Source organism: Kogia breviceps, chromosome 3 (assembly GCF_026419965.1).
Source record: "Kogia breviceps isolate mKogBre1 chromosome 3, mKogBre1 haplotype 1, whole genome shotgun sequence".
NCBI classification, from domain to species: domain Eukaryota; kingdom Metazoa; phylum Chordata; class Mammalia; order Artiodactyla; family Physeteridae; genus Kogia; species Kogia breviceps.
In genome coordinates, this window is record NC_081312.1 from 141,731,434 (window position 1) to 141,803,522 (window position 72,089).

A 72,089-nucleotide genomic window follows, 5' to 3' on the forward strand; every position below is an offset into this window, starting at 1 on the left:
AATGAACATCATCATCATCATCATCAATCAAACTCTGCTTTTTGTAATTGGAGGCTATTACTTATTTGTATGTTTCTCATTATAGATGGTCATACTGCTATTAACATTTCATATCTTAAAGGAGAGAAGGAAGAGTAAAATCAACTTCCCTCTTCAAAATTAATGTTTATTTTAGTAATAAACCAAGCATGGTAATATTGTGTCTCATACTTTTGCAAGAGTATTAATTAATAAGTGGAGTGATTTTTTGGTAACGACCCCTACTCAGGGTAGATGGATCTCTGTCCATCATCTTCTTTCCAAATGTGAATCACGATCTCCAATCTATTTGTTGCCATGATTTTGCCAAATTTTGTGCTTTTATATTATAAAATGTATACTGTCAGATAGTTTTTAACTCATATTTGCCATTTCTTTTATGACACTGCATTAACATCTTCACAAAGGACTTGAATATGGACTTGAAGCTTTGTTCACACTATTAGTTTTCATCAGTAATCTGAGGTAGTACTAGTCTTTCCTAACTTCTGCTGGATGAAATACACATCTCCTATCATCCCCAACATACATGACCATGTCTAGATCTGAACTCTTATTCTCACATGACTTTAACCCATAACCTAGCTATTTCCCTGTATGAGTTGAATCCTTAAAATCCTGTGGACTGAAATTGTACAGTAAATAAGCCTAGTTTTCCTCTAAAATGGCCATAACCTAACTCTGCATGTGAAAATATTTCGTAGGAATCTGTGCTGCTGCGTCCCCGTACCTATCCTGTGGGATATGGAAGCATCACTCAAGAGTGAGGTGTAATATATGTATGCAATCCAGTTTGAATTTTCTGAAATAGGGAAGCAGAAATTCTCTCTGGAACAATTTCTTTTACTGGTTCACTGTAGAAAAGAAACTTGTCACCATGCCAAAGACAAAACTGCTGCTGGGTTTAGTTTTGAATCTTATAAAGTGAATAAGTGAAAAATATATACACATTCATTTCAGACTCAAGTTATGAATAATTAACTGAATATATAATTGTATCCGGTTTTACCCTCAAGCTCAACCAGCAAAGACATCTTCAGCCCATGTAAAAAGGATACTTCATTTTTTTTTTCAAAATTATGGGTGAGCTGCCAAACATCATTGAATTTATATGCTCATAAGCAAGAATAACAATCTGTCTATAAAATTATACAGTGGAGAGTGCAGCAGGCTTCAAGAATTTTGTTCAATGTACATTATGTCTTCTGAAATTTGAATTTACACAAGCATTTTCTTAGCATGGTCTCAAATGTCATCTTCTACATCACCCCTCATCTGATCTCTGGTTCAAGGTTGGGGTGTGGGTGGAACAGGGACAGCACCTCTTAAGTCCATCTTGACTGAGCGCTTTTGTTTTGCAGTATGACAAAGTAACATGAAGTATGTATGAAGTATGACAAAGTAACATACATACTAAAGTATATATTCCAATGAGTGTTATCCCTCTCAGAGTTGTTCTCTTAGGACTTATCCTAACGAGGCTGCCATCGTGTAGGACATGTTTCAATTTCTTCTTTTGGAGGGTAATTATAAAGTGACAATTGATTGCTTTTCTATGTCGTTCATTATATTGGCTTGAATAAATCCTTAGTATTAAAAAAATCCCTTTTACTTAAAAAATTTTTTATTCAAATATAGTTGATTCACAATGTTTTGTTAGTTTCAGGTGTGCAGCAAAGTGATTCCGTTTTTTATACATATATATCTTTTTTTACATTATAGGTTATTACAAGATGTTGAGTATAATTTCCTGTGCTATACAGTAGGTCCTTGTTGGTTATCTATTTTACATATAGTAGTGTGTATATTTTAATCCCCAACTCCTAATTTATCCTTCCCCCCCTCCCCTTTGGTAACCATAAGTTCATTTTCTATGTCTGTGAGTTTGTTTCTGTTTTATAAATAAGTTCATTTGCATCAGTTTTTTAGATTCCACATACAAGTGATATCATATGATATTTGTCTTTCTCTGTCTGACTTACTTCACTTAGTATGATAATCCATGTTGCTGCAAATGGCACTATTTCATTCTTTTTAATGGCTGGGTAATATTCCATTGTATATATGTACCACATCCTCTTTATCCATTCCTCTGTCGATGGACATTTCGGCTGCTTCCACATCTTGGCTATTGTAAATAGCGCTGCTGTGAACATGGGGGTGCATGTATCTTTTCGAATTATGTTCTTCTTCAGATATACACCCAGACATAGAATTGCAGGATCATATGGTATTCCTATTTTTAGGAAAAAATCCCTTTTAAAAAAATTTACTTATTTATTTATGGCCACACCCTGTGGCATGCAGAACTTCCCTGACCAGGGATCAAACCCATTCTCCCTGCATTGGAAGGGTGGAGTCTTAACTACTGGACCACCAGGGAAGTCCAAAAAGTCCCTTTTTAATCTGGCCTTTAACTACTTATTATTGTTACTAGCCATTCATACCTGCTCATCTCAATGCTTGTGCTCCAGTCATGATGAACAGTGGGTACTTCCTAGAAGACTCCATGCATTTGCATATGCCATTCCTTCTGCTTGGAAGATCCTCCTTTTATTCTTAAGCTCGATATCATTTCTTTCAGAAAGTCTTCCTTTCCTGACCCTACCTTCCACTTCCCCCCCCCCCAATCTGTTTAGCTCCCTTCTATTTAGCTGCACCTTGGAAGTACCAACATCACCTCAATCCACCAAATTCTTTACCGTCTTCATTTGCCCCTCTCCCTGACTAGTCTATGAGTTTCTTGAAGACAAGCATTGTGTCTTTTTCATCTGTACCCTCAGGGCCCAACCCTCAGGACTCACAATATTGTCCAATAAATGTTTGTCCAATGATGGTTTGTGAATGGATACAAAGGTTTGTCAAAATGTTTGTGAATGATACTTGAACGAAGTGGGTAACCTTAGTTCAGGGGTCCCCAGCCCCTGAGCTGCAGACCGGTACCTGTCCACGGCCTGTTAGGAACTGGGCCTCACGGCAGGAGGTGAATGGCAGACAAGCGAGCGAAGCTTCATCTGCGGCTCCCCATCGCTCGCATTCCCTCCTGAACTATCCCCACCCCACCCCGGTCTGTGGAAGAACTGTCTTTGATTAAATCAGTCCCTGGTGCCAAAAAGGTTGGGGACCATTGCCTTATATGATAACTTTGAAGGTAAACATTCACTTGATTGAGTCCTAGTCAAGTTTAAAAAATTACTGGATTATTTAATAAATGATGTTAGGTGGAATATTTTGTCAGTAAAGTAAAAACCAGATTCCCTACCTCATATCATAGGCATATGTACAAAATTCCAATTGGATTTAATGTTTGTATTTTCTAAAAGGGTGAACTCTAAACAACTATGTCTACTTGTATAATTTTAGGGTGAGGAGGGCCTATTTAAACATAGCACCAAAACCAGAAACCACAAAGGAAAAGATTGATTGTGGCTCTGAGCTAATGTATCACTTTCCAAATGTATCACTTTCTGCTTAGGGTCTGGAAGACACACTTTTTTTCCTTTGTGGACTTAAAAAAACTCACAATGTAAAAGTTGCTAGTAGAGTTTATTCAGTGTCTTCCGGAAGACTATAGCCCGGGAGACAGCCTTTCAGATAGCTCTGAGAAACTGCTCCAGAGAGGTAAAGGGGGATGTCAGTATACAGGTGAGTTTGGCAAGCAGGGTATGTGCAACCAAGCACAGATCTTGGGAGAAGATTGCTAATCACGAGGAACACACATCTTAAAGGTTTTAGTGCTTTTCTAAGTATAGGCAGATGCAACAATCCTGGTTCATAAAAAATTTCTCCTGAAAATATCTAATTATCTAAAGGCCTGTTCTGCTAGTGTTTTAGCACAGAGTGCCTCATTCCTGATCTCTGCCCTGAACTCCTTTCAGAGTCTGTTAAAAGTCAGCAACTGCAATGGTTAATGACTCAATCCTTGTAGGACCACATGGCTAGCAACATTCTTTAGTTGGCACCTCTGAATTATTTTCCAGTTTTTAAGAGTCTAAATATCTGCCTATTCAAGGAGCCACATAGGAAAAACAAGTGATTGTAACAATACACTAAAGGTTGTCCAAAATTTTGGAAACACAGGGAAAATAGTGTCTATTATTCTTTTTTCAGATGAATAATTGGACCCATTCCTTCAAGGTATTTCACCTAAAAGTTGAAGGAAAACATATTGAGTTTATTACTTGAACATATAACTAGTATATTGTTTGAAAATAAGTTTGTCCTATGTTTCTGACCTTTTGGATACTCCATGCAGTGTTGTCTTTAACAGTGCATAGAGTATCCAAAACTGAGCAACCTAAATGTTCAATAAGGAATTGTTAGTACATAAATTATCCATAATAAAAATTATGGTGTTGAAATATACGTATTGACGTGAAAAGGAATTCAGGACATTTAAAAACATATTTATTTGTTTATTTATTTTTTGGCTGCATTGGGTCTTTGTTGCGGCATGCAGGGTCTTTTGTTGCGGTGCAGGGCTTCTCTCTAGTTGTGGGGCACAGGCTCAGTAGTTGCAGCACGCGGGATCAGTTGCCCCGTGGCATGTGGGATCTTAGTTCCCTGACCAGGGATCATACTGGTGTCCCCTGCATTGCAAGCCAGACTCTTTTTCTTTCTTTCTTTCTTTCCTTCCTTCCTTCCTTCCTTTCTCTTTCTTTCTTTTCTTCCTTCCTTTCCTTTCCTTTCTTTCCTTCCCTCTCTCTCCCTCTCTCTCTCCCTTCCTCCTTTCCTCCCTTCCTCTCCTTCCTCTCCTTCCTCTCTTTCTTGCCGTGTCGGGTCTTCATTGCTGCATGCAGGCTTTCTCTAGTTGTGGCGAGCGGGGGCTACTCTTTGTTGCGGCTCACGGGCTTCTCATTGCGGTGGCTTCTCTTTGTTGTGGAGTACGGGCTCTAGGCACGCGAGTTTCAGTAGTTGTGTCACACGGGCTCAGTAGCTGTGGCTCGCAGGCTCTAGAGCACAGGCTCAGTAGTTGTAGCACACGGGTTTAGTTGTTCCGTGGCATGTGGGATCTTCCCAGACCAGGGCTTGAACCTGTGTCCCCTGCATTGACAGGCAGATTCTTAACCACTGGACCACCAGGAAAGTCCCCAGGATATATTTTTAAATGAAAAGAAAATATGAGATTATAAACTGTTAGGTAAATTATTTTATTTTTATAAAATATATGCTATTTTTATAGTTATATGTATACAAAAGTCTGAAAGGATATACATAAATGTGATAATAGTGACTACCCTTCTTGCCTTATCTGAGTTTCTAATGTTTCAGCAATAAGAATAGATAATTCATGAGATGGGGATAAAAAGTCAAATAGTAGAATGGCTTACTCAAAACCAAAGCAAATACTGACCAAACTTATTTAAACACTAAAGTTAGTGAAATGAAAAAGAAACTAAAGATTGCAAAACCACATAACTATATATGATTTCAAATGATTTTCTGCCACCCTGTGGAGAATACTACTCATTGCAGGACATGGAACTATGAAAAATCTAACTGAAGATGAAATTGTTGTCTAGGGGCATGGCCCAAGAAGTTGTTTAAAGCTCTGTTTATTAGGGCCTCCCTGGTGGCGCAGTGGTTAAGAATCCACTTTGCAGTGCAGGGGACATGGGTTCAAGCCCTGGTCCAGGAAGATCCTACGTGCCACGGAGCACCTAAGCCCGTGCGCCAGAACCACTGAGCCTGCAAGCCACAACTACTAAGCCCGCGTATTACAACTACTGAATCCCGCACGCCTAGAGCCATGCTCCGAAACAAGAGAAGCCACCGCAATGAGGAGCCCGTGCACCTCAGCGAAGAGCAGCCCCTGCTCACCGCAACTAGAGAAAGCCCACGTGCAGCAACGAAGACCCGAAGCAGACAATAATTAATTAATTAAATTTATTTTAAAAACCCTCTGTTTATTGGTCAGTTTTGTTTGTTCATTCTGCCAGCTACTTAACAAAATTGATAGGAGGAAAATAATAATACCTAACACATAATTAGTTCCAATATGCCATGCACAGTTCTAATATACATAGGACTTTATCTCACAAAGATCCTATGAAGTAGGTATTACTTTTTCCCCATTTTATAGATGTGACACAGAGAGTTTAACCCCCTGCCAGCAGTAAATGTTGCCAAAGCAATGTAAACCCGGGAGCTGCATTTTGAGTCAATAACTTAAAATTTTGAGCTTTTCAGTTCCCTCAAACCCCACCATCCCATAATGCCTTACCCAAAGAGTTGACTGCTGGGCCTTTGCAGGGATTTAGTGTTTGGGATTTAAGAGGGATCATTACATTCTCCAAACTAATCTTAGTTCCTTGAAGCTGTAGAGCAGTGTTGCTACTCAAAATATGGCCCGTCGACCTGAGCCCTTCAGAGAACTGTTACTGGTCCGCGGAGAGACAGGTAGTACAGAAATTGAGAATAAGTGTTTAGGAAACTTTAAGGCGATTTTGCAGGTAATTTTATGGCTGTTGACTCTAATGATGAAATATTTTTAATATTTTTATCTTACCAAAGCATGGTCCACAACTAATTGGAAATTTTTAAAAATAATAAGTTGATCGTTCTCTACATATACTTTTGTACGCAGATAGGGTAGTGGGTCCCTGGAGAAAAAGAACTAGATACAGCTCTTTTGACATAAGAGAAGCCATTTTAGGCCTAAGCCATTTTGGGATCCAAGCCTGGCCACAATGCTTGCCATTGAACAGGTGTCAGCAATAAGGATCTTAAAGGAACAAAAGAACAAATGACTGTTATCCGGCAAGAGAAGAAACAATAGCAAAGATAATAAATCAGTTGTGAAGACTCCCAGATCTGTTTCAATGGTGAAGATTAGCCTGAAGCACTCAACCACCAGATCAACTGGAACCTAAGAGATGATGATGTTGACCTTTTCTCAGCCTCAAGTGACTTCAACTAAAGCTTGGACTCCTTCAACCTTTACCCCAATTCTATGCCGCAGTCTCCTCTGCTCAAGCCCCTTCATGAATGTGCATGAACCCTTAGCTTAAAACTTCCCCAAGTTCCCTGCTTGGCAGATACTGCTTTGGGAGAGATTCCCCAGCTTCCTCCTTACTTAGTGCCAGTAATAAATCCTTCCTTCTCCTGATCTTTACCTTGGTTGTCTTTTGGCTCAACTCCCTCTAAGAGGTGAACCCAATTTTCTGGTAACAATTTGAGAAGCGCTGTTATAAAGCTGTTCGCCCGGGACAATTTTACCAAACTCTAAGGATTCTTCTGAGGTTAACTTCCCCAGTGAGACATCAGATATTTTTCCTCCTCTGTTTGCATCCATTGTATTATATAGCGCTATCATAATGCTCAGTAAAGCGAACATAAAGAATATAAAAATGTCTCCTTGAGACTCGAGGGCGGCGGTCCTGCGCCGGGCGAGGAAGCGCCTGTAGCCTCTCAAGGGCCGCAGAGGTGTGTAACAGGTCGCCGGCCGGACCGAAACGCTTGACAGCCCCGCGGGCCAAGTCGCGGGCGCCTGCGCAGGCATTAGCTCCTCCCTCCCTCCCTCCCACCCAAGGTTGAGGGTGCGGTCGGGAGGAGGTACCCTGGGGCTTCCCGAAGACGACACGGCTCCGCCTCGGCTTCCGCCAGCTGCGGCGTCTGGAGAAGGTCGGGATGTTGTCATTTCCGCCGGAGCCGCTCTCTGCATCCGGGTCGGCTGCTGCCGCTGTGGCTGAGGGACTGGGCCCGGGTCTCGCCGTCGGAGGGGAGCGGGCTCCGCTCGGCGCTACCTACTACGACCTGGCCGTCAGCCCTGCGTCGCCGGCCTGGAGGGGCAAAGAAGACGAGGAGGCCAAGGGTTCCTCCAGGGTCAGTGCGACTCGGGAAGGCTGGGCACGGCGGGTCTGAGCTGGGAACAGTCCTGGGGTGGACGGGGGAGACGTCCGAGGGCCGCGTATCCGGACCGCCCGACAGAGGAAACCCAGAGCGGTATCCGCTGTAGGAGGCGCCGCGGAAACTGCCCGGCGGCGCTTCCTGGATCCCCGCCTCGCTTAGGCCCCCGCCCTTGGCCAGGCAGGCTTCTGTTTGCTTTTTGCCACCCTTGCGTCCCCGCTTCTCCCACCTCTTTTCCGTTTGTAGGGGTGATGCTCTCTTCTCTGCCCCCCTGCACATTCCCCGCTCTGGGGGCAGTGACTGGGCCACGTTGGTCCCTTATTTGTCACCAGCGTTGGTCCTGGTGCAGAACAAAGAAACTTGGACATCTAATGTGCTCCACACCCTCGGGGAATAGACACGGAAGCGGCATTTGTAATCAGGGCTTTAATGGACCTTGGTATGTGAAAAGCCCAGATCCTGCGTGCATTCAGACACTGCCTTTTACTTCTGTACCTGGCAAAAGTGGTTTGAGTTTCTTGATGCCACTGGAGATCTACTAGAGCAACTCCTGTTAAATCAGAAATGTATCTGGGTCTGTTAACGTTGCTTTGAAACTTCCCCTTGGTGTTCCCTGTTTTGCGCAGCTCTTTGAGAGCACGGCTTTTGTCATCCAGGTAGTCGAAGCACCTTCCACATAGTTTAATGAAGTGTGATTGTGTTTTAGTGGTTTGTGTTTTTTTTTTTCCCGCACTTAAAAAAAAAATCAGGCTATTTCTCCTAATGCTTCATTACTTAATTTTTAAAATTAAACGTATTCTTTCTCTAAAATTATATAAGAATTTTTGCAATTTGTAAATGGGTGTTGTTTCCTCAAAATTATAACTGAAGTTACCATGTCTAATTACCCTACAGACTGTTTTCTTATGATATTGTATATCTTATCATTAGTTCTTATCATTTTACATTTTCTCCACACTCTTTGATTTTCATGATCTCCTCTATTGCAGCCTAATATTGTTGGGTTTAAACAGGAAGTGTGACAGGTCCACTTCTGCAAACATGGGGCTTGAACTAGATCATCGTAAGTCCGTGCTATTGTAGTCTTTAGGCATCAGGACCTTTGAAGCTAAGTGTAGCCAAATCTGGCGTTGCAGGCTTATTCTGTAGAAAGTTGCCAGTGAATTGGAGACAGTGTGCTGTATTAGAAACAGTCTAGGTCTAATCTGGAAACCAGAATGTAGTGTTATTTGCCTCATATATAAGATAAAATGGGGATAATAACATCAGTGTTTTATACGACACAAAGTTTTTGGGTGGGACGCGTGAGACGATGGATGTACAAGTGGTTAGTAAAGGGGAAAAGCACTCTTTGGGAAAGTAGTTCTCTTCCTTCTTCCGGTGTAATGCTCGTAGAAGGAGCAGTGGTGGAGAAAGGCACCTAAGAAAGGAAGTATATGTATAGCCAGATCCGATAATTTCACCTTGGCTGATAGTGGATCAAAAGATGCCATGTGAAGTTTGCATCCTATAAAACAGAGTGCTAGTATAATGTGATGATAATAATATTCCAAAGTTATAATTTTATGTTACATCCTGTATTTGTAACTCCACAGCAAAGTGTTACAGACCAGTTATTAGACTTTAATCTTCTTAAAGGTCTCAGAGCATTTCCAGTACGTTCTGCGTACTGATGATATAATGTACCTTGTATAGTTGGCATAATTATCCTGTGCTTTATCTTCACAATTTTGAGAAACAGCACTATTGTAATTTCTCTTGAATTTCGTGTTAACATTTCTGATAGGGTGTCATATTTAATTGAGATATATAATTGACATGACTTTTTTTAGTTTTAGGTGTACAACATCATGATTCAATATTTGAATATATTGCAAAATGATCACCACGATAAGTCTACTTAACATCCACACTTAGTTACAAAATTTCTTTTTCTTTTGATGAGGACTTTTAATATTTATTCTCTTAGCAACTTGCATATATCTAATGCCGTTTTATTAACTATAGTCACGATGCTGTACATTACATTTCCAGGACTGACTTATTTTATAGCTGGAAGTTTGTACCTTTTGACCCCCTTCATCCATTTCACCCACCTCCCACCCCACGACCTCTGGCAACCACCAGTATGTTCTCTGTATCTGTGAGCTTGGTTTCGGGGGTTTTGATTTTTCTGTTTTCTTGTTGTTGTTGTTTTTTAAAGATTCTACACATAAATGAGATCATATGGTGTTCGTCTTTCTCTGTCTGACTTATGTTACTTAGCATAAGGCCCTCAGGGTCCATACGTGTTGTTGCAAATGGCAAAGTTTTTTTTAAATAGCTGAATAATATTCCTCTGTGTGTGTGTGTGTGTGTTTATTCATCGATGGACAGACACTTCGGTTGCTTGCATATCTTGGTTATTGTAAATAATGCTGCTGTGAATGTGAGGGTACAGATATCTTTTCCAGTTACTGTTTTCGTTTTCTTCCGATAAATACCCAAAAGTGGAATTGCTGGATCATATGGGAGTTCTGTTTTTAATTTTTTGAGGAACCTCCTTGCTGTTTTCCATAGTGGCTGCACCAGTTTACATTCCCATCAAGGACTCCCTTTTCTCCACATCCTCGCTAACGTTTGTTATTTCTGGTCTTTTTGATAATAGCCGTTCTAAGGTGTGAGACAATATGATATCTTTGTGTCATTTCATTCTTAAAAACCTGCATGACTCTGCTCTCAAGGAAACAATGACAAGCATATAGGATTTTTAGGTGTTTTGGTGACCTTCCTAAACACATAGGCTGGCCTGAAGTATTTTCTTGTAGTGCTACCAGTATTGCCAGCTGCACAGGAAAAAGTGAACATAAATATTTAGAATGAAGCCCTTTCCTTTAAATGGGGATGTGAAAGCCTTGCCTAAGCATTTCCTTTTGCCAGATTGATTTCAGCATACATGTAGGTTATTAGCACCTATTCCAGCATCTAGGTTAAACTACATGATAGTAAAGTTGTCATGTAAAATTGTAAGTTATAATTCAGGCAGTTCTAAATATGTTCTCAATATTTAATTTTTGCTTATACTGTTAGGCTGCATGGGGAAATCTCCGTTTTCATCTTGGTTGAATTTACCACCACACCTCACTGAGGTCAGCTGCTGTTTTTGAATTTGTCTCTGTGACCTCCACTGCTAACTGGCATAAGTAACGATGTACCACCACTACCACACATTTGTTGAGAAATCAGGGTATTCCTGTTGTATTTGGTTATTTTAACAGTTGGCATCTTAAAGTATTACTTCCCCATTCTGATTTACCAAATCTATGAACAAAAAACGGGGAACAGCCGCGATTAACTTGTGAATCAGCAATACCCTGATTTCCTTCAGAGTAGTTGTGCTTATGTTGCTCCTTTCTTGTTTCCTGTTCTCACAGCTACCGATAATGTGCTTCTAAGAACAGTCCTCTCTCTGTCGTTTAAACTTTACCTAGTGTACTTCTCCCCTAAAATTTGTGATGAAATGGTTAAGAGTGAATCTGTATTTCTCCTCCTGTGTTTCGTTTAACTAGCTTAATTAATTATCCCCAAACTAAATATCCATGTCCATATGCTGGGGTGTATTAACAGCACATGACTCAATGATATTAAAGTAAAAGTTGAATGAAACAGCTAAATGAGCTGACCGACTGTGGCTGTGTCTAGAGAAGTATTTTCACGTGGTTGACTTGTTCAAGTGGTAAAGCAGCTAAAAGACATGGTTTATCTTTTAGAATTTCACAGGGTATGTATTTTCTCTTACAAACAAGGAATAATTTTACAAACAGAAATAGACACTGCTTGTATGTAGGTTGCCCCAAATATTTCACTACTCTTTTTGAGGGGTAAAACTTAACAGGAAGACTATTTATGTAGTTTAATTAGAAAAAAAAAAAAAAAAGCTTAAGAGGTTGAGCAAAACAAATGCTTACTATTCAGTGTTAGACCTTACAATTAAATGTTTATTTTTAAATTTAACTAATGTTTAAAGACCCATTATATGCCATACACTGTGCTAGATGTTGGGAGTATCGTGGTAGCAACTTCCAGTCACCTCTTATTTTATATATATATATATATATATATATATATATATATATATTTTTTTTTTTTTTTTTTTTTTTTTTTTTTTTTTTTTTTGCGGTACCTGGGCCTTTTACTGTTGTGGCCTTTCCCGTTGCGGAGCACAGGCTCCAGACACACAGGCTCAGTGGCCATGGCTCACGGGCCCAGCCGCTCCGTGGCATGTGGGATCCTCCCGGACCGGGGCACAAACCCGTGTCCCCTGCATCGGCAGGCGGACTCTCAACCACTGCGCCACCAGGGAAGCCTACCGCTTATACTTTTGAAATATTAAATGTTTTTCTGAGTATGTGGGTTATTTGAAAAAAATACTGAGAACATCCAAATATTTTTCTAACACCCGGTAAAAATGTGAAACTAAATAATGAAAGCTCTGATTATTAAATCTAGGAAAAAACATTAATGCACTTCATAGTATCAAAGATTTGAAAAAACACTGAGAACGGTAATGAATTTAAAAGTTGAGGGACTTCCCTGGTGGCACAGTGGTTAAGAATCCACCTGCCAGTGCAGGGGACATGGGTTCCATCCCTGGTCTGGGAAGATCCCACATGCTGTGGAGTAACCAAGCCTGTGCGCCGCAAGTACTGAGCCTGTGCTCTAGAGCCTGTGAGCCACAACTCCTGAAGCCCGTGCTCCGCAACAAGAAAAGGCACTGCATTGAGAGGCCCGCGCACCTCAACAAAGAGTAGCCCCCACTCGTCGCAACTGGAGAAAGCCCGTGTGCAGGAATGAAGACCCAATGCAGCCAAAAAGAAAAAAAGTTATAAAAGTTGGAATAGACTGTCAGTTTTCAACCTTTAGTAATAGAATGCTGCAGTCTCACTTGAACATGAATTCTAGAGTAATAAGTATTAAGTTTTGGGGTTTTATTGGTCATAATTTGGGGATCTTTTCTAATCTGTGTTCTAAATAGAAAATTATTTGTTAAAGTAGGTATCCCTTTTTTGTTTGTTTTCCTCTCTACAGAGAGTGAGAGTTGCTGTCAGAGAACAGTCTATGAAGTGGTCCTGTAAGGTGTGTCAGATTACTTTATAGGTTATGTTTCAGAAACAGAGAAACTGCTAAATAAGTCAAGATTATTATATTTTAAGTGTGTTTTCCATACATTTCTCAGAATTGCCTGGCTCAGTTTTTCCCAGAGAATTAAAAATGCCTTACTCCTATGTATAAATTAACTGACTTTTCCCAGCAAACATATTGGTGAAGAAAAGACAGCATTTGCTTTTTTCTATTTGCAAGTCGTTCCTCAAAAATTTAGACCTTTTGAGAATGTTTGAAATGTCTTAAGCATAAGTAAGAATTCAAACTGGGAAAAGAGCCTCCCAGTCTTGGCAGAGATATGAATTTAGTTCATGTGAAATCTAACACTTCAGAAAATTTCCAATGTAATTTTGTTGTTGTTGTTGTTGTTGTTCTGGAACATAATCGTTTTTTGGTACAACTTTGTGTATCTTTTGAATGTTGTAATGGCAGCAGATAAGGCAACCATAAAATATGACCACAAGTTATACATACATGGTTTTAAAAGTTAAATAATTTAGAAGGATTTGCCATGACTAGCATCTTCTCCCCCTCCCACCTTCTTTCTTCTTCCACTGGTGTCAGCCACTTTTAACTTTGTTTTAAAACTGCTAGTGATAACTAGTAATACTTTCTATCTCTTAAGACATCTATGTTTTACTTCTTTAAAAGATAATTTTAGACATCTATTAACTTACTCTAATGTAAGTGAACTAAATATTCCATTTATACCTCTTGCCCCCTAAAGTTGTCACGATTTTTGTTGCACTGTTAACCAGTTGATCTTAATGACTTCTTAAATAATATACTTAAACCTGTATTTCTTATTCCATCAACCATACCAAACTCTAGATCCTTCATTTTGTAAACTGAGGATAGTGACACCCACATCCTTCCTTGGAAAAACTGAAACTAAATTAAAACATGGAGTTGCGTGAATAGAAATATTCACTAAATTCAGTGTCTGAAAACTCATGCTAAACTACATGAGAAAAGCTTGTTATAGATAGGAAGCAAATCAGAATGTAGCATAATTCATTTACTGGACAGGTACTGAATAGCCTTCTTTAAGTGGCTCAGGAATTATGTCATTGGAACTATAGAGAAGCAATGTAAGAGACAGCACACCACTTGGACTCTGCTGAATCAAGCGAGTGTAAATGCTATTTACCTAGTGTTCAATTTCCAGAATTAACCTCTCTCCAAAGGACAGAAAATTTAATTATGGGTCTAGAATAGAGCATATATTTATTTACTTTTATTATTTGTGCCCCCCATCCTGCAAATTGCTTTTACGTAATTCACAGTACCTAATAAATTTTAAATTGTGTCCTGGGGCACACATTGCATATATGCAAATGGAAGCAAGTACTTCACTGCACAATACCCTTATTACAAACAGTAATTACTAGAATATATACACTCTGTTTTCTGTTCTAATTCTTGGGGGAAAAAAGTTGTAGTTACAACCAACTAAATTTATTTCACGATCAGGGTGGAAGTATGAACTAAGGTATAAGATTATTGCATCTTTTCAGCAGATAAAGTGAAAAATAAGCCTATAAATTTTTTTTTCTTTTTTTACAGGACCTTGGCTCTCTGGATTATCAGGAGCTTGTAGTTGACATTGAGTCCAGGCTGAGGATGGAAGGTGTTGAACTTAAGGAAGAATGGCAAGATGAAGATTTTCCAATGTGAGCAATGCTTTTAAATGAAAACAAATAAACAAAACTTCACAGTTTCTTTATTGAGATGTCACTTACTACAGGGGTCCCCAGCCCCCAGACCACAGACCACTACCGGTCTGTGGCCTGTTAGGAACCCAGAGGTGAGCGGAGGGCGAGTGAGTGAAGCTTCATCTGGCGCTTCATTGCCGCTCCATCGCTCGCATTCCCTCCTGAACCATCCCCCCACTGCCCCTCTGTCTGTGGAAGAATTGTCTTCCACGAAACCGGTCCCTGGTGCTGAAAAGGTTGGGGACTGCTGACTTACTAAATGAATATTGGGCTTCTTAAAGAAACCTAGTGTTGCAAAGTATTCATTTAATACTAGTAATAGAGTCTGAGGGGTTTCTAGGGGAAGATGGTCTTTAGAAGTCTATAGGAATTGTTAAGTTTTATGCTTTTATTTTAAGAAAAAAATCTTGTTAAGTAAACAAGGAAGAGCTTTCTAGATTATCTGGAGAGCTACCTTGACACATTTGATTTGTGTTTACAATTGTATTGGCACCAGTTGGGTTAAGAGAAAAAGAACAAAGGCAGACTTTATATTTAAGTGATGCTTCCATGCCATCTTGGTCAGAAGACTATCCCAGTGCATAAGAAGGTTCCTTAGCAGTTGGAATATGGACAGCTGGTGAGAATACTGAGTCATTGCATAGCATAGCATGATAATAGTAATAAAGAAATGCAGAGCTCAAAATATGTAATCATCATTGCCATATTCCCATTGTGAGTGACAGTTCAGCTTCATTATACATTGTATCATGCATCACATTAAATTCATGCATTTGAAATATATGTTTTGTAGATTAATGATTTTTAAATTTGTTTTGTAGTTGTATTTAAGAGCAGTTACATAAGGAATATATATCTACTTTTACTTGTTGCTTATGTAAACATGTAAGTCAATTCAGACAGTCTGAAAATTTTCTTTAACAGTGGTTTGTAAATTACTAAACCTTAAGAAACATTGGTTTATTCAGTTTTCCACATAATTGTTTCTATAAGCTATTTTAATAAATCTTTGAACTTCAAAAAAAAATTTTTTTAATTTCTGGGTTAAAAATTGTGTCTGTGTGTTCTAGACCTTTACCGGAAGATGATAGTATTGAAGCAGATATTTTAGCTGTAACTGGACCAGAGAGTCAGCCTGGTAAGAACTTGACACTTAGTGATAGACTTTAACTGTGCTATTTTTTGAACACATTTCTTTGTCAAGATAAAAAATATACTCAGTTTTTGTTCCATCATAGGGTGCCAAAGGGTAATTTGAATGTTTAGGAAAGCATTTTTGGATTGCTTTGGAATACTTTTCAGAAACATACCTTTGGGTTTTAGAAATTTCAACCATAAAGGGGTGAGAGGAGATCGTTTTTAATAGTAAAAGGTGACTATAAGGTCTGCTTCTGTTATTTAAAAAGGCATATCCTTACTGGGATGTGTGGTCTTGCTGTGATACAGAAGCAATCGTGATCAAAATCCAAAGTATGTAGATAAGTGCTTTGGAATTGTGTTTAATTAATGTTATTTTCTCAAGAATAAAGTGCTTAAAGTTTTTCTCTTATTCAGTTTATACATCTAAGCATTTTTTCTAAATATATCTTTCACTTTTTTTTTTTTTTTAACCCATTCCAGGCTCCCTAGAAGTTAATGGCAATAAAGTGAGAAAGAAACTAATGGCTCCTGACATTAGCCTAACCCTGGATCCTAGTGATGGCTCTGTGTTGTCAGATGATTTGGATGAAAGTGGGGAGATTGACTTAGATGACTTAGATACACCGTCAGAGGACAGTAATGAATTTGAGTGGGAAGGTAAGTGTTTCATTATTTTTACCTGAACTTTATTAATGAATGTTCGTGTTTATATACATACATAGTGGCATTTTCATATTAGGATAATTGGAAAAACTTAAAACTTGATCATGAAACCAGCTAAGGGATTTTGTTGAAAAAAATCAATGGCTAAGGCATTTTGTTGAAATGTTATACTTTCTAAAGTTCATATATTTGTTGCAAAGATATGAAATTCGGCTAAACACCGAATATGATGGCTTTCAAAACTGTTTATAGTAGATTACACATGTGGCTCTATTTTTTTCTTAATTGCCCAATGCTGTAAACTTAGTTTTTTCCATGTTGCTGCCAATATTGCTTGATAATTATGGCATGTTCTTTTATTCAGTAGATAACTAAGAAGAAAAGCTTTGAAGAAATATATGCTTTGCACAGGGAGATCACCTCTGTGCTTTGTGACCGCCTGGGGGGGTGGGATAGGGAGGGTGGGAGAGAGGGTGATGCAAGAGGGAGGAGATGTGGGAGCATGTGTGTATGTATAACTGATTTAGTTTGTTGTAGAGGGAAAACTAACACACTATTGTAAAACAATTATACTCCAATAAAGATGTTAAAAAAAAAAAAAAAAAAAAGAAATATATGCTTTAGGGAATGTGCTAAAAGCAGTTAAGAATTTGCAGAGAGGGAGTTCTGAAAGGAGTCGGGTTTTTTTGAGGGTGATTTTTTTCTTTTTAAATAGGTTTGCCTGATAGTGCTGCACTTTGTAAACAACTACCTTGAATTAATGTATTCTCCTTGCCTCCACCCTTACGTTCTTTATCATTAGTTATTTGGAATTGAAAGGAATTGGCATGTGTTTTGCTTTGCATGCTTTCTTTAATTAGATAATTGCTGTCTACAGTATCTTTATAGTTAGTAATTTATATATGTTTAGTTCATCTTCAAAGTGATTTTTATTTCAAAGCAGTGTTTATCACTAGGTATGTTATCTGCAGTAAAGAGTAAGATCCTTAATGTGCTGTTATCTTTTGTTCCTTTTTTCTTCCCTGTTTCACTGGTTCAATATGCAATCCGGCAATAAACAATATTTTATAAAGATACTGAAATAGTTTTCTGCCTATGTGTTTTGTCTTTTCTTTCTTTAATGCTGCTGTAGTCATTTCCTGGAAGGATATTTTCCGTTAACAGCTTTGTCTTGGAAACAAACAACTAACATACAGTAGGTTTCCCCTTCCCCCATCTTTTGGTAAGGACTGTGATACCAAAATTTCGAAAATCATTGCTTCATTAAAAATCAGCTAAAGTGCAATCTTAAAATGTAAATTATACCTAATCATTGGTGCTTGTGCTTTGACTAATGTCAATTTAAAATAGACTTTTGCATGTACACTTCAGAATATTATCAATAATTTTCTGCTTTATAAGACTGATCAAATGAGAAATAATCATTGACTCGTTAACCACTTTCTATCTGATATTATAATGTTTGGGGAATAATTTATGTGCTCAACAACAAAAAACATTGGCTCCCAGAGAGTTGCTTTAAGTAACGCATAGTGGTAACTGTCTGTCAAGGACAGTGTTGTAAATAGAATCTGGAAAGGCATTGTAGGGCCAGTGTACTAAGATTTTGATGGCTGTATGAATTATCGTTTCTGAATTTGTGGATGTACATTGTACTGCAATTAGGTCCTTTCTGAATTAAGCAATTCAAAAAAATGTAAAGAACCGTGATTTCCAAAAACAAAATGGCCTTATATAAAGAATAAGCCTTTTCCTCTATTACGGAAGAAATATTTAAAATTCCACACACAGGGAACTCTGCTCAGTATTATGTAACAACCTAAATGGGAAAAGAATTTGAAAAAGAATAGATACATGTATATGTATAACTGAATCACTTTGCTGTACACCTGAAACTATCACATTGTTAATCAACTATACTCCAATATAAAATAAAAAGTTAAAAAGTAAATAAATAAAATGCCACAGAAGGTATAATAAAAAAATTCTCTGAACAATCTAATTAGATAGTAAAGTGGTTAACATGTAATTTGATTTTTATTTTATAAATAACAATCTGTGATTCAAAAACCTTTTATTTTGACAGATGATCTTCCGAAACCCAAGACTACTGAAGTTATTAGGAAAGGCTCAATTACTGAATATACAGCAGCAGAGGAAAAAGAAGATGGACGCCGTTGGCGTATGTTCAGAATTGGAGAACAGGACCACAGGGTTGATATGAAAGCAATTGAACCCTATAAAAAAGTTATCAGCCACGGAGGTAACGGTTACCAAAGATTTTTTAGATTTTTTTAATACAATATCAGAAATCTGAATGCTTAAGAGAATCTCCTTTGAGGTATTACATAATTTTGAAAGCATAATAAACATCATGTCCTTTTAGAAATGTAACAGGTTTGTTGTTAACGTGCATACAGTAAGTTCAAAAGGTGTAAGAGTATATGGTGAAAACTGTCTCCCTCCACCCTTATCCCTAGACACCCCTAAACTGGGACTTTCTCCCTTTTTTTTTTTTTTTTTTTTCTTTCTCCCTTTTTTATCCATTTATAATTTATATACAGTGAACTACTCTAATACTTTTTTTTGTAGCATTTGCATATTCCTTTTTTCTCCCACCTTCATTGAGATAAAACTGACATAGTGTATAAGTTTAAGATGTAAAATATGTTGATTTGTTACATTATATATATATATATTTTAAATTTTAACATTTATTTATTTCGCTGCCTCGGGTCTTACTTGCGGCACGTGGGATCTTTTGTTGTAGCACGTGGGCTCTTTCGTTGCAATGCGGGCTTCTCTTTAGTTGTGGCCCTCGGGCTCAGTAGTTGTGGCATGTGGGCTTTAGAGCGCGCAGGCTTAGTTGCCCCACGGCATGTGGGATCTTAATTCCCCAACCAGGGATCGAAAATGCGTCCCCTGCATTGGAAGATGGATTCTTTTTTTTTTTCTTTTTCTTTCTTTATTTCTTTTTTTTTTTTTTTTAAGTTTTATTTGTTATTTATTTTATTTATTTTTGGCTGCATTGGGTCTTAGTTGTGGCACGCGGGATCATTCGTTGCAGTGCGTGGGCTTCTCTCTAGCAGTGGCGAGCAGGTTTTCTCTTCTCTCATTGTGGTACACAGGCTCCAGGGCGCCTGGGCTCTGTAGTTGTGGCGCACAGGTTCCAGATCACGTGGGCTCTGTAGTTTGCGGCACGCAGACTCTCTAGTTGAGGCACATGGGTTGCCCCGCAGCATGTGGGATCCTAGTTCACTGACCAGGGATCAAACCCAAGTCCCCTGAGTTGTAAGACGGATTCTTTACCACTGGACCACCAGGGAAGTCCCTGGAAGGCAGATTCTTAACCAGTGGACCATCAGGAAAGTCCCTGATACATTATATGCTGCGAGTGATTGCTACCATACCATTTGCTAACACCTGTATCACGTCACATAATTACCATTTCTTTTTTGTGGTGGGAACATTTAAGGTCTAGTCTACTCTTTTAGCAACTTTCAAGTACATAATACAGTATTGTTAACTATAGTCACTATGTGGTACATTAGTCCCCAGAAATTATTAATCTTCTAACTCAAAGTTTATACTTTGACCAACATCTCCCCTTTACCCCCAGCCCCTGGTAACCACCATTTTAGTCTCAGTTTCTGTGAGTTCAGCTATTTTAGATTTCAGCTACAAGTGACATACAATATTTGTCATTCTTCTGTCTGACTTATTTCATGAGAAATGCTCTAATCTTAAGTGTACAGTTCACTGAATTTTGATGAATGCCCATATAACCATATATACTTATAATCTACACCCCCAGACAGACAGAACATTTTCATTGCCCCAGAAAATTCTCTGGTTCTCCCTCTCAATGAATACCCTCTCTCCAATAACCACTATTCTAATGCCTACCCCATGATTAGTTTTGCTTGTTAAAGAATTTCATGTAACTGGAATCATAGTTTACACTCTTGTCTACTTTCACTCAGCATAATCATTTTAACATTTATCCATGTTGTTGCATGTATCCATAGTGCATTCCTTGTTACTGCTGGTTTGCTTATCCATCACTATTTTGATGGCCTTGTGAGTTTTTTTCCAGTTTGAGCTATTATGATAAAAACTGCTGTGAACACTTTTTTTTTTCTTTGCCGTTCATTTGTTTTTGGTGGGGGGGTTAGCTGTGTTGGGCTGCACGCGGGTTTCTTTCGTTGCTGCGCACACAGGCTTTCTCTAGTTGCAGCGAGTGGGGGCTACTCTTCGTTACAGTGCACAGGCTTTTCTCTGTGGTGGCTTCTCTTGTTGTGGAGCACGGGCTCTAGGCACGGGGGCTTCTGTAGTTGCGGCTTGCGGGCTGTAGAGCGCAGGCTCAGTAGTTGTGGCGCACAGGCTTAGTTGCTCCGCGGCATGTGGGATCTTCCAGGACCAGGGATCAAACCCGTGTCCCCTGCATTGGCAGACGGGTTCTTAACCACTGTGCCACCAGGGAAGTCCCCTGTGAACGTTCTTATACTCTTTTGTGCTTATAAATACAACCTGGCCCTTTAAAATATGAATCTTAATTTGCCTTAAAACCCTGAACAAATCATTTAGCTTTATCACAATGTAGAGAATTAGTTCATTCCACATTTTTTTGGAACATCCACTTTGCATATTTATGGAATATATAAAAATAAGTCTTTGTTCCTTAAGAAATTTACAAGTCATATAAGAAAAGCTATGAAGTGCAGTTATAACATCTATCAGTCTGACTGTCTTGTATGTAGAAGTTTACATAGTCACTGTGTAAATAGCACCAGAATGTTAGTGGTAGTCAAAATACAACTCTATAGAGCATGTCATACTACCTGAAATCCTCCTAATTCGGGACAGGGAGCCACATAGGTCAAGCAGATTGGTTTTTTTCATACAGTCATTTCTGCTTAATTTACTCTCTGCCAAATGCATTCTGCTTATTTCTGTAGTCTTCATTCATCTGAAAGCAAATCTGTTGAATATTTGCAGTTACATTATTCTCCTTAATTTAGTCTTACTCAGTGAAGAAAACAGGGTATGGATCACGGAGTCCACAGGCATGTATTAATTCATCTAGTTCATTGGAAGCAAGTTGTGAGACCTGCCTCATTGTTTAAACCTAATATTTTTGAGAAATAGCACTTAATTTTTTAGGAGAAAATAATTAGGGCCATTTTATCCTATTGAGCTACCACAAGGTGTTTTGTGATTAAGGGATTAAGGTAGTAAATATTCTAATGTACCTGAAATGTTCCTTTTTAGTGCATGTTTGTAAACAATAGGAATGAAAGTTAAAGCAGAAGTATTTGTTGCTGGTTACAGCTTAATATCTGTATGAGAATTAAAACATTTATATTTTAGAGATTTTAATTAAAACGTATATTTTAGTGCTGTTTTTCTTCACTTAGACTTCTATCAGACATAATCTTTTCTTTTTAATAACTTAAAAGCTACAAAATGCTAGACATCATTGAATGTAAAACTTTTTTAAAGAGAACTACTTTAAGCAGAAGTTGCATGAGAATGTTTTATTGTAGATGTTGTATTGTATCTGGTTGGATTATTATCTATCTACTTGCTAAAATAAGGCAGCTTTCTGAGTATGCTAATTTAAGTGGGTTTCTGGTTTTTATGCCCACTCTTTCCTCTTTAAATTTTATTGTTCTCTTTTTGAGAAGAAAGGATTTAAAGATCTCTGTAAGACTATACAGGGTCAGAACAAAAAAAAACCATACTTTTTTTTTTTTTTTTTTTTTTTTTTTTTTTTTTTTTTGCGGTACGCGGGCCTCTCACTGTTGTGGCCTTTCCCGTTGCGGGGCACAGGCTCCGGACGCGCAGGCTCAGCGGCCATGGCCCACGGGCCCAGCCGCTCCGCGGCATGTGGGATCCTCCCGGACCGGGGCACGAACCCGTGTCCCCTGCATCGGCAGGCGGACTCTCAACCACTGCGCCACCAGGGAAGCCCAAAAAACCATACTTTTTGATTCAGAAATGTGTGGAACATACACCACTATAATTTATCAACCATAAATTATATCCCCTGAAAAATCTTCAGAGTATAATCATGCTGGTTTCTTTTTCAGGATATTATGGGGATGGATTAAATGCCATTGTTGTGTTTGCTGTCTGTTTTATGCCTGAAAGTGGTCAACCTAACTATAGATACCTGATGGACAATCTCTTTAAGTAAGTAGATCATCACAAAAATGTTTGGACAGAATTGAGTACATTAGATCTCCAGTTTAAGGAAGGGAACTTTATGTAGCTGGGTAGAAATTATTGGGATGGCCAAAAAGTTCATTCGGGTTTTTCCATACGATCTTAAAGAAAAACCTGAGGGAACTTTTTGACCAACCCTATATAAATAATCCTAGTTCTGATTCCTTAAGTCTATCCCTTGGCATTATAAAAACTATCCATTTTCCAACTCAACAGAAGAATTGTCATTTTAAAACTGGAAGAGAGGGCTTCCCTGGTGGCGCGGTGGTTGAGAGTCCGCCTGCCGATGCAGGGGACACGGGTTTGTGCCCCGGTCTGGGCACATGCCGGAGCGGCTAAGCCCGTGAGCCATGGCCGCTGAGCCTACGTGTCCGGAGCCTGTGCTCCACAACGGGAGAGGCCACAACAGTGAGAGGCCTGCATACCGCCAAAAAAAAAAAAAAAACTGGAAGAGATATTACAGATTATGTGTTCCAACTTCATTTTACACTTGAGGACACATTAAGTGCTTTATTGGGGAAAATTTCAAACATATACAAAGGCAGAGAGAAGTATATTAAATCTTTGTGTAACAATCACCCAGTTCCACAATTATCAGTTTATACTTTATTCCCACAAATACTTCTCCATGGCATAATTTTGAAGCAAATCCCAGACATCATATCATTTATAAGCATTTCAAGATGTATTTCTAAAAGAAAAGAATTTTTTTTCTTTAAATAACCATAATACCAACTAATGCTGTTTTAAATTTTTTCTCACTGAAGGGGAGAGAAGGGAATTGTGTTATTTGGATAACCTGGTTTGGTTCTGCATAGCAATGTTTCTAAGACTTTATTTTTACAGGTATGTTATTGGCACTTTGGAGCTGTTAGTAGCAGAAAACTACATGATCGTTTATTTAAATGGTGCAACAACTCGAAGAAAAATGCCCAGTCTGGGATGGCTCAGGAAATGCTATCAACAAATTGATAGAAGGTATTGTAAATGCAAGTGGAAAGCTAGTCTGAATACTGTTTATTATGTCCTTATTAGATTAAATTTTATTTTCTTTTGCCACTTAAAGTCACCATGTATTTCTTCAGAAATTACATTTATTAATTTCATAACAAGTTTCTATTTTCAAACTTATAAAATAGCTCTTTATTTCTCCTTTGTACCACATCAAACATTTTCCTATAATTTACATTTTGGGAAAGGATGGAGAATTTAGTACATTTCCTATTTTATTACATTCTGGATTTTGCCTCATTTATAGTGCTTAGTATATTTTGTTACTTAAGATGCTTATTTAGCTGTAATCTTTCTTTGGAATGAGTTCTAGAAATGTATTCTCCTGGGAGTTAGTCATCCATGCTAATGGAAGGAATTTTGATCCTCTATTTGCTTTGATTTGACCACAGCTAATTCAAACTAGGTTAATCAACTCAGATCCAGTAACAGGTTTCTCTTCATACCTGAACATGACATTGGCTGGTTCTTGTGATTTTTTTTTTTTTAAATACTTAGTCATCACTGTAACTGTGAAATACGATGATAAAAACAGCAGTTTTTATTTCATCATTTAAAGTAGTCTAGGATAATGCTTTTAACTTTTAATCAAAGTTTTAGACTCCATAAGAATAGATTAGATCTAATTCATTTTGCCTGTTCCTGTGGTGATCTCTCTTCTCACCTTTCTGCCTGCCCAGTGCTTTTCATGGTGTTGAAGAAATTAATAACAGTTTCCCCTCCAACCTGAAAAAAGAAAAGAGCTTACTTTTATATTCAGTATTGGCTTCTACCCCTGGTTCACAGTCTTGAAGACAAGTGAATGTATACTAGGAGACATTTAATAACAGGCTACACTGTGGACATAAATTTAGGTAAATGAAGTAGAGTTCATTTCGTGGCAGTGGGAAGGACCATTGGAATTTGAGAGTGCATTTTCTTTTGTTTGTTATCTTTTGTTGTCTTTAGGAATATCATATCCAAATGACAACTCTTGAATGAGGATTTTTTCAGTTTTTTGTATGGACTTGCACATACTTACTGATGTCTTAGCTTTTCTTCTAGCATTAGAATTTGTAGAACTTTTAAATTTATCTTTTTTTTTAAACTCCAGGTTACGGAAAAACCTAAAGTCTCTAATCATTGTACATCCCTCTTGGTTTATCAGAACACTTCTGGCTGTTACAAGACCATTTATTAGGTAATTTTCTAAGAACCATTGACTCTTAAAAAAAACCCCACAGACTCCTTGTATGAATTTCTTGTCAGTTCTGTTGGTCAGAAATATTAAGGTAATTATCTTTATTTCCTTCCATAGCTCAAAATTCAGCCAAAAAATTAGATACGTCTTTAATTTGGCAGAACTAGCGGAACTTGTCCCCATGGAATATGTTGGAATACCAGAATGCATAAAACAGTATGTTTTGTTTCATTTCTTTAATTGTATTGGATCTTTATATTTTGATGTGCAAGAGGTAAATATTTCAGTACTCATTCTTTCTCCCTTCATATATTATAATTATTTTTATAACTGCTCTTGTTTTTATAACAAAGAAAAGGGGGAAGAAGACACTTTCCAACATTTTCCCCATAAGTCACCATTTTCTTCAGGCTATCAGTTGAGGAGGAGGAATTGTTTCTGGTTTGGTTTATTTATATTTTTAAAGATAGTTACAGTCTTAAGAGATGGTTTCTTGATTGGTTACTACTAAAGAACATTCTCCAGACTTGAACATGCTGGTCTCCAAATTTGAGTAAGCTTGTCATGGCATCAAATAATATTATTATGGAAGTAAAATATTTATATCAGTCTAACCTTAATACTTTCCAGTGTCTGGAGTTTGTTCTGTTTACCAAATTCACTTATCTAACTTCTGAAAGGAATTGGTAGAAGACTGTTAACATAAATACTTGAGTATCACAGTGCTATAATATAGAAAAATGTTTCTTTGTTCTATTAATGTGAGGTTTTAGTCTGTTGAATGTGTCAAAACCACATTTCTTAAGTTAGTTCTGACTTCCTGTATAGTAGTATGTTAAATAGTTTTGGGTTTGCCTGCAAACTTACGAGTTTATTTTTAGTGCCTTTTTTTGAGTTTTTGTTCATCTTCATAACATGTATGTTTACTAAAATAACTCTTCCCTACCAAGGTATGAAGAAGAAAAGTTAAAAAAGAAACAGAAAAGGTATATGCACACCTTGACTGGGTTGCATCTAGACTAGTCCATTTGCATTGCACAGACTAACTCTCCCTTATTGGTTGGTTAGCTTGTAGACAAAGATAATAGCATTTGTAAATATAAATATACCCCAGGATTCAAATATAGAGTGAATCCAAAGTTCTTGATGCTGAGTATGGCTTGGATTCACTCTGTTTTAGCACCATAATAATGTCAGTTACAAAATAAAGACCACACCTCCTCCTCCCTGCTTTTGGTATAAATACTGACAGTAAACTCCTAAGAATACTATTTGGAAAACCAATTATTTATAATACCTTACCAGTTTCACCATACTTTAAATCTCTAACCTTGTGCTTTTGAAATATTTATGCACTTTTAAAATGTATCAGTTTCCCCCCCCCTGGGGTTGTTGATTATATTTGCAATGCACATATTCTTTGGCTAACCAACATTGATTTTCTTGTATGCTTAAATGGCCTGCTAACTAGTCAAATTCTACATAAAAAAATTCTACCTAAAAGTTCAATGTACCATTTAATAGTTAAACACTCTGCTTTCCATCTTTAATTTAATTTTGAATACCTCTGCTTTGAGCATAACAAACTGTCATCTGTCAATATCTTGGCATAGAAGATGAAAGGCAAGTGTATAAAATAGTTACCATTTTATATAGTAATTTAGAAAATTATAGGATTTAGATCTAACTTGTTAATGGATTTTTAAAATATTAACAATTAAATTAGCAAAACAGATTGATACACTCTCATAAGAGTTAAGGTGAGAGATTTGTATGTAGTTATCATTTGGACCATTGTAAGGAACTGGAGCTGGAATATTCTTAACTTTGAACACATTTTGTCTCTGTTGATGAGCAAGAATTCAGTTGACCATGTGATAGAGTCATAGCTTTACATTTCTATGTGACACTTTACAGCTAAACATTTTAAGATAGAGATAAGGACAGTGATTTTAAATCTTGCTAATTTCTCGTTCCTCTCAAGACATTGGTGTGAATTTGCCAGACAAGTGGCTGAAGTTTAAAATGTAGTCTATAATTGTAGAATATTTTGAAGCCAGCTGCTTCTTGGATTTCAAAATGAATTGCCTTTGTTGATGAAATCTGCTATGTTGTGCCTTTTTACAAAATTCTTAGTTAAGTAACTTAGGCATCAGAAGAAAAGTAGAATTGTACTTTTTATTTAAATGTATTGTTTGAAACCTACCAATATTATTTTATCTTGATTTTTTTTTTACTTTTGTTTCATTTAATTTTAAATAGAATCATTACATATATCCTTTAGGCACTTCTAAGGTTTTTTACAAAGTTTCTTTAGCCTTGAAAAATAATAAATCCTTGTCAGCTTGAAAAGGGTAACACTCAAGTTTTAAAAATAGAAGAGCATGTTTTTAAAACCAAGTTAACAGAAACTGCATGGAGGAGCTTATTACCCAAGGTGAAATTTCTGAGTATTGGTGATAAGGATTCAAAACTGAGTGTGCTGAAATATAGCAGTTTTAAATGTTTTAGATGTTTGTTTCAAGTAACTCAGTGAAAGTGTAGCCAGGTAGATGTTGATTGTTAAAATATTTGAACAGAGGTTAAAAATAAAGTGATTGTGAAATTAGTTCATACTGATATTTCAGATGTTGAAAAGATTGATGTGTTTTGCATGCCTTATCAAGAATATGTACCTTTCAGATTTTTGTTACCAATATAAAAAATATTTTCAAATGTTGTTAATCTGGCTTTACCACAGGCCAAGGCTTTTAGGTCTGACTCACTAATGTTCAGGCGATTGTAGTAATGGGAACAAGTGTGAAAAGTATCTTCGTATATCATACCAAGTTGTCTTAAACTCTCCTCCATCAGTGATTCAAACTACTACAAATATAAGTATACAAATATAATAGTAAGAGATTGTTGTACATTATCTGTGAAGGGTTGTCTATAATTTTTGTGTGGTTAATTACATAATTCTTCTAATCCCCGCTTGCCTAAATTTTGATATGATCTCTATGCATCCCACTCCTGATCCAGTCATATTTTTAATCTACATCTAGATACTTCTGATTATTAAATTCTGTGGTTTCTTACTATCAAGATAAATAAAAAGTATTCACATTCTAAGTGTACCAATAAATTTTGGAGAATAATTATGGCATCCATAAATACGTACTTTTACCACTGAACTTAAAAGTTGATCAGTTGATGGCATTAGTGGCATTTAAATATTTCAGTTAACAACATCATTTTTGAGGGAATTATTTTTCCTGCCACTCATATCACTTAGCTCCCTGCCTCAGCCATGCTACAGTTCAACATTTTAATATGCCTGTTGTAATTTGAACTTCTAATAAAGTTTATGTGCATTTGTATATAAAGTATCTTACAATCTTTTTAAAAAAAACAATAGTCACATTCTTGCCAGTGTCCTCTTGCTTTTAAAAATTATCTTTCCTGGTTGGGAAAATGTTTGGTAACCTTTTTACTATGTCTGCTTCTTTGCAAAGCTTTGTTTTTAACAGAATAATAATCTATGGTAAAATTAGTCATTTTTTTTAGAAAGAGAATTGTTCATTTGCTGATATCTTACTATCTATATTGTTTTTCATTAAACAGAGTTGATCAAGAGCTTAATGGAAAACAAGATGAACCGAAAAGTGAACAGTAAGTTTGGCACCTAGTCCAAACACGACTGAAGAATGTGCTGATGAAGCATTGCTTTTTTGCATTTATAATGCATTTATTGGTCCTGATTTTTATGTAACCTGTTACAAAACTGACTTGACTTCTTCTTAATGGACTTTTGTATAAGGGACTGTTCACTGCTGTACTGGTTTGCAGATCTCTTGAATTTAGCTCTTTACTAGCTAATTATATTGTAATCATTTTATATTTTATATTGCTAAATAGCAGAGAACCACACTTTATATAAAGCAGTTTTTGCATTTGTTTATTAAGTGATGCATTTTCTTCAGCAAAATATTTATATGCCTAAATGGAAAAGGAAAGAGATAATATATATTTTTATGTTTTTGAGCAATATTTTTTAATGTATACCTTTCTTATGGAAGAATATGCAGGTAAATAAGACCATGATTTTGTAAAATGCATGTTCAAATTTTTGTTTTTGTAAATGGTTAAATACACTTCCTGGGTCACTTAGAAAATATGCTCATAAGGTGAGGGACAGTTAAACTGGTTCTCATGAATACCCAAAGGTCATATACATAATTAAGTAGATTAGTACCATTCTGAGTTTTTTTCTCACTTAACATTTATTTCTTAATTCAGACACAAATACAGGTGTATTGCACACTTTTTTTTTTAAACATAAAGACAAGTCAAAAAGCCATTTTTAGAATTAGAGAATTTAAGAGGTTAAGAATTGGGGTTTGTATATATGTATATATCAGACATTTTATCTTCTGGCCAAAAGTCAGAAGTTCATAAAAATTTTAGGTTTGTTCACTAATGTGAAATAAGCTGTGTGTCCAGGGTATCACTCTCCTGAATTTGTGTGAGTGCAGTGTAATATTCAGAAAATGTGATGAGTTATTCACTGTCACTACTTTTCTTTAGAAAATAGGGGCTGCTTTTTAAACTACTTTCAGTGTGGGCACTTTACCAAAATACTTTCATATCAGGTGTTTGACCCAGTCAGATAAGGTGTGTTTTCCCATTTTCTGTTGAATTATGTTGACAGTACTGTAAATTATTTTGTAAGTCTTAGAGCATCATCATATTATGGTGTTTTGCATTTGGTATAAGCATATAAACTCCTTGTTTAATTTGGTAAGTACCTTGACTCTACATTGAAATTGTATTTATGCCCCAGATAGAACTTAATTACCCACAGAATCATGCAAAAACAACAGGTTGGTCTAATAACTGTGTCATATACTTGTGTGACTTATACATTTGGTAAACTTAGTACCTGCCTGAATTAAGGGTCACACCACACTCCAGCCCTTCTTATAAGGTAATTTACAAAAGAGTAGTAAAATTGAGGTGCAGGAGCCAAACCTCTAGGATTTATTCTCTCCTAGACTGGCTTTTATCATTGCTGTTTTTAGTGTAAAGTTTTCTATTACAAAAGAGAATTTCCTTTACTTTTTGTCCTCCTCAGTCATAAAGTTGACACAGTAACCCAAGTCCAATTATGGCAGATGCTGGAGGATTCCCAGGATGAGAATTTCCTCAGCAGCCTCCTGACTTCACTTGGATCCAGCTGCTGTAGGCAGATCCTGAACTAATGTCATTATAGTCAATAAAGCTAAACCCATTATTGCTTGCTCAGATCTTAGAAATACTTTGTGTTCAAAAAGCAAACTAACAGTAACAGTTTAGGCATTCCTTCTGAACTTATGAATAAAATATCATATTGAATTTAATTGTGATTAGAGTCTATATTTGTAGAGTGCTTTAAGTGACCTTTCATCAGTAAAAGTAGTCTTTCATCTATAAATTTGTGTCTCAGTCAAACCTGGCTGAGCTTTTTAAATAGGTGGCCTTCCTCCACATTAAGTACCCAGTTCTTCAGTTTCAGCACGTTACTGTTTATTGACTTTTGCATTTGCAAGCATTGTCCCTGATTATAGATACAACTCGTTGCAAAAGTGGCACATTTTCCTACATATTTTTCTAAAGTAGAGGTAGCCTATATTCTATCAGAACATTAAAATTTAGAGGGAACAGTGGTAACATTTGGGATATAACCAAAGGGATGTGCTGTGAATCACTAGATTTAAAAGGATACCTGTTCTAACCTATACCTTGATGAAATCTGGTATAGGGACATGCCCCGTAATGTTTCATAGCTATGAGACTTAAGATCATAACAAGTAGGTCAGAGGAAAAGCATTTATTAAACTGGTTATTTGTAATTACTAGCTATGTGACATTTTTTCCATATCATTCAGTTTTAATTTTCCATTACTGATTGAGGTGAAAGTACATATAACTTATTTTATCTTTCTGCTGGGATCATGGTTCTAACTTGTTTAATTTGATGCTTATGCCACTATTTTTTGTTGTGTTTGGGTTCTGAGTACCTCTTTTTAGTCAAAAGTTTCTCTTATAAAGTAATCTGATTGTGTTCTGCTTGGTCATATTCCTTATTAGCACCAAGGGAAGACACTATATTGATCCCACAGTTTAAGCTTATTAATAGTCTTTAACTGGGGGTTGGGGGGAGTATAAAGAAATATGATTCCAAGTAGGGCCTAGCAGGACCTGGAAAGGAAGATAACAAAACAAGGAAGTAAGAGAAAGAAAACTATAAAGGGATAATGAGTTAGCTAAGATTCCACTGAATGTGTCCTTGTTACGGGAAGTGCTGTATATGGCAGCAATTGGTACCATTTCTTGTGTCAATCAGGAAAACCTGCAGGCTGCATACAGAATATGTGAATAAGGAGACTGTGGAGTGAAGGGGGCAAAGGCTGGTAATACTTAAAATGAAAATTCATATTTTCCTCTGCTTTGTCTCTTCATACAAAAGCAAGTTTAAACAGGGAGAGTCAGCAATTACAATGCTCGGATTAAAGTGTAGGGTTACATTACTTTTGACATTCATAGCTGGTAAACATTTAATGTATTGTTCCAAAATGGACATCACTCTTTAGTAACTATACTGAATACTGAAATTTGCTGATTGACAGGTATATATAGGTTGCTAGACTTTCTTTAGCTGCAATTCCAGAATTTAAACAGGTAAGGGATCTGCTTTTTTGATAGACTCTTCTTTTAAATGACTCTGTTACTCTGGCTGTTTTTTTGTGATTGCTCAGGGAATTTGAAAGTGTTTGAATTAAAGGAGAAGGGGCTTTTTAGATTTCTTCAATTGATAGTTAAAAATTAGCATTAGGATATATCCAGTTTCCTAATATGATTGGTAAAGTATATAAGGTGACAGTAGCTTCATCCTTTTCCCCATGTTATATGTGGAAAATTGCTAATTGCTCCTGCAGGAGGAGAAGGAGATAGACTGAAAATAGGTAGATATGGCTGCCACATTCTGTTTTGTTTTCATGCCTATTTTTTCTCATCCTGTATAGCTATTTGAGAAGTGGATCACAAATGTCAAAAGGGTGGGATAGCTAGAGGAATTAATGTACTTCAAAGTTAGACCAACTATTCTGTTAGAGTTTATCTTGTAGGAACAGGGATTGTGTAATTTGAGTTGCTGGGAGAAAGAGTTAAGGACTTAGACTTGCATGAGAAGGTCAGCTGGTAAGAGAAGTGGGAGATTGTTGATGTTCTAATAGTAAGGAAGAATTATCTGGAGAGCCTTTCATCCCCCTCTTTCTATCCCAAGATTCTGAATGAATTAGAATCATATCAGTGGTGAACCCCAGTAATGTAATCCTTTAAAATTCTCAATGGTAATTGAAAATAATGTGTTGACCAGCAAGGAGTGACACTAAAATTTGAACAGAACTGTTACTTTGTTGCAGCTGTATATGATAGATCTACTTAATTTCTTATGTTTTAAGAACTACTTTTATGAAAAGTTTACATGAAGCACTTAATATAACACATCAAACACCAGAAGAAAATCAAAGTTTAATGCTTTCATGTTACTAAAGAATTATAATATCTGTCTAATTCTATTTTATAAGACATTCTACAAGAGGTTAAAACATTTGCATTTTGAAATTTTTATGCGTTTTCACATTCACTGTAGCTAAGGAGGAACTTGGAAAATAATGTTAATTAGCTACTCTACTGCACTTTTTGTATTTGAATTTTCTGAAGTTATGCCCCTTAAACAGTTTATTTACATAAACTAGCTAGTAAATATTTGTGGTGTTCAGGGCACTGACTTGCACAGCCCTTGGGGCACATGGAGCACAATTCAGAGTTCGTTAGACACTAATGCACTTTGATATATATTTCAAAGATTAATACATTTTTCTTACCATAAATTCACATGCTGTCATTTAGACACAGTTAATGTACTGTGATCATTTTACCACTGTTCAGATAACTTTGCATAGTCTAGTGCTCTCATTTTACAGTGAGAGAAATTCAGTTCTGAAGACTGTGTGTGCAAGATGTTGATGTGGTCCCTGTAAGAAATACTAGGGTTGGTCTTGATTTCCTAAGAAGATGTAATATTTTCTTTTTCTCTGACTTGTTAGGAATACAATAACTTGTGTCCTGATTTGTTGCACATCGTATTTTTGCAACGTTAATGAATTTAAATAAATTAATTGGAAAGTTTTGTTTTTGATTCATTTGTCACATATTTCTGTCTCCCATTTCACTACTGAGTTTTTACAAAGTTTATCTTGTAAGCTTTTCAAATAGTTTTAGACCTTTTGTTTCTGTAGTTTGGGTGCTGCTTCCTATTCAAGGGGGTGAAGAGTTCATCCTGCTTCAGTTTTAAACATTATCTTAACTATAAGCACACTTTGTATTTCATAGTTCAGAATTATTTTAGTTATGGGGAATCCACCAATGAAATCAGTTCAATAAGTGGCTGAAAACATGGCATAAAAAAAACCTGTTTACTCTATGGGCCAGCGCAGAGGTTCAAGTTGGTTGCAGTTGTTTTGCATTTACTCCTTAGTCACTATTCAACTGCTTAACCGCAAACAGCTGTGCACATTACTGCTGCCTTTAATCCACAGGTAGGATACCGTTGGGATTACGTAAACGCAAATACAAACTGAAGTATTTGTCTTGCATTAAGTATAAATTTTAAATACAGGTTCTCCCGAATTGAAATTCTGTGATTCACAAGCTAAACGCTTGCAGGGTTAAATGAATTGCCGCCCTGTTTCTTTTAAGAAATACTTGGCTATAAACTTTTCAGAATTTGTCTTCAATTTAGTATTACTGGGTCTTCAACAGTATTACGCTGAACACACTTGAGGCATAAAATGTGACTGCCTTACATTTTCTAATTGTGCGTCTAACTGGAGAAGAGTCTGTAAAATTTTAATTCTCTTATTAACGATTTAGTGAACCTGGTGAATTACTTGGGAGTTAAACCTGTTTAGCGGCCTGAGGCTTGAAAACTGCGGCCCTACGCTCCTCCTCTCTCCACATCCCTCCCCTCTCACAAGACTTGAGTGGCTGGCGGGAGCAGGAATGGGCGGGGCTCCTGGGTCTGCGTCATTTCCAGCTTCTGCGAGTGCATCCGGGTCGTCGAGCCAGCGCCGCTTTCTCTGCGGTGGCCGGAGAGGTGCTCCGGGGAAGTAGGCACCTCCTGCTGGGTTCCTGGCCTACCCACTTCTGTCGGCTCCGAGGCGAGAAGAGCCTTTTCCACAGGTACTTGGTGAGCCGGCCCGCGCTCCCTGGCACCATTCAGAGCAGGCATTGCGTCCGTTGGGTCTTCTGCGAGGGCCTTTTCGGCCTGGGTTCGGCCCGTTACCGACTTCGCTGCCGGGGTGGCCCCGCGGCGTTTCCCGGGGTGGGAAAGGAAGGAAAGGGAGGCGGCTGGGAGGCTTGTAGTCGGAGCCCATGTGAACAGTCCGGAGGGTGGGGGGTTGGGGGGCAGGGGTCCTCAGCCCAGCACAGTTATTTTTAGCCAGATGGAAGTCTTAAACGCTTACATGGTGATTTTTCCCCACAGTATCGGGACGGGCTTGGGGGTGGGGGGCGTTTCTTAAGTGTCTCATTCTTGTGTGTCTTTGGTGCTTGAAGTCTGCTTTCCAACCTCATGTGAACCCGTACCGGAATGAATTTAAACTGGAGGGTTTGCTCAAGAAAGACTAGGACTATCAGGTTACTTCCGAATGTGGAGCCTTCTACTTTAATTTTCTAAACTGCAAAATGGAGTAGTACTAAATTTACGTGGGTCATACCACGTATGGTATGGAAGAATTAAACATTTCACAAGGAATTTTTAGAAATCTCAGGTTGTTAAAGCAAGTAATTTTAACAAACATTTAAATAACATAGCTATTTCTAAAATTATTTTTTATTGAGGTATAATTGACATATAACTTAACTACATTACTTTCAGGTGTACAGTATAATGATTCAATATTTGTGCACACTGTGAAAAGATCACCACAATAAGTCTAGTTAACATCCATCACCAAACATAGTTGCAGAAAAATTTTTTTTCATATGATGAGGACTTTTAAGATCTCTCTTAGCAACTTGCAAATATGCAATGCAATATTAGTAAGTCTGGTCACCATCCTGTGCATTATATCCCCATGACTTACTTATTTTATAATTGCAAGTTTGTAGTTTAACCCATCCTTTTCCCCAACCCCCAATCTTCTATCTATGAGCTTAATTTTCTTTTGTTTTTTAGTTTCCAGATGTAAGTGAGATCATGTGGTGTTTTTTTCTCTGACTTATTTCACTTGGTGTAATGATCTCAAAGCCCATTCACGTTGTCCCAAATGGCAGGATTTCATTTTTCTAAATGTATGAATAATAGTCCATTCTATATACCGCATCGTTTTTATCCATTCATCCAGGGATGGACACTTTGATTGTTTCTGTATCTTGGCTATTGTAAATAATGCTGCAGTGAAAGAAAAGTGCATGTATCTTGTGGGTTTTTTTGGGGGGGGGATATAGTTGATTTACAATGTTTTGTTAGTTTTAGGCGTACAGCAAAGTGAATCAGTTATACATATATCCACTTTTTTTTTTTTTTTTTTTGGTGATACGTGGGCCTCTCACTGCTGTGGCCTCTCCCGTTGCGGAGCACAGGCTCCGGATGCGCAGGCCCAGCGGCCATGGCTCACGGGCCCAGCCGCGGACGTGGGATCCTCCCGGACCGGGGCACGAACCCGCGTCCCCTGCATCGGCAGGAGGACTCTCAACCACTGCGCCACCAGGGAAGCCCAACGCTTTTTTTTTTTTTTTTTTAAGATTCTTTTCCCATATAGGTCATTACAGAGTATTGAGTAGAGTTCCCTGTACTTTACAGTAGGTTATTAGTTATCTGTTTTATATATAGTGGTATGTATATGTCAATCCCAATCTCCCAATTTATCCCCTTGCTTTTCCCCCTGGTAACCATAAATTTGTTTTCTACATCTGTGACTCTGTTTCTGTTTTGTAAATAAGTTCATTTGTACCATTTTTGTAGATTCCACATATAAGCGATATCATATGACATTTGTCTTTGTCTGACTTACTTCACTCAGTATGACAATCTCTAGGTCCATCCATGTTGCTGCAAATGGCATTATTTCATTCTATTTTTACAGCTGAGTAATATTCCATTGTATATATGCCACATCTTTTTTATCCGCTCCTCTGTCAATGGACATTTAGGTTGCTTCTGTATCTTGGCTATTGTAAATAATGTGTAATGAACACTGGGGTGTATGTATCTTTTCGAATTACAGTTTTCTCCAATTATATGCCCAGGAATGGGATTGCTGGATCATGTGGTAGCTCTATATTCAGTTTTTTAAGGAACCTCCACTCTGTTCTCCATAATGGGTGCACTAGTTTACATTCCCGCCATCAGTGTAGGAGGGTTCCCTTTTCTGCACACCCTCTCCATCATTTATTGTTTGTAGAATTTTTTGATGATGCCATTCTGACTTGTGTGAGGTGATACCTCATTGCAGCTTTGATCTACATTTCTCCAATAACCAGTGATCTTGAGCATCTTTCATGTGTTTCTTGGCAATCTGTATGTCCTCTTTGGAGAAACGTCCGTTTTGATCTTCTGCCCATTGTTTGATTATTTTCTTTGTTTTGTATATTGAGCTGCATGAGCTGTTTGTATATTTTGGAGATTAATCTTTTGTAGGTCGCCTCGTTTGCAAATATTTTCTCCCATTCTCTGGGTTATTTTCGTTTTGTTTATGGTTTCCTTTGCTGTGCAAAAGCTTTTAAGTTTAATTAGGTCCCACCTGTTCATTTTTGTCTTTATTTTCATTACTCTAAAAGGTGGGTCAAAAAAGATATTGCTGTGATTTATGTCAGAGTGTTCTGCCTATGTTTTCCTCTAAGAGTTTTATAATATCCGGTCTTACATTTAGTTCTGTAATCCATGTCAAGTTTATTTTTGTGTATGGTGTTAGAGAATGTTCTAATTTCATTCTTTTACATGTAGCTGTCCAGTTTTCCCAGCACCACTTACTGAAGAGACAGTCTTTTCTCCATTGTCTATTCTTGCCTCCTTTGTCATAGACTAGTTGACCATAGGTGCATGGGTTTAATCTCTGGACTGTCTATCCTGTTCCATTGATGTATATTTCTGGTTTTGTGCTAGTACTATACTGTTTTGATTACTGCAGGTTTGCAGCACACTTTGAAGTCAGGGAGCCTAATTCCCACAGCACCATTTTTCTTTCTCAAGATTGCTTTGGCTATTCGGGATCTTTTGTATTTCCATACAAATTGTGAAATTTTTTGTTCTAATTCTATGAAAAATGCCATTGATAATTTGATAGGGATTGCATTGAATCTGTAGATTGCCCTAGTTAGTATAGTCATTTTGACAGTGTTGATTCTTCCAATCCAAGAACATGTTATATCTCTTCATATGTTTGTGTCATCTTCAAGTTCTTTCATCAGCGTTTTATAGTTTTCAGAGTACAGGTCTTTTGCCTCCTTAGGTGGATTTATTCCTAGATATTTTATTCTTTTTGATGCGATGGTAAATGGGATTGTTTCTTTAATTTCTCCTTCTGATCTTTCATTTTAGTGTATAGAAATGCATCAGATTTCTGTGTATTAATTTTGTGTGCTACAACTTTACCAGATTCATTGATGAGCTCTAGCAGTTTTCTGGTAGCATCTTTAGGATTTTCTGTGTATAGTATCATGTCATCTGCAAACAGTGACAATTTTATTTTTTTTCTTTTCCAATTTGGATTCCTTTTATTTCTTTTTCTTCTCTAATTGCCATGGGTAGGACTTCCAAAACTATGTTTAATAAAAGTGGTGAGAGTGGACATCCTTGTCTTGTTCCTATCTTAGAAGAAATGCTTTCAGCTTTTCACCATTGAGTATGATGTTAACTGTAGGTTTGTTATATATGGCCTTTATTATGTTGAGGTAGGTTCCCTCCATGCCCACTTTCTGGAGCATTCTTATCATAAACAGGTGTTGAATTTTGTTTAAAGCATTTTCTGCATCTCTTGAGATGATCATATGGTTTTTATTCTTCAATTTGTTGGTATGGTGTTTCACACTGATTGATTTGTGGATATTGAAGAATCCTTGCATCCCTGGCATAAATCCCACTTGATCATGGTGTATGATCCTTTTAATGTGTTGTTGGATTTGGTTTGCTAGTGTTTTCTTGAGGAATTTTGCATCTATGTTCATCTGTTATATCAGCCTGTAATTTTCTTTTTTTGTAGTATCTTTATCTCGTTTTGGTATCTTCACTAAGTGGTTGATAGAATTTGCCTCTGAAGCCATCTGATCTTGGACTTTTGTTTGTTGGAAGTTTTTAATTACAGTTTCAATTTCACTACTTGTGATTGGTCTGTTAATATTTTCTAATTCTTCCTGGTTCAGTCTTGGAAAGTTGTACCTTTCCAAGAATTTGTCCATTTCTTCCAGGTTGTCCAGTTTATTGGCATATAGTTGCTTGTAGTAGTCTCTTACAATCTGTATTTCTGTGGTGTCCATTGTAACTTCTCATTTTTCATTTCTTTTTTTTAACATCTTTATTGGAGTATAATTGCTTTACAATGGTTAGTTTCTGCTTTGTAAAAAAGTAAATCAGTTATACATATACTTATGTTCCCATATCTCTTCCATCTTGCATCTCCCTCCCTCCCACCCTCCCTATCCCACCCCTCTAGGTGGTCACAAAGCACCGAGCTGATCTCCCTGTGCTATGTGGCTGCTTCCCATTAGCTATCTATTTTACGTTTGGTAGTGTATATACGTCCATGCCACTCTCTCACTATGTCCATTTTTAATTTTATTCATTTGAGCCCTCTCCCTTTTTTTCTTGATGAGTCTGGCTAAAGGTTTATCAAGTTCATCTTTTCAAAGAACCAGGCTTTAGTTTCATTGATCTTTTCTGTCGTTTTCTTCATCTGTATTTCATTTACTTATGCTCTCATCTTTATGATTTCTTTCCTTATACTGACCTGCAGTTTTGTTTGTTCTTCTTTCTCTAGTTGCTTTAGGTGTAAGGTTAGGTTGTTTGAGATGTTTCTTATTTCCTGAGGTAAAATTATACTTTTATAAACTCCCCTCTTAGAACTGCTTTTGTTGCGTGCCATAGGTTTTGGATCATCATGCTTTCATTTTCACTTGTCTCTAGGAATTTTTTGATTTCCTCTTTGATTTCTTCAGTGGTCCATTGGTGTAGTAGCATATTGTTTAGCCTCCATGTGTTTGTGTTTTTTACAGTTTTTTTTCTTATAGTTGATTTCTAATCTCATAGCGTCGTAGTCAGAAAAGATGCTTGATATGATTTCAGTTTTCCTAAATTTACCGAGGTTCACTTTGTGGCCCAAGATGTGATCAGTCCTGGACAGTGTACCATGTGCACTTGAAAAGAATGTGTATTCTGCTGCTATTGGATGGAATGCTCTATAAATATCAATTAAGTCCACCTGGTCTAATGTGTCATTTAAGGCCTGTGTTTCCTTATTGATTTTCTGTCTGGATGATCTGTTCGTTGATGAAAGTGGGGTGTTAAAGTCCCCCACTATTATTGTGTTACTGTTGATTTCCCCTTTTATGGCTGTTACCATTTGCCTCATATATTGAGGAGCTCCTGTGTTGGGTGCATATATATTTACAATTCTCATATCTTGGATTGATCCCTTGATCATTATGTAGTGTCTTGTAACATTCTTTATTTTAAAGTCTATTTTATCTGATACGAGTATTGCTACTCCAGATTTCTTTTAATTTCCATTTGCATGGAGTACCTTTTTCCATCCCTTCACTTTCTGTCTGTGTCTATAGGTCTGAAGTGGCTCTCTTGTAGACAGTGTGTATACAGGGTCTTGTTTTTGTATTCATTCATCCAGTCTTTGTCTTTTGGTTGGAGCATTTATTCCATTTACATTTAAGGTAATTATCTTTATGTATGTTCTTATTGCCATTTTCTTAATTGTTTTGGATTTTTTTTTTTAGGTCTTTTTTCTCCCATTCCTCTCTTGTTCTCTTGTGATTTGATGACTAACTTTAGTGTTGTGTTTGGATCCTTTTTTCTTTTTTGTGTGTGTATCTATTGTAGATTTTCAGTTATTGATTACCATGAGGTTTTGATATAGCAGTGTATATATAAACAAGATTGTTTTCTGTTGCTGGTCTTAATTTCAAATGTATTTCCCATATCCTGTATTTGTGCTCTCCTCACAGTTGCTGATTTCAATATCATATTTGTGTGTGGATGCTTTCCTACCTTTACTGTATGTTTGCCTTTAACAGTGAGCTTTTCCATTTGTAATTTTCCTGTTTCTCATTGTGGCCTTTTCTTGTCTACCTAGAGAACTTTCTTTATCATTTGTTGCAAAGCTGGTCTGGTGATGCTGAATTCTCTTAACTTTTGCCTGTGTAAAGCTTTTGATTTTGTCGTGGAATCTGAATAAGAGCGTTGCTGGGTAGAGTATTCTTGGTTGTGGGTTCTTACCTTTCATCACTTTAAATATATTTTGCCATTCCCTTCTAGTCTGCAGTTTCTGCTGAAAAATTAGCTGATAACCTTATGGGAATTCTCTTGTATGTTATTTGTTGCTTTTCCCTTGTTGCTTTTAGTATTTTTTGTGTGTGTTTAATTTTTGTCAGTAACCTTATGGGAATTCTCTTGTATGTTATTTGTTGCTTTTCCCTTGTTGCTTTTAGTATTTTTTGTGTGTGTTTAATTTTTGTCAGTTTCATTACTATGTGCCTGGGCGTGTTCCTCCTTGGGTTTAATCCTTTATGGGACTCTGTGCTTCCTGGACTTGGGTGACTTTTTCCTTTCCCGTGTTAGGGAAGTTTTCAGCTATTAATCTCTTCAAATATTTTCTCAGGTGCTTTCTGTCTCTCTTGTCCTTCTGGGACTCATAATGTGAATGTTGGTGCATCTAACAAAGTACCACAGGTCTCTTAAACTGTCCTATTTTTCTTCATTCTTTTTTCTTTTCTCTGTTCTGTGGCAGTCATTTACACCATTCTGTCTTCCAGCTCCCTTATCCGTTCTTCTGCCTCATTTATTCTGCTATTCCTTCTAGTATATTTTCATTTGAGTTATTTTATTGTTCATTTTTGTTTGTTTCTTCTTTAGATCTTCTAGCTTGCTCTTAAACATTTCTTGCATCTTTTAGGTCTTTGCTTCCATTCTTTTTCAGAGATCTTGGATCGTCTTTACCATCGTTACTCTGAATTCTTTTTTGGGTAGATTTCCTATCTCTGCTTCATTTAGTTGTTCTTTTGGGGCTTTATTTTGTTTTTTTCATCTGGGACATATTTCTCTGATATCTCATTTTGTCTAACTTTCTATATTGTGGTCCTATTCCACAGGCTGCAGAGTTGTAGTTCTTCTTGCTTCTGCTTCTGCCCCCTTGTGGATGAGGCTGGTCTAAGAGGCTTTTGCAGGTTTCCTGGTGGGAGGGACTGGTTCCTGCCCACTGATGGGTGCAGCTAGGTCTTGCCCCTCTGGTGGGCAGGGCTGTGTCAAGAGGTGTGTTTAGTAGGCAGCTCTGGGCTCAGGAAGACTTTTGGCAGCCTGTCTGCTGATGGGTGGGGCTGTGTTCCCACCCTGTCAGTTCTTTGTCCTGAGGTGTCCCCACACTGGAGCCTAGAGGGTGTTGGGTGGGGCCAAGTTTTGGTGAGAAAGTGACGGCCTCTAGGAGGGCCCACACCAATGAGTACTCCCCAGAACTACTGCCACCTATGTTTTTGTCCCTGCAGTGAGCCACAGCTGCTCCCCACCTCTACAGGAGACCCTCCAATACCAGCAGGTAGGTCTGGCCCAGGGTCCTGTGACCTCACTGCTTTTTCTCCTGGGTCCTGGTGTGCACAAGACCTTGTGTGTGCTCAGAGTGGAGTTTCTGTCTCCCCCCAGTCCTGTGGAATTCCTGCAATCAAATGCCACTGGCGCTCAAAGCCAGATGCTCTGGGGGCTCCTTCTCCCATTGCCAGACCCCCAGGTTGGGGAGCCTGATGTGGGGCTCAGAACTTTCACTCCTATGAGATAATCTCTGTGGTAATCATTATTTTCCAGCTTGTGGATCACCCACCCAGTGGGTATGGGATTTGATTTTATTGCAATTGTGCCCCTCCTGCCATCTCAATGTGGCTTCTTCTTTGTCTTTGGATATAGGATATCTTTTTTGGTAGGTTCCAGTCTTTTTTTGTCAATAATTGTTCAGCAGTTAGTTGTGATTTCAGTGTTGTGAGAGGAGGTGAACCCATGTCCTTCTACTCTGCCATCTTGTCTCCCATCACACAATTTCTTTACCCATTCATCCTTTGATGGACACCTAAGTTGTTTTCATATCTTGGCTATTGTGAATAGTGCTACAGTGAACATGTGGGTGCATATATCTTTCCCAGTTAGTGTTTTCTTTTTTTTCTGATAAGTACTCCAAAGTGGAATTGTTGGATCATATGGGAGTTCTCTTTTACTTTTTTGAGAAACGTCCGTACTTTTCCTTAGTGGCTGCACCACAGTTTGCATGCCTACCAACAATGCACAAGGGTTCCCTTTAATCCACATCTTCACTAACACTGGCTATTAATTGTCATTTTGATAATAGTTATTTTAACGGGTGTGAGGTAATAGTTCACTGTGGTTTTGATTTGCATTTCCCTGATAAGTAGTGATGTTGAGCAGCTTTTCATGTACCTGTTGGCCATCTGTATATATTCTTTGGAAAAGTGTTCACATCTTTTGCCCATTTTTTTTTATAGAAGTATAGTTAATTTATAACGTGTTAGTTTCAAGTGTACAACAGTGATTCAGTTATATATAAATATATATGTGTTTTTTCAACTTCTTTTCCCTTATAGGTTATTACAAGATATTGAGTATAATTTCCTTTGCTATACAGTAGGTCCTTGTTGGTTAACTATTATATATGTAGTATTGTGTTAATACTTATGTTAATACTTATGTAGTATTGTGTTAATCCCAAACTCCTAATTCATCCCCTGCCCCCTCCCCTCCCCAATTCCTTTGGTAACCATAAGTTTGTTTTCTGTCTGTGAATTGATTTCTGTTTTGTAAATAAGTTTATATCATTTTTTAGATTCTACATGTAAGTGATATAGTAGGATATTTTGTTTTTGTCTGACTTCACTTAATATGATCATCTCTAGGTCCATCCATGTTGCTGCAAATGTTCTGTCCAATTTTTAATTGGATTGTTTTTTTGCTATTGAGTTTTATGTATTCTTTATATATTTTGGATATCACGCCCATATGAGATACATGATTTGCAAATATTTTCCCCCATTCAGTAGGTAGCCTATTTTTTTTTATGGTTTCCTTTGCTGTGCATAAGCTTTTTAGTATGACCCTGTCCCACTTATTTATTTTTGCTTTTATTGCTTTTGCTTTTGGTGTCAGATTCAAAAAATCATCACCAAGACCTGTGTCAAGGAGCTTACCACCTATGTTTTCTTCTAGGAGTTTTAGGGGTTTTATGGTATTAGGTCTTACATTTCAAGCCTTTAATCCATTTTGAGTTCAGTTTTGTGTATGGTGTATGATAATGGTCCAGTGTCTGTTTTCTTGCATGTGGATGCCCAGTTTTCCCAGCACCCTTTATTGAAGAGACTGTCCTTTCCTCATTGTTCTTCCTTCCTTCCTTCCTTTGCTGTGTTGGGTCTTTGTTGCTGCATGCGGTCTTTCTCTAGTTGCAGCAAGCAGGGGCTACTCTTCATTGCGGTGCACGGGCTTCTCATTGCAGTGGCTTCTCATTGCGGAGTACAGGCTCTAGGTGCACAGGCTTCAGTAGTTGCGGTGCGCAGGCTCAGTAGTTGTGGCGTGGGGGCTCTAGAGTGCAGGCTCAGTAGCTGTGGCACACGGGCTTAGTTGCTCCGCGGCATGTGGGATCTTCCCAGACCAGGGCTCGAACCCGTTCCCCGGCATTGGCAGGCAGATTCTTAACCACTGCACCATCAGGGAAGCCCTCCCAACTGTACATTCTCGCCTCCTTTGTTGCTAATTACTTGACCGTACATGTGTAGGTTTATTTCTGGGCTCTTTATTCTATTCCATTCATCTATACATGTGTTTTTATGGCAGTAGTGTACTGTTTTGATTACTATAGCTTTGTGATAGAATTAGATATCAGCACACATGATGCCTCGAGGTTTGTCCTTCTTAAGATTGCTTTGGCATTTTAGCGTCTTTGTGGTTTCATATATATTTTAGGACTGTTTGTTTTATTTGTTTGAAAAATGCCATTGGAATTTTGATAGGAATTGTGTTGAATCTGTAGATTGCGTTAGTTAGCGTGGACATTTTAATAATAATGATTCTTCCCGTCCACATGCATGGAATTTCTGTCTATTTGTGTCATATTCAGTTTCTTTCATCATGGTCTTACAGTTTTCAATGTCCAGGTCTTTCATCTCTTGGGCTAAATTTATTTCTAAGTATCTTGTTCTTTTTGATGCATTCATAAATGGGATGATTTCTCTTTATGATAGTTTATTATTAACTTATAGTTATTTTCTGGTAACTCTTAGACTTTTGTTAAATGGGCAGGACACAAGATTCTGTACTCTCACTTTGTCAAGTTTATATCTTCTTACTGGGACCCCTTCTTGCCCTTTTTACCCCCCCCTCAGCTACCCATACACATTATACTAACTGATTTTTTTGTGTTCATTTATTTATTGAACAAATATTTAATTGTCTCCTATTACATCTCAGGTAGTGTTTGCTCTAGACACCTGTTTTACTTCAGTGAACAAAAACAGACAAAAGTCCCTGCCCTGGTAGGTCGTATGGTCTATTGAAGGATGCAGAAAATAAACATAAACTAAGGAAACTATAACATGTTAGAAGGTGATGGTGCCATCAAAGAAACATAGCAGGGTGAGGGGGATTGGGCAGTTCCAGAGTGGAGGTGGGAGTTGGGGTTTTAAATATGGTGGGTCTGTTTAGGCCTCATTAAGTACATGCCGTACTTGAAGGAATTAAGAAAAACAAGAGGATATCTGGGAGAAGAGCATTCCAGGTAAAAAGGACAGCCTTTACAAAGGCTTACATAGGCAGGAACATGTCTGTCATGTTCTAAGAAAAAGAAGGAGAAGCCAATGTGTCTGGAGAAGGGCAAGAGCAAAGGGGAGATGGCAGATGAGGTCAGTGAGATAATGAGGAGCTAGATTATTATAAGGACTGAATGAAATGGAAACCATGGGAGGTTTGCACAGAGAAGAGGTATATTCTAACCTGTGTTTTAAAAGATCACCTGACTGCTGAATTGGGATTCGAATCTAGGGGGCAAGCATGGAAGCAGGGAAACCAGTTAGGAAGCTATTTCAGAAATCCCAATGACAGGTGATGGTGGCACATACCAGGGTGATAACAATGGACATGGTGAGAAATGGTTGGATTCTGAATCCATATTGAAGGTAGAGTTCACAGGTTATGCTAGGGATTCAATGTGGAGGTAAGGTGGCCAGACTGGGGGTAGGGAGGTGTGGTCGGGAGTAACTTCAAAGGTTTTTGCCTAAGCCCATAGAGGTCTGGAGTTAAATCAACTGAGATGGGAAGGACAACACATAGAGATGTTGAGTAGGCAGTTGGATCCAGGAGTGAGAGTTCAGGGCAAGGTCTGTTCTAGTATATGAATTTGGGAATCATCAGCAATGGTATGTAAAACCATGACACAAAGCGATATCACCAAGGAACAAGTGTAGACAGAAAGCAGAGAACCAAGGAGGTGTCTTGTGACTTTGAGTTAAGGGAGAAGAGCCTCAACCAACAAACAATATAGAGAAGGATGAACCAGTGAGTTTGAGAACAACCCCAAAAGTGTACTGTCCCAGAAGTTAAGCCAAGATCCTTTATCAAAGAGGAGGGAGTAATCAGCCATGTCAAATGATTAAGTCTGGTGAGAACTAAGAATTGAGGATTATTAGTTTTAGCATTGCCAGTGGTGACTTTCACCATCTGTTTCATTTGAGTGCTTGAGGCAAAACTGTGTAAGGAGTGAGTTTAAGAGAAAAATGTGAGAAAAGGAATGAGAGACTGTGAGTACAGACAACTCAGGAGTTTTTTCTGCAAAGAGGAATAGAGAAATAGAGTGTAGCTGGCCAGAGAAGCGAGTTGAGACTATTTTTTTTAAGATGGGAGAAGTAGCTGCCTGTTTGTTTGCTGATGGGAAGGATCCGTAGAGATGGGAAATTTGATAGGGATAGAAGGAATAATTGAATTGTTGGAAAAATATCCTGTCCGTAATAGGGGGGATAGGACCTGATCCACAGGTAGAAGGATCGTATTTAGGTAACAGCATGGATAGTTTGACTGTAGTGACAGGCAGAGTATATGGGTGTAGATATTGGTAGGTGGTTAGATGTAGTTTTGAGAGTTGAAGTTTTTCATTGCTTCACTTTCATCAGTGAAGTAGAAAACCTATATTATAAATGCATCTAAGTGCAGTACAGTTTGATATTAGTATTTTGACATATCACCAAGTTATTTATTCACTAACAAATAGTTATTGAATTCATACTCGGCATTGTTCTAGATGGTAAATATATAACTGAGCAAAAGTCCTATCTTGAGGGAAAGTCTGTTTTAGTGGATGGAAGTAGAATAAACATATATGTCAGCTTCGATTAGTGATGTAAATGAAAAAGCAGTGTAAAGGGGAAGGGAGGTAGTTCTTTCTTATAGGTTGGTCACAAAAGTCATTTCTGATGAAGTGACATCTGAGCAGAGATCTGAATCAGATGAGAGGTAAATCCTGCAGGTATCTGTGCTGTGCATTTGAAACAGAACGAACAGCCAGCGCAAAGGCCCTAAAGCAAGAACATCTTGCCATATTGGAGCAAGGGACTAGTATGGCTGAAGCAGAGTGAATGAGGGAGTAGGTGGAAGAAGTCAAGTTCAGAGAGGTATTCGGGGGGGTGCCCAGATCATGCAGGCCTTGTAAACCATTAGGAGGACCTTGGTTTTTACTCTGAGATAGGATGCTGCCTTGGGAGGTTTTGAATAGATGAGTGATGTGATTTTATTTGTGTTTTAAAAGGCTCAGCGTGGCTGCTCTGGGGGCAGCAGTGGGATAGACAAGGGTAGAAAGAAGGAGATGCCTTACTTGGCTATCCCCATAAATCTTAGTGACAGATTGATGGTGACTTAGTGCTAGCAGTGGAGATGGTCAAAGTTGTTGGATTCTGGTTATATTCGGAAGGAAGAACTGAAAGGATTGGCTGACAGATTGCACGCAGGGTGAGAGAACTTGACTATAAGGTTTTGGGGCTGTCTTACTGGAAGACTAGATTTACTGTTAATTGAGGTGGACACACCGAGGGCAGAAAAGGTTTGGAGGAATATCCAGAATTTGGTTTGTAACAAATATAATTTGATCTACCACTTCATATTTCCATCCAGTGTCAAGTAGGCAGTTTTATATATGGCAACATGGGCATATAAAAGGTCAGGACTGGCAATGTACGTTTGCACATCATCAGCAGATAAATAGAACGTATTTAAAGCCATAAGCCTAGATGAGGTAACTAAGGGAGTAAAGCATATAGAGAAGATAAGAGAAGCCTTGGGGCACTCAAGTAGTTAGTTAGGAGTTAGATGGCCGAGGAGCAACCAACAGAAGGAAACAAGAAACAGTACTACAGTGAGGTGGGAGAAGAAAACGGAGTGTGGGGTCCCAGAAACCAAAGAAAAGACTTCAAGAAGGCAGAAATGATCAAGTGTATCAAATGCTCACAAGGTGTGTAATGTGAAGACTGATAACTTATTTTTGCTGAGTTTTACCTGATGTTTAGTCCTGAATACACCTGTCTCCTTCTGTCCATCTCTAAACTGAAAGTGCCATGAGGTCAGGTATCTAATACATGACATGTAGTAAAAGCTCAGTATTGGCTGAATATGTGCTACTGGCACCCTCTTCGAGCCCTCATCCCTCATCTCTTTCTAATCTTGCACTAGAGTACATTGTTTACATTGCTGCCCATTTGTCTGACCTTTACTGTCTAGAAAGCTTCAGGGGCTCCCCATTACCTGCACTATAAAATCCTGGCACCTCTCCTGACATGGATGCATTTGTCATCTTTTTCAGCCTCATCTCTTCCCACTTCCTATTCATACCTAAACCTTAATATGGAACAATTTATAGTTCTGTCTACAGACTGTATTATTTCATCCTTTTATGGCTTTACTCATTCTATTTATTTTTTCAGCCTAAGGTGACTTTCCTCCTTTGCTTGGCTAAAGTCTAGCTTGAAGAATCAGGAAGCTTTTGTGAGCCAACTCATTCAGTCCACAGGCAGCCTCCATAATAACTGTATAACCTCTATCACAGTTCTTATTCTCTATTTAACTTTTTATGTGTCTGTTACCTTTTCTAAAGTATAAACTTTTTAGGGTCAGAAGTGTATCTTTATTTATCTTCCTCTCCATGGTACCTATCACAGTGTTATCTTCTGGGTAGGCACTCTATAAATACTGAATTTTAAGAGAGCAGGAAAATGAAGGGGAAGGCATTCAAATGTGAGCTGGAGATTGTCTGGATGAGTGACTTGACAATAAGTAGAAAAGAATGGTACATGGTAAATTCTAGACTAGGTCAAAAGGCAGATATTTGAAAGAAATGGTAAAGATGTACATTTTAATAAATATATATTTATACTTTGTACAAAGGAGTATAAATGCCTACGTCGAAATAGAAAAAATAGAAAAACTATTCCTTGTAATTCCTCAGTTATTATATAGTATGCTAATAGTACATATTAGAAAATATGAAGTAGGCTGTTATATATGTAATTATAATTTTTTTAATACTTTCATATTAAACTTATAGGATATCAATGCAAGCCTGAATAAAAAAAGAATTTCTCCCTCCTAAGCCATGGCATATCAGTTGTACAGAAATACCACTTTGGGAAACAGTCTTCAGGAGAGCCTCGATGAGCTTATACAGGTGAGGGACTAAAAAAATCAACATTTTTATTTAGATGGATATATAATAATTCTTGTTCTCATACTTATGAGAATGGCATAGTCTATGTAGCTTTAAGATAACTTTGGATAAGTTAATACAAGTCTTGAGATTTAAATTAGAATTTTGAATTTATATTTTAATTTTAGGAAAATTAACCTTTTATGTAAACCTCTCATCCAAGAACATATTACATATTTCCATTTATTTTCATATATTTTGAGCTTTGATAAGATTAGACTTTTTTTTTAACGTATTATTGGTCCCAAGTTTTTTATTTAAAAGAAACTTGGTTCCTTCAATTTATCGAACACTTCTTTCCAGATACTGTGAAGGAGTGGTAGACAAAGTTTTGTCCTGGGGTTGTAACATCACTGCATGTTTTCTTTTCAAAATTATGTTTGTGTCAAGATAATGCAAGAAAATATTGTCAGGTTTTGCTTCTTAGTTGTCAGTTATGGCAAAAAAGAATAAGGGATCCTAGTTTAGAGGCTCTAGTTAACCTCAGTTATATTTTAGATGATAATTCATGGTTTTTTTTGTTTTTTGTTATCTTAGCTTTCTAAAAAATTTTCATTTATTTATTTATTTTATATTTGGCTGTGTTGGGTCTCCGTTTCTGTGCGAGGGCTTTCTCTAGTTGCGGCGAGCGGGGGCCACTCTTCATCGCCGTGCATGGGCCTCTCACTCTCGCGGCCTCTCTTGTTGCGGAGCACAAGCTCCAGACGTGCAGGCTCAGTAGTTGTGGCTCACAGGCTTAGTTGCTCTGCGGCATGTGGGATCTTCCCAGACCAGGGCCCGAACCTGTGTCCCTGCATTGGCAGGCAGATTCTCAACCACTGTGCCACCAAGGAAGCCCTATAATTCATGTACTTTTGTTTTATTTTTTCTGTAATGTTCTTCTCTAAGAAGATTCATGATCTTTATTTTTTCTCAGTCTCAACAGATTACCCCCCAACTTGCCCTTCAAGTTCTACTTCAGTTTGATAAGGCTATAAATTCAGCGTTGGCACAGAGGGTCAGGAACAGAGTCAACTTCAGGGTAAGGATATTTTCTTAAATCTAGAAGCTGCACCGTGGTTGTTACAATAGTGCTTTTTAGGACACCTACATGTTTATTAATCATAAAAGATGGCTTAATCAAACTTTGGAACTTGGTTGATAACAACTAAATCCTGCTTGATGTTTAAATAATCTATGTACTAAGTTCATCCACTTAATGTGAGATACAGAGTTGTTTTTAGATTCTTATTCCATTGTTTCACAAATCAGCCTATGTATATTTGGCTACCTTCCCTGAAGAGTTACTGAGATTTCAAATGTCTGAAACATTATCTGCAGGATTGAAGGTAAGTGAGAGTAGTCTCTAAGGATCAGTTATGTTTTTTAAACTCTGACCAGGCAAGTTCAGAGTTATTTCTAGAAACTTCACGTTGCCTCCCACCTACTCTTAGATAACATGGCTTATGAAGACCTGACCTGTTGGCAGATAATGGTCTCTTCTGGTAGCTTGGTCTTATTTGAATCATTTGTACTTTGAACAGTAAAATCCCAAACTGAACAAAACTGTCTTTCTCAATTCGATGGTAAATTCAGATTAAAAGATATGAAAATCAACAAATGAAAAGAATATAGATGTTAATTTGCGTTTAAGAGAACATCAGTGTTTGCGGTTTTAGTTTGTGACGAAAAACACAGAAGAAAAATTTATCATTTATTCAACAAACATTTCAATGCCTATTAAATATGAGGCATTGTTCTGGATATTGGGTATACAGGGCAAAAGAAAACAGGCCCCGTTTGACTTATTGTAGTGAAGGGGTAAAATCTGCATGCATTTTATATTCATATAAATAAGTCATCAGTTTCACATGCCTAACAATTATCTGGAGTAAAATGTGTCTTTATAAGATTTTAACAGTAATATTGCTGGCGAAGTTTGCTTTTTGTACAGCCATACATACAAATGTGTCTAGTTTGTCATTCAGAACCTGATCCTTTAAATTGATCCATGTTGATACATACTTGGCCAGATACGTACTTGCCCATGTAGAAAATTTGTTTGACTACTTATCAGAGTCATAGGGTTCACAAGGCCTGAGTGGTCTTCTAGTTGTATTATTGTAGGTGTCTAGTTTGGATCTCTTTAGCTAAAGGTAAATTAACTTTAAAAAAGTGTTGTTCAGTAGATATATGTAAAAAATATATGTATTTATTACAGGTGCATTAAAGATACAGTTTAGCCACATGTTATCTATCATACAGAAGGAAATTTTTAATATAAAGAACAGAATTTCAGCATATTTGAATGTTCACATGCTAATCATAAATAGCAGTGACTTGCCTGGTTCAAATTATTGACACATCTGCCACCAACTGGATATGATAGTAACCTACACACTTATAGGATCATTGATTATACAAGCCAGAAATGAACATTGAGGTTGGCATTTGGTTGTTCAGCCTTCCAACAGCTCAAACTATAGTCAAGGAACAGATCTAATTAAAAAAAATTTTTTTTTTACATTTACAACTCTGCATCTTTTTACTTAATACTGTCCTGAGTGATTTTCTATGCATTACTCCCACCTCTCCACTGAAACTTCTCTTGCCAAGTTATTTATTGCTAAATCTAATGCATAATTAGTCTCTTTTGAAACCCATATTTCCCTTGAAATCATACTATTTTGGCTTTTTTTCCTATTCTCTGGCCCCTCTCTCAGGCTACTTTGTATCACTTAATTGCTGGTTTTCCTTAAGGGTTATCTAGGGCTCCACATATTCTCCTTGAATGATCTCATCCAGTCCTTGGCTTTAAAATTGATATGCTCCCATGCTTGCTTCTACACTCCAGCTGCTAACTGGATATGGTAAGATGTAGCTGAAACTCAAATTTAACTTTGCTCCCAAACCAGTTTTTTCTATGAATGTGTTGTTACACAAGCCAGAAACTTGGGAATAACAAACATTTCCTTCTTCCCCACCCGACCATATCCAGTTGGTTATCAAGCGTTGACACATCTACCTTTTAAAATCGCTCCACTTCCCTGGACCCCCTTGCCTCTGCTATTGCCCAGCCACTTCACCTGTCTGATTCAGCCAGCTAAAAGCTATCAGCTTCTTAGTCTGCTCATGTTATCACCAAAAATGCAAATCTCATCATGTTACTCCTCTGCTTGAAATCCTTCATTGACATCCTAATGCCCTCACAATAGGCAAAAGCTTTCCCAAGGTTCTCCGTGATCTTTTTCACCTTAGGACCTCCTGTCATATTCTCCTTTCAGGAACTTACTATCCCATTCCAAGTGTTTGTCTTCCTTTCTGCTGTCCCACCTTTCCCTTGACTCTTTTTCATCCTTTGGGACTCAAGCTTTCTGTCCTATCTCCTGTACCCTTGGATGCCTCTACTGTACTCCCATTGCACCCAGTAACAATCTATCATAGCACTGTTAACACTATGTATTTACTTGTTTTAATGATCTCCCCTGCTAACCTAAGCTGCTTGGATGGCAGGGATCATATGTGTATTGCTAACCATTGTATCCTCAGTACCTAGTATAGTCTATCTAACAAATCATAATTATTCATATTTATTAAATTTATTCATTCATAGCCATTGTAATTTCCGTAATCATTCTAACTTAAGCCATTAATGAGAGCTCAATTTTTGATATTACAAGTAACACTGCAGGGAACACTTTTGTGCTGAATTTTTTTTTTCTGAAGGCATATACATGTCTCATTGAATACTAAATTTCATATTAAATACTTGTGCATGTATATATCTCTCTATTCTGTTGGTGTCCACCCTTGCACCCTCATCACACTTTTCAAAAAGTTCCTTTTAATGTTCCGATAAAATTTTTTTAGGAGAAATATGTATTAATTAGAAGAATGTCAGTTGCACAGGACAATAATGTTGTAATTTTAGTGGCTAATACAGTAATTCATCTGAGCTAAGTCACAGGATGAAAATTAATGTTTCTAGGAATTCCCTGCTGTTGTACAAATTCAGAGAATCAACATACAGAATAAAATCGGTTGCTTTAAAAAAGTATTTATATAAAAAATTCAAATGAATTTTCATAATTTAGCCACATGAGGGCAGTAGCAATACAGATTCAAATTTCCATTCAGTTTCCCTTCCAATTGCAGGTAAGTAAGTTGCAGGCTTTTCCAGTGCTGGAAATAGTCTGCTAACTAAAATATTTTTTAACTCTTCTCTTAGCAAATTTATCTCGGATTTTTTTCTTTAAGTGATAGTATGATTAACACTTAAGATTTTCCTTAATTTTCATCCTATTTTGAGAATTACGTACCTGTAGCTAGGTTTTCTTAAATTGTCTGGAGAAAAATGTGAGGGGGGAAAAAAATGACTTTTCATGGTTTGTCTAAATGTTTTGTTTTAAAGGGCTCTCTAAATACATACAGATTCTGCGATAATGTGTGGACTTTTGTATTGAATGATGTTGAATTCAGAGAGGTGACAGAACTTATTAAAGTGGATAAAGTGAAAATTGTAGCCTGTGATGGTAAAAGTAAGTGTTTTGCCCTAATTACTGTGAAAGCAAAGCTACTTGAAATCTTGTTTCCATGACTCTTTAGAAAATTTTCATCTGAAATTAAGGGAGAAAATGGCCAGTGATCCACTCCCAGATAGAGACCAGGCTTCTTTCTCAGCTAGATTCTGGATTCCAGATCGCACATAGTCCTCTTACTAACTTTAGGTATAAACATTTCATATGACACATAGACTACTTTCCACAGGTTGACTTTGCGTGCAGTGGGGTGGGGCAGGGGCGGGAAGCATATTTAAGTAAGCTTTTCTTCCCTATGTTTCTAAAGCTTTTATTTTTCTTTAAGGAAGTGTTTAATTTCAACAATTTATCCTATGGTTTGTTTTGCTGGATACCTATACATTTTGTATTTTAAAAATGATTATTTAAAAGACTTTAAATAACCATAAGAGCCTTATCAGTCATAATGGTAAATATCTAGTCCTCTGATCTGTTACATGCAGATATTTTTACAGCAGACCTAGGAACTTCTTCAGGTCCTTAAATGTTTCAACAACTATACATCTCTGCTTTCTGTTCCATGATTATTTTCTTTTTTCTAATTGAATTTTAAATATATAAATTGTATTTGAAATATACTTACTTTTACTTTGTAATCTGAACAATTTGTGTTTAAAGCAGCTCTTCCTGAAATTAAATAGAGAATACTGTCTCTTTCCAAGAAGGGAAAATTTGAAAAGCAAGAGAAAGAGAAATGTAGAAAGCAGTACCCTACGTTTCTCAGGTTGTTAGGTTTTTTTGTTTTTGGGTTTCAAAGAAGTGCCCTATCACTGAAAAGATAAAGACAGAAAACCATGCAGAAGAAAAACGTCATTTGTGACATCAGCTGGAGATAACGTATCACTTACTATTTTAGTCTTTATACATATCTTTACAGTAATATATGTATGCACATACTCATTTGCAAATATATCATTTTTCACACATAAGTCATTAACTGTTCTCTTAAACCTGATTTTTGATAGCTGCCTAAAATTATATACCTTTATCCCTTTTTAAAGAAATCATCTCTTCCAGATGTCAGAGTCTCTGAAACTAGCAATGTTACAGTGGCTCATACATTTCGGAAGGTTAACTAGGGAGAATCATTCTAAGAAGTTTAAGATGACTTTTTTATATAATTACCAAATACTTTGTTCTTTGCTGTAACAACAAAAAAATCTATGTTGATAATTTTATAGCTCCTGGATCACATAACATTTCTGTATGTCAGATAATGTATACTTTTTTTCATGTCTTTCTTATAATTTAGGCTACTAGTACCCTTATAACCCTTAGGTTTTCAAATTTTTACTAGAGTGTAGAATTTGAGCATTAATGTATAATTTCTAGACCACTATCAAAATGAGTTAATGATATGGATCAGTACTGTTCATAAAACTTTCATGCTGATGGAACTGTTTCCTGTCTATACTCTCCAATAGCCACATCTGACTATTAAGCACTTGAAATGGATTAGGGCAACTGAGAAATTTAATGTTTTTATTTAATTTTCTTAACTTGAAATAGCCACATGTGGTTTGCCAGTAGCTACCACATTGGACCGCACAGATGTAAGAGTGTCAATCAATCATTTGAAACAGAGCTAAGAACCAAAAAGTCAGTGAAGGCCCCTGAGCAAACTTAATAGTATCAAAGAGTCCATGTAAACATATGTATTTTACTTACAGGTAGTCCTTAGCGTGTATTTCTCTTGCTTCTTAAAGATATAAGATTATCTGTTTTTTCAAACTTCAGTGTATATAAAATACAAATCAGCCTTACCTACTGCAGTGGCTTCTGAGGAACTTGCCCCACTTACAGCACAGTACAGTAATTGTTCTTCAAAGAAAAGATCGTTGAGTATTTAAGAAAAGCTTAGATTGTGTTCCATGCACTCGTGTCAATCATTAAAATATAAATAGTTGTGGCATTTAGAGGTAGAAGCTTAAGTAATAATACCATTCCTTGGTAACCAGATAAATGCAGTACTACTGCGAAATAAGCCCATTTTTTCTAAAAGTCAGCTTTCTGAAATAAAGTTCAATTCCAAATAGAGAAGCAGAGAAAGTGATTGATAGTGGCTAGAATTTTGGTCTTTTTCTCGCCAGGAATTAAAACAATTCTCTTCTATGTTATAGTTCTATGTGGTTTTAAATTTTTGGACAGTAGAGGACTTGAAAAAAAGTATAGCAGCTATATGAACCAAATGTAGTATAACTTGATTTTTCTTAACATAAATATGGAGACTAAGCATGAACTTTCCTTTTAAGGCAGAGGTAAAAAGACACTTACGTGCACAAGATATTACTGTGGTCAGCTTTTCCTTTCCACCCTTGTCTTCCCTTCGTCACCACCATTAGTTCCTGTTTTACTTTTGAAAGAAAGATTTTCTCAACATATTTAAATTTAAGTTGCTGCTTGAATTTACTGTTTCTCTCCTCTGTTTCCTAGATACTGGCTCCAATACTACAGAATGAATAGGAAAAAAAATGGCTTTTTAATGCCATCCTGTTATTGTTCATCGCTTTTTGAAGAGACGCATAGAAGAGACTTTTTTTTAATTTATTCTAGCATTGCAGAAACGACTACACTGTGCCATCCTATCAGAATTCCAGTAGAAAGAAGCTTATAATTCTGTACCTTGTTACAGTACCTTATTATACAGCATGAAGAAACAGACCTTTTTTTAAATGACAAATCAAACGTGGCCTTCCTAAGACCATAATAAATTCATTTTAAAACTCAATGTGAGTAATAAGTGCTAGAGCTACTAAGCTAGCAATATGGAGATACTAGATAAGCATTTTGAAAGAGCACCATGTTCCTTGCAAAGGAAATTAGAAAATGCATTCATTTCAGTCAAGTTAGTTTTTATCGTTTGTTTGTTAGTTTAGCTGATGAAAGCATTAGCAGGGGCAAGACCAAAATTCCAGACTAGAACTTTCCTTACAAAACGTTTTTTAAAGTACAAAGCCAAGGGTAATTATTGGTGTGAAAAATCTAAGTAGAACTCAACTAGGAAAAAAATTAAACAAAATGTAGTCTTTACATGAAAATTATTTCTTAAATTGTCCATATCAGTCAGGTTTCATTTTTACAATATTCTACATCTTACCAGTTATTAGACTTTCAATAAAAAGTCCTATTAAATGTATCCCATATCTTTGTGTACTTGAAGGAAAAAGTTTTCTTTGTCAATCTAGGAATATATGATGAAGAAAGTGGCATTTCTAAATGTCACAGAGGGAGAATGTTTATCATTTACTAGAAGTAGGCTTTTACAGCCCCATCCTGTGGTCATTCCCAGTTCAACCCTTTTCAGTGTGAAGCCATCCTTTCACTCTCACTCTGCTGAGACATAATAGAGTTGGCAGTAATCATCAGCAAAATAGCTTTTCATAAACCGATTAAAGTACTAAAAATCTTTATATTGCACACCATCCCATTTTTGAGTTGTAGAAGCATGTTATATAATAGGTTTCATCATTTTTGAGTAATCAGTGCTCAGGTCTGAGCTATGTAACATAATGGCCGACATCACTAACTTCATTATCAGTGCTGTGTTACATATATTCTTCTAGATAATCCTCACAACAGCCCTGGAAGAACTTTGTTCCCCTTTTACAGATTTAGAAGCTTAATTACCAAAGGTTACATAATTAGGATTTTTCTTAATTGCAGTGAGTCAAGATCAATACCTTTTTATTTTGGAGGTTCAACATAATGGTTAGGAGACAGGTTATGTTGGTAGTAAACTTACAGTGGTTGTAGAAATTTGTTTCTTAAGGAGTAAATTATGGTTTAAACTTCTTTCATATTGTTAACAGTCACTGAGATCTTAAGTATAGGGCTGGAGGTGTATACTTTGGGGGATTTTAAATCCTAAAAATGATGTCACTAGATTGTGCTTTCAAACATACAAAAGTAACATTGACCTAGATGATGAGTTTCTTACAGGAAATGGTTGACTGCCATGACCTACTAATTGGAGTAATGCCTTCGGGCTCCTAGTGTTACCTCAGCACGTCAGTGTAGTCCTTGATTCTTAAATTAAAACTAACTTTCATCCTTGCAGCCCATTCTGCATAATCTATTCCAGTGTTCTCTTCCTGACCTTCCCTACCAATGAGCACATAGTCTGCTCCAGTTAAATTTGAGAAAGAAACAAGTCAGATCTCAGATTTCTCTTTTGTCTTGGTTATGCTGTTTCCTTCATGTCTCATGACTTTCCTTTCAGAATCAAAATCCTATCCATTATTCAAAACTTAAACCCGCTTGTATCTGAGTACGACCCATATTGCACTCTTCCCTTGTGAGCTCTTAACAAAGGAGTCATGAGAAAACACAACGAAGGACAGGAAGAACTTACATCACTCTCAGTATTCACTCATACTCATCCAGGTAACTGGTGTGGAATACCTAGGGGTTATAGTGTACCTAGGTGTAAACCCTAGGGATTATACCACATTCCACCAGTTGAAACCAATTCTTGTACTTAGGACAGCCACCATATACACCTCTTTTCACCTGGGCAGGAGTACGGAACTCATAGCCTGACATTTCCTCCTCTCAGTTCTAATTACCTGCATACACATGGCTAACATTTGCATAGTGATATAGGTGTTCTAATCTTCCCACAGCAGTACTCGGACTTCATTGGAAATTACAGAAGAGACAGACACGGCCAGAGCTTACACCACTTTGGTGTAAGCTCTCCCACCTGGCCAGACTCCAGTGATAATAAGCTTACTTGCCTGTTAATGTGGAAGAAGAAAAAAAGTCCATTAATTCATCTGTTAGTAGAACTAAACATAAAATCTGGGCTGGGCTTTGTGTGGTAACGTACAGTTGGTCCTGTCTCAAATGTATTACTGAGTACTACTTTTACACCCAAATAGTGGACAGAGAATAGCTTCTTTGGATTTAATGGCTGACTGGTCATTGTTTGCTTTGTTTATAGTGATCTGTCTTCAGCTGAGGTTAAGGGGAAAAAAAGTATTTTATCTCTTGGTAGACGTCAATCCCAGTGTCATAAGGTATGTTATCGTCAGTTTTGAGTGGGTCATAATTGAATCACTGATAGTAAAATACGTAAAATGTGTACATAACATTGGAATGTATGTGTGTGTTTTCACTCAACTGGAGAAGCAATTATTTGTAGCATAGTTACAAAATTTGGAATCAATAAAACAATGCATGGAAGGGAAAGTGCAAATTCTCCATAAGAATTTGCAACATTTGTTTTGTCAATCCATTCTAAAAACGCCCCCTAATTTGGTGAAAATTCATCCAGCTATTTTTTATATGCTGTACTAATAATAGAATCTTATTTTTCTAGTACACAGGTAGATAGAATGTGCTTGGGGTTTGGGGTAAGGCATTCTACCTTGTAAGAGGTATAAGAACTTTGCAACATACAGCAAAGGGTTGAGCAGTGTTAGTTCAAGAGAGCACTGTGCAAGAAAACTGTCAAGAGTCTTCTCTCTTAAATGTTCCAACTCTTATTCTCTGATACTTTCTTCCTCTGCTTTTACTCATTCTGTTTACCAAAGTGAGCCACAAAACACCTTGAATAGCCAAAGCAAGAACAAAGCTGAAGGCATCACACTTCCTGCTTTCTGACTATATTACAAATCTATACTAATCAAAACAGCATGATAATATTGGCATAAAAACAGACACATAGATCAGTGGAACAGAATAGAGAGCCCAGAAATAAACCCACACATATATGGTCAATTAATTTATGACAAAGGAGGCAAGAATGTACAATGGGGAAAGGACAGTCTTGTCCATAAATGGTGTTGGGAAAACTGGACCACTATCTTACACTACACACAAAAAATTAACCAAGATGGACTAAAGACTTGAACCTAAGACCTGAAGCCATAAAACTAGAAGAAAACATGTGTAAAGCTCCCTGACATCAGTCTTGGCAGTGATATTTTTGTATTTGATACCAAAAACGAAGGCAACAAAAATAAAATTAAGTGGAACTACATCAAACTGAAAAGCTTCTCTGGACAGCACAGGAAACCATCAATAAAATGAGCAGGCAGCCTACAGAATAGGAGAAAATATTTGCAAATTATATACCTGATAGATTTATATCCAAAATATAAAGAATTCAGACAACAGCTAAAAAACACAGCTCTGAATAGACATTTTCCAAAGAAGACATAAATACAGCCAACAGGTACATGAAACTATGCTCATCATTAACCAGGGAAATGCAAATCAAAACCACAGTAAGACATCACCTCACACTTGTTAGAATGGCTACTGTCAAAAAACTACAAGCATTGGTGAAGATGTGGAGAAAAGGGAACCACTGTTGGGAGGAATGTAAATTAGTGCAACCAGTATGGAAAAGTATGGAGATTCCTCAGAAAATTAAAAATAAAACTTACCTTATGATCCAGCAGTTCCACTTCTGGGTATTTATGTGAAGGGAATGAAATCACTATCTTGAAAAGATATCTGCATCTACGTTCAAAGCAGTATTATTTACAATAGCCAAGACAAGAAAATAACATGTCCATTGATGGATAAATGCATAAAGAAAATGTCATCTATGGCCCCCAAGAACCTGATTATTCAGCCATTAAAAAAAGGAAATCCTGTCATTTGCAACAAAACAGATGGATCCTGAGGGCATAATGCCAAGTGAAATAAGTTGGAGAAAGACATACCGTATGACCTCATATGTGGAATCTAAAATAAATTGCACTCATGGATACAGAGAACAGATCGGTTGTTGCCAGAGGCAGATGGTGACGGGGTGAGCAAAATGAGTGAAAGTGGTCATAAGATACAAACTTGCAGTTATAAATAGTCCAGGGAATGTAATGTACAGCACAGTGACTATAGTTAACAATATTTTACACCAGTTTGAACTGTGCGAGTCCACTTACTTATACAGAGATCTTTTTTTTTAAATAGTAAATACTACAATGCTACACGATCCACAGTAGGTTGAATCCACAAATGTAGAACCACAGATACAAAAGAACCACACATACGGAAGGCCAACTCTAAGTTATACGTGGATTTTTGACTGCAGAGGGTCAGCAACCCTAACCCCCTCATTGTTCAAGGGTCAACTGTGTATATTTAAAAGTTGCTGAGAGTAGATCTTAAAAGTTCTCATCTTAAGAAAAAAGATTTCTAACTGTATGGTGATGGATATTAACATGGTAATCATTTTGCAGTGTACATGTATATAAAATCACCATTTTGTACACCTAAAACTAATGTTATATGTCAATTTTAATCTCAATTTTTTTTTTAAGTTCCCATCTTCAGAGACTTCTAGTCATTCCAGAATAACAAGGACAGGACTTAACTTCCTTCCATAAACAACTAGAAAAGTAGACACAATATATGAAAGTGTTTTGCAGACATTGGAAAATAGGCAGCACAAGGCTGTAATCGCTGAGAAAGGGGGCAAAGAAATAGTTGAGGTCTACAGCCTTCCATCTCACTGCATGCAGGCAATACCCAGACTATAGGAACTTCCCTGGTGGTTCAGTGGCTAAGACTGGGTCCCAGTAGAGGGGGCCCAGGTTCAACCCCTGGTCAGGGAACTAGATGCCACATGCTGCAACTAAGAGTTTGCATGCCACAGCTAAAAATCCCTCATGCCACAACAAAGATCCTGCATGCCACAACTAAGACCTGATGCAGCCAAATAAACTTTTTTTTTTAAATACCCAGACTATAGACACGGAGAGGGGATCCCAAACAGAGCCTGACAACCTTGCTGAGTTGAGAAGACACTGAGATCAGAGTTTAGGAAAGCTGAGGTAATTGAAAGACACAACATTCTAGAAAGGAATCAAAACTGGTCCCCTAGAGTGTTAGCTGTGTACTTGGTCACACATAAGTAGAATGACGCCTTACAAAACCAAGCAAAGAGTAGCTAGGGAGTTAGTTATAAACAGCAATTCTCAAAGCTCACATAGGGTGGGGAACCAGAGTAAACACTTCTCAGTAGTCACCTAAGGCATCAAATAGAGTGAGACCCCAGAGGGTCATGCCTCAATAGTAGGCTGAAATGGAGTAAAAGCTACTCTAGCTTAGAACCACCCAAGCAAAGATGAAAAACAGGATTTGAGGGAATCAAACTGATTAATAATTAATTGTCAAAACAATTATTTATATATATGGCATTTTTCACAGAATTAGAACAAAAAATTTCACAATTTGTGTGGAAACGCAAAAGACCCCGAATAGCCAAAGCAATCTTGAGAAAGAAAAATGGAGCTGGGGGAATCAGGCTCCCCAACTTCAAACCATACTACAAAACTACAGTAAACCAAGGCAGTATGGTACTGGCACAAATACAGAAATATAGATCAATGCTACAGGACAGAATGCCCAAAGATAAACCCACGCACATATAGTCACCTAATCTATGACAAAGGAGGCAAGAACATACAATGGAGAAAAGACAGCCTCTTTGATAAGTGGTGCTGGGAAAACTGGACAGCTACATGTAAAAATGAACTTAGAACACTACCTAACACCATACACAAAAATAAACTCCAGATGGATTAAAGACCTAAATGTAAGATCGGACACTCTAAAACTCTTAGAGGAAAACAGGAAGTATACTCTTTGACATAAACCACAGCAAGCTCTTTTTTTGACCCACCTCCTAGAATAATAAAAATAAAAACAAAAATAAACAAATGGGACCTAATGAAACTTAAAAGCTTTTGCACAGCAAAGGAAACCATAAGACCAAAAGACAACCCTCAGAATGGGAGAAAATATTTACAAATGAAGCAACAGACAAAGGATTAATCTCCAAAATATGCAAACAGCTCATGGAACTCAATATCAGAAAAGCAAACAACCCAATCCAAAAATGGGCAGAAGACCTAAATAGACGTTTCTCTAAAGAAGACATACAGAGGGCCAAGAGGCACATGAAAAGATGCTCAACATCACTAATTATTAGAGAAATGCAAATCAAAACTACAATGAGGTATCAACTCACACGAGTCAGAATGGCCATCATCAAAATATCTACAAACAATAAATGCCGCAGAGGGTGTGGAGAAAAGGGAACCCTTTTGTACTGTTTGTGGGAAGGTAAATTGACACAGCTGCTATGGAGAACCTAAATGTCCAACGACAGATGAATGGATAAAGATGTGGTACGTATATACAATGGAATATTACTCAGCCATAGAAAGGAATGAAATTGGGTCATTTGTAGAGACGTGGATGGACCTAGAGTCTGTCTTACAGAGTGAAGTGGGCCAGAAAGAAAAACAAATATCCTATATTAACTCATATATGTGGAACCGAGAAAAAAGTGGTACAAATGAACAGGGCAGGAATAGAGACATAGATGAAGAGAATGGACGTGGACACGGGGGGAAGAGCAGGGTGGGATGAATTGGGAGATTAGGATGGACATATAGGCACTACCATCTGTAAAATAGATAGCTAGTGGGAACAAGCTATAAAGCACAGGAAGCTCAGCTCGGTGCTTTGTGACGACCTAGATGGGTGGGATGCGGGGGGCAGGAGGGTAGGAGGGAAGTCCAAGAGGGAGGGAATATATGTATACATATAGCTGATTCACTGCATTGTACAGCAGAAACTAACAAAAACATTGTAAAGCAATTATACTCCAATTAAAAAATATATACAGCACAGAGACAAAAAGACTGGAGAAAATGAAGAGCCTCAGTGATGTGCAGGTTCATATCAAGTGGAGATTTCTACATACTGTGTGCCAACCCCCCTCCCCACCCCCGAAGAAGGAAAGGAACAATTTTTAGGAAATAATCAAATGTTTCCAAATTTGATGAAAACGACAAATCAACAGAGCAAAGAAGCCTTAATAAACTCTAAACAGGAATAATCTAAAACTCTGAACTCTGTACCTCATAATATCATTGCTAAAAACCAGTGATAAAGAGAAAAAATTTTTAAGTAATCAGAGGTAAACGTTACTTTGAAACCAGAAAGATAACAAACCCATGGGTTTCTTGTTAAAAACTATGTACTTAGAAAACAAAACAACAGAATCAGAAGTGCTTAAAAAGGGCCACCTCACATCCATTAAAATGGCCACTATCAAAACCAGAAACACAAAATATGTGTTGGTGAGGATGTAGAGAACTTGGAACTTTCGTACATCGTTCGTGTGAATGTAAAATGTTGCAGCTGCTATGAAAAACAGTATGGCAGTTCCTAAACAAGTTAAAAATAGAATTTTGATATAATCCAGCAACTCCACTTCTGCATTTACACCCAAAAGAATTGAAAGCAGAGACTCAGAAATATTTGTACACCCCTGTTCATAGCAACATTATTCACGATAGCCAAAAGGTGGAAGCAACCCAAGTGTCTATCAACAATTGAATGGATAAAGAAAATTGTATATACATATACAATGAAATATCATTCAGCCTTAAAAAGAAATCCTGACACATGCTAAAATGGATGGACCTTGAGGACATTATGCTAAATGAAATAAGCCAGTTAAAAAAAGATAAATATTATATAATTCCACTTATATAGAGAGCAGTCAAATTTTTAGAGAAAGAAAGAATGGTGGTTGTCAGGCTGTGAGGGCTGGAGGATTGAGTTGTTTAATGGGTGTTAAGTTTTGGTTTTGCTAAATGAAAAGTTCTGGAGATTGGTTGCTCAACAACATGAATGAACTGTACATGTAAAAATGATTAAGATGGTAAATTTTATGTCTATTTTACAACTGTTACTAAACATATAAAAAATGCTGAGGGAAAAATCTGTCTCCTCCCTGCCTATCACAGATCTGTTTGCTCTACTCAAGCCTCACCACTTCTAAGATTTCCTCACCATTCTGCTTCACACGTTTCTTAACCTCCCCTGAACTCCCAGACCACCATACATAGTGTTATGTAATCTACCTGTCTTGAAACTTAACCTGTAGGAGCCTTGAAAAAGACTAAGTCTACAGCTTGTTTGGGGGCCCCTCTAGTGCCTACTCTATTTTTTTTAAATAAATTTATTATTTTTGGCTGCGTTGAGTCTTTCGTTGCTGCGTGCGGGTTTTCTCTAGTTGTGGCAGGTGGGGGCTACTCTTCATTGCGGTTCTAGATGTGCGGGCTTCAGTAGTTGTGGCTCACGGTCTCTAGAGCCCAGGCTCAGTAGTTGTGATGCACAGGCTTAGCTGCTCTGCAGCATGAGGGATCTTCCCGGACCAGGGCTCGAACCCGTGTCCCCTGCATTGGCAGGCAGATTCTCAACCACTGCGCCACCAGGGAAGCCTGTGCCTACTTTAGAGGAAATGTTATCGGTCATTGTCCACTCGGAAAAAGAAACCACATTAAGTATTTCAAACAGAAGGAATTTAATACAAGGAGTTTGTTACAAAGGTGTTCAAAGAGCTTGAGCAACAGATGAAAGGTAAGTGTGTCTAAAGAATAAGAACTGAGGAAGCAGCTAACATCCCTAGTGCTGGAGGAAGCAAAAAGGAAAAGAGTATGACTTGGAGCCCACGGTCACTATGCCACTGAGGCTGCTACTGTTGAACCATGTGCCTGATCAGAAACTAATTGTCCTACACTAACGAGCCACAGCTGCCACTGCATCTACTGTCACTTCTGCTATCACTGCCATTGCTTGTGACACTAGCAGAATGTCTAAGAAAGATAGTTTCTCCCTTCTTCTCACCTTTCCAGTATCCCAGTAGTGCCTCTCAAAGGCAGAACTAAACAGAAATCCAGCTGCAGGGAGTCTGGGAAATGTAGCTTGTGGATCTCCTGCCACAGCAGTGCAAAGGGAAATACAGAAGAGTTGACATGGAGCTGAAAGAAAAGACAATATCCAGCACCCTCCTTTGACTATTCAGCATATATTCCCATCCTTTTGCCTGTTTTGAGATTTACATACAACAACAAACTATCTCTTCTACAAAATATGCTTAATCTGTCCCCCACAAGAAAGACACAAATTCCTACCACTATGAACATATGCTAGAGATGTTAATTTCTTTCCTAGTTAATTCAACACACATACCCACTCCCCAGATATCTTGTACTGTTAAGACTAAATTATAAAAATTAGTCACCACCGAAACTTTTGTATGTAACAACAGGAGAGAGGGAAATGATTAACATGTAATGTTTATACACACACACGGAACAGACAGACAGCATAGTCCTCATTCATATAAATTAAACAGCCATCAGACTGATCTTTCTTTTCATAGCCCATATCATTTTCCAGTTGCCTTCAGTCAGCACCTCAGCTGACTGGGGTTCTTTACCTGGTGGGGAGACCCTAAACTTCATTCCTGAAGTATTTAAGTTCTTAGTGAATTTTCCTTTAGTGAATTGCTATAGCCTTCCTTAACTTTTACAGCTGAATATGGGGGCACTAAGGAGGCACTCCAGAGAGTCACATTGTTTAACAGCAGCCATATGTCCCTTGATAATTGGGATCAAGCACCCCAGTCAATGTAATAACCCCCTTCTTTTCCCATTGGTCCAGTGGCACAAGAACCCTAAATGCTCAAATGGGAGTCTCAATTTCCAGTTCAGTGGGAGCATTGTTGGTTTCCTAGTGGATGTATTCTTCCTTTGGGACCCAACCAGCAGAGCCCCAAATTGCAGGTACAGAAAGCAAAAATTCTTTGAGTGGGTTTTTAGATGTAACATTGCCAAGTGTCATTCTCACTTACCCCCTTGATTCCTGGACCTTTTGATTCAATAACAACCCATTAGCAAAGAGCATCCCTAATGCCCAAATTGTGGTTTATAAATACCATTCACACTTTAAAAAAAAACTTCTATGAGAACGGCTGATTAAAGGTAAGGGATAGGAAATATAATAAGCTTCGAAAGTCTTCTTGTAACAGAAAATAAGGAACTTAACCAAACTTACTGGAGTCATGTCACAAGGAAACAGGAGCCATCTTTAAAGGGTTCTTGCTAGTTTTCATATGCTGAATAATGGTCCCCAAAGATGTCAGGTCCTAATCCCTAGAATGTGTAAATGTTTCCTTATATGGTAAAAATTTTGCAAATGTTACTTAAGGATCTTGAGATGGGGAAGGTATAGGATAATCAGGATAGGTCCTAAGTGTCATCACATGTATTTTTATAAGAGAGATGCAGGAGATTTGACATATGGAGAATAGAAAGCAATATGACCATGGAGGTAGAGATTAGAGTGATGTGGCTACAAGCCAAGGAATGCTAGCAACCACCAGAAGCTGGAAGAGACAAGGAACAGATTCTCCCCTAAAGCCTCCAAAGGGAGTGTGGCCATGCCAACACCTTGACTTGGCCCAGTGAAACCGATTTTGAACGTCTGGCCTCTAGAACTGTCAAAGAGTAAGTTTCTATTGTCTTAAGCCACTATCTTTGTGATAATTTGGTACTGTAGCCATAGCAAAATACACTAGCCAAAGATGGAGCATTTTGAGCTTCATCAAATAATTGCAGTGAATCACAGCATATAAAGTATGTGGTGGGTTTTTTTTTTTTAACAATTTTTGAGTTCTAAATGAATACACATAAATTTGTTTGTCATTAGGTAACCAATTCATTGTTCTGAAAACTGGTAACGAGAAATAATTGTTCTTCAGAGTAGCAATACTGTTGATAAGGAAAAGTTTTGCTTTATAGAAAATTTTAAATAAAAAAGGATTTGTAGAATTAGGATACCACCATTTTGTAATTTGTTATGAAATAAAAGAACTAAACAATGATCATCAATGGCTACTAAAATTATTAGGTGAAAAGGTTATGGGAAATGTATAATCGGGCTGACAACTTCCAAACCCCATAGTTCAATCCCAGCATTGAAAAAAGAAGAAAAAACAGACCAAACAGACATATGTACCTCCTGATGTGATGGAACAGGAAATACAAAACACCAAAATGAAATTTTCTTGACAAAAATTCAAACCTGAATCCCTTCAAGCTTCTAAATCTAAATACCAGCTTACAAGAAATGTTGGGGACAGGAATATATTAAATAATATTGCTGAGATCCTATCAGCAGAATCCAAAATATGGGGAACCGTTGAGGAAAAAGACCGAGTTTGTTCAACAAATAAACTGCCAATACAATAAAGGTAGAGGGAGGAATCTACAATTAAAAGAGATTTAAGAGATATATCAACCCAACGTGTCTTAATTCAAATAACCCTCTGTAAAACATAATTATGACACAGTGGGGGAAATTTAAAAACATTTGGTATCTCATTAAATTAAGGAATTACTATTACTACTTTAGGTATGATATAGTTGGTTGAGTTTTTTAAATATTTATTACTTATCTCAATTGTGATATACATACTAAAGAATAAATGAATGGAAAAATGTATTTGGACTTTACTTCAAAATAGCCCAGTTGGGGTTGGAAAGTTAGGCCAAGGGTAGATAAAACAAGCTTGGTCAGGAGTTGATAATTTTTGAAACTGGATGATGGGTACTTGGGAGTTTCATTATGCTATTCTCTCTATTTATGTATATGCTTGAAGATTTCCGTATTAAAGATTTCTTTTAAAAGTATCTTCTACAGATCCTCATTGCTTACAGATAAAGTCCAACTACTTGACAGAAGCAGAACACTGGGTTTTCTGTAATCTGGCCACCTTCTAGGCTCATCTTCACCTGCCCTTATTCCCAGCTACCTCCTCTTTACCTATAAGGAGCTACACTTATGTCCCTGAACATACCCTGTATTTTCATGCATTTGGTAATCCCATTTGCTTACCTGGAAAACCCTTCATGACTTTCATCATTTGGTGCACTCCAAGACCTAGTTCAAGTGTCACTGTTTCTAAAAATCTTTAATAGACTCCTTTAAATAGGACTAGTCCCTCACTTCAATAGACTCCTTGAAGTAGGATTAATCCCTCACTTCAAAGCAATCCCAACACATCATGGACATGACACTCCAATACACCCCTTATATCATCCCATCATCATCTCCTCCCCTCCCCACGTTACTCAGATAAAATTCTATGGTCCATCATTATGATCACTCCCTTTAACATAACCTCAACTCCTTTGCCTCTCTCTCATACTCGCTAGGATAAATCACAAACCTGAGTAAATGCTACCCTCTGCCTACTGCATGCCTGTACTCTTGCAGCTGAATGTGAATGAGTGGCTGTTTTCTTTTCAAGCTCACTCTCCCTAATGTCAGTGGGTTCCTAATACTGCCACGCATCATTTTTTCCCCCTTAATCTGGCTTCCTTTCCAGTTTCCAATCTGAAACAATCATTTAATACATTTTCCTCTTTCTAAACCTCCAATATCTCTTCCCCCATACCCATCTCATAAAATCACCTTTATTTCACTGAACAAAATAAAGGTAATCAAAAGAGAATTTCCGGGATAACCAAATGGCAATAAGCATATGAAAAGCTACTGGGTTGGCCAAAAATTTCGTTCGGGTTTTTCTGTGCCATCTTACTGAAAACCCCGAAAGAACTTTTTGGCCAAACTGATACTTAACATCATCAGTCATTAGAGAAATGTAAATTAAAACCACCATCTGATACCACCAACACCCACCAGAATGATTAAAATGACAAAGACAGATTAATAATATTAGCAAGGAAGTGAAGCAAATGCAACTCTCGCAACTTGCTGGTGAGAGTTAAATTGGTAGATCATGTTGTAAAAACTGTATGACAGTATTTACTAAAGGTAAACATATGTACACCTTATGGCCCAGCATTTTCACTCCTACATACCTACTCAGTTGAAATGTATGCATACGTTCCCTATAAAACATTTCAAGAGGTTCATAGAGCACAATTCATAATATATAGATAAAAGCTGAAAACAACCCAAATGTTCATCAGCAATAAAGTATGGTATATTAATATAGGGAATATTACACAGCAGTGAAAATCATTGAGCTATGGCTACATACAATAACATAGGTGAATCTCAATGTTGAGTTTAAGGAGCCATAAACAAAAGAGAACATAGTATTTATAAAAAATTCAAAAACAGGCCAAAGAACCTATGGTGTTGTTACTGAATGCAACTTGGGTCCACTCACCTGACACGCAGCAAAGCCAATCTAACACCAGGCTGTGATAAACGAAAGTACTGCATTTATTTGCAGGGCACCAAGCAAGGAGAATTAGCAGCTAATGCTCAAGAGACCCAAACTTCCCAATGGCTTTTGGTTTTTAAAGGCAACTTTAGGGCAGAGGGTTTCAGGATGTGTGATCAGCTTGTGGACATTCTTCTGATTGGTTGGTGGTGAGGTAACAGGGTGAAGTTTCAGGAATATTCATCATTAATCTTCTGGTTCCTACCAGTCTGGGCTCTATGATCTTGTGATCCACATGTAGTCAACACCGTCCACCAGATGGGAGTCTTAGTTTCTGCAGAACAACTCAAAAGATATGCATCAGACTGTTATCTATATCCCTTCAGGAGGAACTAGGAGTCCTCTGACTCTATTGTTCAAGCCCTTTGTTTCCGCATTTTCTACCTCTCTAATCATTAATTTGAGTCTGCTCTTTGAAACTTCAGGAAAGCCTAGGAAAGGAAAGTTTTTTCTACAAACCAGAACTGGAGACAAAGGGCTTGCCCCCAGGAGGGCCCTGCAGGGTCCTGCTCAGTTTCAGTGTCAGGACAGTGGTTATCCTTGCTGCAGCTTGGGGAGTAACTGGAAAGGGACACAGGAGCCCTCTGGGTTGTGGTAATGTTCTGTTTTTGATCTGGGTTCAAGTTACACAGGTTTGTTCACTTTGTAAAAATTACAAGCTATATATTTAGGATTTTTTTACTTTTCTATATGTATATTATACCTAAAATAAATTATTAAAGAAAAGAAAAATAGAACTCCACAAATTTCACAAACCACCACATTGACCCATCTATGTACATCTGAGCCCAACTACCCTGCCTGCACTCCTGTTACTGTGGGTGAACTGTTGTTCATGCTTCCATCAGACATAGACCCTTTCTCCTGTGCACTACATAACTACCCTCTTCACAAGGATGTCACCCTGGCAGGTATCCCGTCTCATTCCTACATCTTCTCTTCTTGACTAGATCTTTCCCATCAACCTACAAACATGCTATCACTTTCCTAATTTTTAGGACAAACTGCTCTTAACCTTCCATTACTTTTATTCTCCTTCTCTTGCCTTAAAGCAAGACTCAAAACAATTTCATCTCTACTTGCTGAATCCAGATTTGTTCTAACATTCTCCCTGAACCACCTCCAATCATGTTCTCACCTCCACACTCCACAAAAACTGATCTTATCAAGGTCACCTCCACATTGTTAAATCCAACAGTCACTTCTTCATTCTCATCTTAACTGATTAACCAGTTTTGGACATAGTCATCAACTTCCTCTTTCCTGAATCACTTTCTCCTATACGCTTCCAAAATATTATTCTGGTTTTTCTTCTATTTACTACACTAGCTGCTCCTTTCCAACTCTCTTGTTCGTTCCTCTTTGCCTCTGTGACCTCTGCATTTTTTTTCACATCTGTATTGGAGCATAAGTGCTTTACAATGTGTTAGTTTCTGCTGTACAACAAAGTGAATCAGCTATACATATACATATACCCCATATCCCCTCCCTCTTGCATCTCCCTCCCACCCTCCCTATCCCACCCCTCTAGGTGGTCACAAAGCACTGAGCTGATCTCCCTGTGCTATGCAGCTGCTTCCCACTAGCCATCCATTTTACATTTGGTAGTGTATATATGTCAGTGCTACCCTCTCACTTCATCCCAGTTTCCCCTTTCCCACCATGCCCTCAAACCCATTCTATACATCTGTGTCTTTATTCCTGCCTTGCCACTAGGTTCATCAGTACCGCTTTTTAAAATTTCGTATATATGCATTAGCATACAATAAGTAATAAGTGACTTACTTCACTCTGTATGACAGATTCTAGATCCATCCATCTCACTACAAATAACTCAATTTTGTTCCTTTTTATGGCTGAGTAATATTCCATTGTATATATGTGCCATATCTTCTTTGTCCATTCATCTATTAATGGACATTTAAGTTGCTTCCATGTCCTGGCTATTGTAAATAGTGCTGCAATGAACATTGTGGTACATGTATCTTTTTATTTTTAATTAATTAATTAATTTTTGGCTGCATTGGGTCTTCATTGCTGTGTGTGGACTTTCTCTGGTTGCAGCGAGCAGGGGCTACTCTTCATTGCGGTGGGTGGGCTTCTCATTGCGGTGGCTTCTCTTGTTGCAGAGCATGGGCTCTAGGTGCGTGGGCTTCAGTAGTTGTGGAACACCGGCTCAGTAGTTGTGGCGTATGGGCTTATTTGCTCCGCAGCATGAGGGATCTTCCCGGACAGGGATCGAACCCATGTCCCCTGCATTGGCCGGTGGATTCTTAACCACTGCGCCACCAGGGAAGTCCCACATATATCTTTTTGAATTATGGTTTTCTCAGGGTATATGCCCAGTAATGGGATTGCTGGGTCACATGGTACTTCTGTTTTTAGTTTTTTAAGGAACCTCCATACTGTTCTCCACAGTGGATGTATCACTTTACATTCCCACCAACAGTGCAG

At 37.5% G+C, this 72,089-nt stretch overlaps 2 protein-coding genes across 4 annotated transcripts; both read left to right on the plus strand.

The window, feature by feature from the left end:
• The first annotated feature begins 7,596 nt into the window (after positions 1-7,596).
• On the plus strand, positions 7,597-33,187 carry BNIP2 (BCL2 interacting protein 2). 2 transcript variants are annotated; one of them, XM_067029753.1, is made up of 11 exons: positions 7,597-7,863; positions 14,596-14,702; positions 15,815-15,882; positions 16,365-16,541; positions 18,634-18,810; positions 22,640-22,742; positions 23,622-23,753; positions 24,880-24,966; positions 25,084-25,182; positions 25,917-25,952; positions 28,570-33,187. In XM_067029753.1, exons 1-11 carry the CDS (start codon positions 7,669-7,671, stop codon positions 28,619-28,621), a joined length of 1,233 nt encoding a protein of 410 aa, XP_066885854.1. In that variant the 5' UTR covers positions 7,597-7,668; the 3' UTR covers positions 28,622-33,187. The 2 variants fall into 2 exon arrangements, with proteins under 2 accessions (XP_066885854.1, XP_066885855.1); XM_067029754.1 differs by lacking the exon at positions 25,917-25,952.
• GTF2A2 (general transcription factor IIA subunit 2) lies at positions 31,614-56,288 on the plus strand. Of its 2 annotated transcripts, XM_059056330.2 has the most exons (6): positions 31,614-31,665; positions 33,922-34,230; positions 48,846-48,965; positions 49,921-50,025; positions 53,395-53,521; positions 55,994-56,288. In XM_059056330.2, exons 3-6 carry the CDS (start codon positions 48,894-48,896, stop codon positions 56,017-56,019), a joined length of 330 nt encoding a protein of 109 aa, XP_058912313.1. In that variant the 5' UTR covers positions 31,614-31,665; positions 33,922-34,230; positions 48,846-48,893; the 3' UTR covers positions 56,020-56,288. The 2 variants fall into 2 exon arrangements, with proteins under 2 accessions (XP_058912313.1, XP_066885856.1); XM_067029755.1 differs by lacking the exon at positions 31,614-31,665 and having other exon boundaries at positions 34,108-34,237.
• The last annotated feature ends 15,801 nt before the right edge of the window (positions 56,289-72,089 follow it).

Coding starts and splice junctions, on each gene's coding strand:
- BNIP2 (XM_067029753.1), top strand. CDS start 7,669: ATGTTGTCATTTCCGCCGGAGCCGCTCTCTGCATCCGGGTCGGCTGCT. Junction 15,883..16,364: donor TGGACCAGAGAGTCAGCCTG/GTAAGAACTTGA, acceptor AACCCATTCCAG/GCTCCCTAGAAGTTAATGGC. Junction 18,811..22,639: donor AAAAGTTATCAGCCACGGAG/GTAACGGTTACC, acceptor TTTCTTTTTCAG/GATATTATGGGGATGGATTA.
- GTF2A2 (XM_059056330.2), top strand. CDS start 48,894: ATGGCATATCAGTTGTACAGAAATACCACTTTGGGAAACAGTCTTCAG. Junction 50,026..53,394: donor GGAACAGAGTCAACTTCAGG/GTAAGGATATTT, acceptor TTTGTTTTAAAG/GGCTCTCTAAATACATACAG. Junction 53,522..55,993: donor TGTAGCCTGTGATGGTAAAA/GTAAGTGTTTTG, acceptor TCTGTTTCCTAG/ATACTGGCTCCAATACTACA.